The sequence below is a fragment of the Nicotiana sylvestris genome, chromosome 11 (assembly GCF_000393655.2).
Source record: "Nicotiana sylvestris chromosome 11, ASM39365v2, whole genome shotgun sequence".
NCBI classification, from domain to species: domain Eukaryota; kingdom Viridiplantae; phylum Streptophyta; class Magnoliopsida; order Solanales; family Solanaceae; genus Nicotiana; species Nicotiana sylvestris.
Genome location: NC_091067.1, coordinates 153,796,203 through 153,852,788, shown reverse-complemented (window position 1 = coordinate 153,852,788; position 56,586 = coordinate 153,796,203). Strand labels below are relative to the sequence as shown.

Below are 56,586 nucleotides of genomic sequence, written 5' to 3'. Positions count from 1 at the left end.
CACAAAAATCATAATATAAGACCCACGGGCATGCTTGACACCAATGTATAGATACTCGTCACCACACCTATACGTCGTACTAATCGCTTAATATATAACAAATAAGACCACAACTTTTATTCCCTCAAGCTAAGGTTAGACCAAACACTTACCTCAACGCCACGAACACAATCAATCCTGAACTACCGCTTTACCTCTCGATTCCACTTCCAATTCGCTTGTATCTAGTCACAATTTACTTAACGATATCAATAAATGGTACATAAATCAATTCTAATGCATGAAAGTAGGTTTTCTAGTGATTTTCCCAAAAAGTCAAAAATCGACCCCAGGCCCGCTTGGTCAAAATTCGAGGTTCGAACCAAAACCCGATCACCCACTCACCCACGAACGCAAATATGTAATTTGTTTTGAAATCGGACCTCAAATTGAGGTCCAAATCCCCAAAATTTAAAAATCCTAAATTCTACCCAAAATCACCTAATTTCCCATGAAAAACCCTTGATTTTGAAATGAAATCATGTGAAAAGATGGATTAAGAAATGAGTTATAAATGACTTACTAATTATTTGGAAGAGTGTGTGCCCTTGAAAATCTCCCAAAGATGTTTTAGGGTTTGAAAAGTTGTCAAGGATGTTTTAGGGTTTGAAAAGTTTAGAAGAGTTTGTGCCCTTGACCTCTGGGATTTCTGGGAGTTTTCGCATTTGCGAAGAAAAGCTTGCAAATGCGAGCTAAGTTGGCCAGGGCTTGTTTTGCATTTGCGATCACCCCTTCGCAATTCCCATGCCATCAGACATCGCATTTACGATCCCTGATCTCGTAATTGCGAGATCAGAGGCCAGAATACCAGAACTGAACCTGCAACAATTTTCCTAAGTCCAAATACACGCCGTGGCCTATCCAAAACTCACCCAAGCCCACGGGGGCTCCAAACCAAACATGCATGCAAGTCCAAAAATATCATACGGACTTGCTCGTGCGATCAAATCATCAAAATACTATCAACAACTATGAATGAAACCTCAAATTCATGAAATCACTCAAGAACATTGAAATTTCTATTTTCTCAACTATAGGTCCGTTTTATACCAAACGAACTCCGATTCTTACCAAATTCCACAAATTTAACCAAATTATTATTTTAAACTTGTACCGGGTTCCAAAACTAAGATACGGGCCCGATACCATCAAGAAATTGCATCAATTCACTTCTAAAAGCCTTTATATTTTTCAGCAAATAATTTTCTTTAAAAATTCTTTTCTCGGGCTTGGGACCTTGGAATTCGATTCCGGGCATACGCCCAAGGCCCATATTTTACCACGCACCCTACGAGATCGCCGAATCATGGGTCCGAGTCCATTTACCAAGAATATTGACCATAGTCAACTTTAATCCATTTTAAAGGTCAATTTCCTTATTTTACTTAGATATCACATAAAAGCTTTCTGAAAATGAGCCCGGACTGTGCATGCAAATCGAGATGAGACAAAAAACGTTTTTAAGGTCTCGAAACACAGAATTTACTTTCAAAATGAGTGATGACCCAAATATTCTCCACCTCTAAAATAACTGTTTGTCCTCGAACGGACATAAGAAAAGTACCTGAGTCGGGAAAAGATGGGGATATCATCTCCGCATATCGGACTCGGACTCCCAGGTTGCTGCCTCAACAGGTTGACCCCTCCACTGAACATGAACCGAAGGAAAACTCTTCGATCTCAACTAACGAACCTGCCAATCTAGAATAGCTATCGGCTCTTCCTCATAGGACAAGTCCTTGTCCAACTGGACAGTATTGAAGTCTAACACGTGGGATGGATCACCGTGATACTTTCGAAGCATGGACACATGAAACACTGGATGCACGACTGATAAACTCGGCGGCAATGCCAGTTTGTAAGCCACCTCTCCCATTCGATCAAGAATCTCAAAAGGACCAATGAATCTAGGGCTTAGTTTGCTCTTCTTTCCAAATCTCATCACACCCTTCATAGGCGACACCCGAAGCAACACCCGCTCGCCGACCATGAATGCCACATCACGAACCTTACGGTCAGCATAACTCTTTTGCCTGGACTGAGCTGTACGAAGCCTATCCTAAATGATCTTAACCTTGTCCAAGGCGTCCTGTACTAGATCCATACCTAACAACCGAGCGTCTCCCAGCTCAAACTATCCAACCGGCGACCGATACTGCCTACCATATAATGACTCATAGTGAGCCATCTGGATGCTCGACTGATAGCTATTATTGTAGGCAAACTTCGTCGATGGCAAGAACTGATCCCACGAGCCTCTAAAGTCAATAACACAAGCTCAGAGCATATCTTCCAAAATCTGAATAATACGCTCGGACTGCCCGTCCATCTGAGGATGAAATGATGTGCTTAACTTGACCCGTGTGCCCAACTCACGCTGAACTGCCCTATAGAAATTTGAGGTAAACTGCATACCTCGGTCAGAAATGATAGACACAGGCACACCATGAAGACGAACAATCTCCCAGATATAGATCTTTGCCAACCGCTTAGAAGAACAGGAAACTACCATAGGAATGAAATGCGCTGACTTGGTCAGCCTATCTACAATAACCCACACTACATCGAACTTCCTCTGAGTCTGTGGGAGTCCAACAACGAAGTCCATAGTGATATGCTCCCACTTCTACTCAGGAATCTCAATCCTCTGAAACAGACCACCAGGTCTCTGATGCTCGTACTTTACCTACTGATAATTCAAACACCGAGCCACATGTGCAACAATATCCTTCTTCATCCTCCTCCACCAGTAATGCTGCCACAAATCCTGATACATCTTAGCGGCACCCGGATGAATAGAGTACCGGGAACTATGGGCCTCCTCTAGAATCAACTCTCAAAGTCCATCCACATTAGGCATACAAACTCGACTCTGCATCCTCAAAACTCCATCATCTCCTACTGTAACCTGCTTGGAACCACCGTGCCGCACTATGTCCCTAAGGACACACAAATGAGGATCAGCATACTGCCAATCTCTGATACGCTCAAATAATGAAGAACGAGCGACTGTACAAGCTAACACACAGCTGGGCTCAGAAACATCCAACCTTACGAACTGATTGGCTAAAGCCTGAACATCCAAAGCAAGTCGTCTCTCACTGACTGGAATATACGCAAGACTGCCCATCTTAACTGACTTTTTATTTAAAGCATCGGCCACTACATTGGCCTTCCCCGGATGATATAAGATGGTAATATCATAGTCTTTCAATAGCTCCAACCACATTCTCTGCCTCAAATTTAGCTCCTCCTGCTTGAACAAGTACTGTAGACTCTTGTGATCCGTGAACACCTCACTTGACACGCCATATAAATAGTGCCTTCATATCTTTAGCGCGTGAACAATGGATGCTAACTCCAAATCATGAACTAGATAATTCTTCTCATGAATCTTTAACTGTCGCATACGCAATGACCTTGACATCATGCATCAACATCGCACCAAGTCCAATACGAGATACGTTACAATACACTGTATATGGCACTGAACCTGTGGGCAAAACCAACACTGACGTTGTAGTCAAAGCTGTCTTGAGCTTTTGAAAGCTCGCCTCACACTCGTCCGACCACCTGAACTAGGCACCCTTCTGGGTCAACCTTGTCATCGGGGCAACAATAGATGAACCCCTCCACAAACCGACGGTAATAGCCTGCCAAACCCAAGAAACTCCAGATCTCTGTAGCTGATGCGGGTCTAGGACAATCCTTAACTAACTTTATCTTCTTCAGATCCACCTAAATACCCTCTACTGATACAACGTGACCCAAGATAGCAACTGATCCCAACCAAAACTCACACTTCGAAAACTTAGCATACAACTGACTATCTCTTAAAGTCTGAAGAACAACTCTCAGATGCTGCTCATACTCCTCCCTGCTGTGGGAATAGATCAAAATATCATCAATGAAGACTATCACAAAAGAATCCAAGTAAGGCTTGAACACTCGGTTCATCAAATCCATGAAAGCTACTGGGGCATTTGTCAACCCGAATGACATCACCAAGAACTCATAATGCCCGTACCGAGTGCGGAAAGCTGTCTTAGGGACATCAGATGCCCTAATCCTCAACTGATAGTAGCCAGATCTCAAATCAACCTTCGAAAATACCTTGGCACCCTGAAGCTGATCAAAATCATTAATCCTCAGCAATGGATACTTGTTCTTGATTGTGACCTTGTTCAACTACCGATAATCTATACACATCCTCATCGATCTGTCCTTCTTCTTAACAAACAACACCGGTGCACCCCAAGGTGAGACATTAGGTCTAATAAAGCCTTTATCAAGCAGGTCTTATAACTGCTCCTTCTTTCAACACTGGCGGAGCCATGCGATATGACGGGATAGAAATAGGCTGAGTGCCCCGAGCTAGATCAATGCAAAAGTAAATATCCCTGTCGGGTGGCATACCCGGTAGGTCTGAAGGAAATATCTCAGGAAACTCACGAACAATAGGCACAAAATCCATAGGAGGAACCTCAGCACTAGAATCATGAACATACGCCAAATAGGCCAAACATCCCTTATCAACCATATGCCGAGCCTTCATATATGAGATAACCCTACTAGTATGATGACCAGGAGTCCCTCTCCACTCCAAATGAGGTAAACCCGGCAAGGCTGAGGTCACAGTCTTGGCATGACAGTCCAAGATAGCGTGGTAAGGTGATAACTAGTCCATCCCCAATATGACATCAAAATCAACTATATCCAAAAGTAACAGATCTACTCGGGTCTCAAGACCCCCAATCACGACTATACATGAATGATGGACATGATCTACCACAGTAGAATTACCCACCGGCGTAGACACATATATAGGAGCACTTAAGGAATCACTAGGCATGACCAAATACGATGCAAAATAATATGACACATAGGAGTTTGTAGATCCTGGATCAAATAGAACTGAAGCATCTCTACTATACACCAGAACAGTACCTGTGATAACTGCATCGGAGGCCTCAGCCTCAGGCCTGGCTGGAAGAGCATAACATCGGGGCTGGGCCCCACTACTCTAAACTATATATCTGGGACGGCCTCCTGCTGGCTGGCCTCCACCTCTAGCGGCCTGACCTCCACCTCTAACACCTTTACTTCCACCTCGAACACCTCTACCTCTACCTCTAGCTAGCTGAGCAGGCGGTGGAACACTCGGTGCCTGAACCATGGCACGGGAACCCTGATGCTAAGAGTTGCTTAGTGCTCGAGGGCAAAATCTAGCAGTATGCCTCGTGTCGCCACAAGTATAACAAGCCCTCGGCTGTTGGGACTGACAACCCTGAAAACTCTGGAGCGGAGGTGCACTAATAGGAGTTAGCGATGCACTATAGGTTAGCTGATCAGAATACTGCATATGAGAACCACGACCACCTGGAGCATCGTGAGAAGCATGTAGTGATGAATGGAACGGCCTGGAAGGATAGCCCCTACCAAAAGAATTCCTGCCTCCAGACGGGGCACCAATGAACCTGTCCGAATGACGAGGCCTCTTATCAGACCTTGAACACTCCCCTGTGATAAAACCATCTCAACTCTCCTGGCCACATTGGCCGCATCCTGAAAAAAAATCTCGTTCTCCGTCTCTAGGAGACCATCTGCAATCGAATAGGATGAACGAGTCCCTCAATAAACCTCTTCACTTTCTCTCTCTCTCTCTCAGTGGGAAGTATAAGAAGAGCATGGCGGGCCAAGTTAATAAATCTAGTATCGTATTGAGTGACAATTATAGAACCCTGCTGGAGATGCTCAAACTGCCTCCGATAGTTCTCCCTTTGAGTGATAGGAAGAAACTTCTCCAGAAATAGCTGAGAGAACTGATCCTAAGTCAAAGCTAGTGACCCAACTGGTCTAGCTAAACAATAATTTCTCCACCAAGTCTTGGCGGATCTAGACAGACGAAAAACAGCAAAGTCAACCCCATTGGTCTCTACTATCCCCATGTTCCGTAGATACTCATGACAGCTGTCCAAATAATCCTGGGGATCCTTAGAAGAAGTACCACCAAAAGTGGTAGTAAAAAGCTTGGTGAACCTGTCAAATCTCCACAAGGCATCAACAGACATAACTGGCCCCTCACCGGTCTATGCCACAACACCCGGCTGAACTACCCCAACTAGCTGAGCTACTAGAGTCTTAAATTTTGGAGCCATCTGCTCCGAAGTGCGAGTAGCGGGAGTCTGTACTCTAGCCTAAGAGATGGTTGGTGCTAGAGGAAGTAAGTCTGCCTGGGCGACACTCCCATAAGTCCCACTAGACGGACCAGAGCATCTTGAAGTACCGGGGTGGCAATGAACCCCTCTAAGACCTGAGTTGGTCCTGCTGGAACTGTCTGAGCTGGAACCTCATCATCAAACTCAACCTGAGGCTTCGCCCCTGATGCTACTGCTCGAGCTCTAGGCTGAGCTTTGCCTCTTCATCGGGCCCTAGCACAGCCTCGGCTTCTGCCCCTCGCAGGAGCTACTACTGGGGGCTCGGGCTGCTGGTCAGCTGATAAAGCGATACGTGTTCTCGCCATTTGCTAAAGAACAGAGTGAAAGTTTAGTTAGCATTGAGAAATCAAGTCGCACGATAGGAAAGAATAGATGTGAAGTTTTTGCTAAACTTCGTAGCCTCTAGGGATAAACACAGACGTCTCCGTGCCGATCCCTCAAACTCTACTAAGCTTGTACGTGAATTGTGAGACCTAAGCAACCTAGAGCTCTGATACCAACTTGTCACGACTCGGTTTTCCACCATCGGGAGTCGTGATGGTGCCTATTCGTGAAAGCTAGCAAGCTGAGTGTTACAGATTTTATTACCCTTTTTCCTTAACATTTTAACAATTCCAAATTAACATATGATCAATAGCGGAATAACTATAATAATAAAAGAAATGTGGAAGACGAAATCTGATAATTTAACTAAATACTAGAACAAAATCCAACATACAACTCTACCTAGAATTGGTGTCACAATGTCACGGATCATCTACGAATACTACAAACAGTGATCTAAATGGAAAATACAAGTCTGTCTCTAAAATATATAAAAATGGAATGGAAAAGATAGAAGGGGACACCAAGGCATATGGACGTCTACAGGACTAGCTCGGGTCTCCGCTAGACTGAAGGCAGCAACTTCATAGTGGTCCAAATGCTCTGGCATAGGGATCTGCACACAGTGCAGAGTGTAGTATTAGCACAACCGACCCCATGTGCTGGTAAGTGTCGAGCCTTGATAACTAGGGATTTTAACGTATTTTATACTCTTTCTTGCTTATGTTTTGATTAGAAATTCATACAAAGTAGTCTCAAAAGGCTCACAAGTTGTGCTTGATTGCAGGTTTGATCAACAAAGTGACAAAATGTCAAAGATCATCTCAAAAAGGAGTGAAACTTGCATAAGTCCCAAGACAAGACAAAGCTCAGGCAAAACAGGCCCAATGCGGCCGCACACCATTCTGTGTGGTCCGTACTAGGGGATTCAGAGAGGTTGACATTTAGGCACAAAGGCAATGAGGCCGCACCAGGTTTTGTGCGGTCCGCACTAAAGTTAATGCGGCCGCACTCGACTTAGTGCGGTCCGATGACCCAAGAATCTGAGAGATGCCAATTTTGAAGTTTCAAGACAATGCGGTCCGCAGTCCATTCTGTGCGGACCACACTAGAAGCCTCCGCGGCCGCAGTCCATTCTGTGCGGTCCGCATTGCTTGAGTTCAGAGATTTGGATTTTGAAGTCAAGAGCCCTAGTGCAGCCGCACTCCATTTTTTGCGGTACGCACTAACCCCGCAGGGGCATTCTTTTCCAGAATTTTCAGCGTAGTATAAATAGCTTCTTTTCCCATTTTTAGGGTATCATATATTGTAATTAAGCAGCTGCGCTCGTGGGTTCGAGATTCTTAGCTATTTTAGGCAATGTTATTTACTTTTCATCATTGAATCTTATTATTTAGCTTATCAATTAATTAATATGAGTTGTTCTTCATCTATTTCTTGCTTTTCTTCTTTAATTATGAGTAGCTAGACCCATAAGCTAGGGTTGTGGCTCAACCCTAGTGTGGGTAATTGATGGGTCTTGTATTTTAGGGCTAGATTGACTATGGGTGTTTGAGATTTGGGCTAATTTCATGGTTAATTGTTGAATTAGTGGTTGCAAACACTAGTTTGTATTTAGTTGACTAAGGCTCTTCTTGAGAAAGAGAGCCTAAGTCTTCGAAATTGGTCCAACAAGGAATTGGGGCGTACTCAAGAGATTGATAGCCCCAATTAAAGGGTTAAATCTCGAGAGAGTAATACCCGACTTGAACCTTAGTTACTTGTGCAAATTTGCATACCCAATTAGTCTTGAGAAAGTCAATTCGGGCAAAATCACTCGAATCACCGAGAGGTGTAGAGTGGGTAATATCGTGCAACGGTTATATCATACTCCCCAATTATGTTAATCGTGTCTTAGATTCAATTACCCGTCAATTGACCACCTAGGCGAAAGTCACTACCCTAGTGCCTTTTAAAATATTTGAACAACCCGTAGCATTAACTCTTAGCTTAATCTAGTTGCATTTACCATTTTTAGTTTATAATAGTAGAAGTAAAATGAAAACCCCAAAAATGATTAGAAGTGTAATTTGGAACACATAGGCAATCCTAAACTAGATAGATACTCGATTCCAAATTCTAGCTCTCTATGGAAATCGATCCCGACCCTAAATCGGGTAAAAGCTGCTCCAACCCTCTCTTGCTACTCAATAGTAGTGTGGAGTTGGCCGCGACCACTTTTTAGCGTCGTTGCCGGGGAGCTAACAGTTTTGGATATCTATTTAGTTAGTTTTGTGTATTGTTCTTCTTTCCTTCTTTGTTACTAACTTGTTTGTGTAACAACTCAGGTACCAAATGACAGTGAACAACACTAATTACCCTCTTGGAAACGTGATTGCGGGGGAGGAGGTAGATGATGTCGGAGATGATGAGGTGCCTCTTGTACCTCAAGGACAACGTAGAGGCTGCAATGCCAATGCTAATCCCAATGACAATATTCCATACCCTCCCCCGCCACCTCCAAGAGTGGCTCCCAGATTAGTTCCAAACTAGGGCTATGCGAGTGCTATTGTCCCACCCCGAATCCGGGTGGGCAATTTTCAGATAACCAATGTGATGTTGACCTTACCTGAGCAGCATGGGTATTTCACGGGTGCTACAAATCAAAATTCCTATAAATATCTCCAGGGGTTCGTGGATACATGCTGGGGGAGCAAGCAGACGAATGTGTCCGGGGATGCTCTTAGGTTGAGACTTTTCCCATTCTCACTTCGGGGGAAGGCATTAGATTGGCTCGAGAGACTTCTTAACCATTCCATCACAACTTGGGATGAGTTAGCGGATAAATTTATTGCTAAATTTTACTCGCCGGGACATATGGCGGCATTGCGTGATGAGATATTGGCTTTCAATCAAGAGCCTACGGAACCTTTGCATGAGATTTGGGAGCGTTATAGAACAATGGTGAAAGAATTTCCCAACAACAATATGACCGAGGCTATGACCCAACAAACCTTCTACCGGGGTATTAACACCACAAACAAATGCATAATGAACCAACTTGCCGGGGAAAATTTTATGAAGCTGTCATATGATGAGGCATGTGATATACTTGACGAGATGGCTGACACTTCTTCTGCATGGCAAAGTAGAGGCAATGTGCCTCAAGGTGACCCCACGGTTATTCATTTGCACAAGGAACTACATGATCATGGGCAGGCTATAGCGGAGTTGACTACTACTATGAACCAATTGGCAAAGGCACAATTGCAACAAGTTCAAAATCCTTGCCAACTAATTGCCATGGAGGGTGTTAATATGCTTGTCAACAAAAGAAGGCAAAGAAAGCAACAAAATCAAGGGAATTCTGAGCAATTTGATGATGACTGTGATGGGTTCAATATGATGGTTATGATGAACAAAGTGAAGAGGTTCAATATATGAACAATTATCAAGGCCAACGGGGCAACTCTTCCAACCAACAACAATGGAGACCTCAAGGCAATTGGGGCAATCAACAACAAGGCAATGGTAATTGGGGCAATCAACAACAAGGAAATGATAATTTGGGGAACAACAACCAAAACAACAACTGGGGCCATCAGAACAACAAACAGGACAATCAAGGGAATTGGAACGGTAATAACAACAATTGGGGTGGTAATAACAATCAAGGTGGATGGAATAATGGAAACCAAGGAAACCGGGGGCAAGACTTTCAAAGGCCCCCAATGTACCAACAACCGAACAATCCACCCTCATTTCCATCTCAAGGTCTTAGTTCTTCTGGCAATGACATGGTTAGAATTGAAATGATGTTCGAACAGATGATGAAGAAGAATGTAGATTCTGATGCACAGTTGGCTTCCCACAATACTTCTATCAGAAACTTGGATGTACAAATAGGTCAAATCTCTCAGTCTTTAAATACTCGCCCTAAGGGTGCTCTACCAAGTGATACGGTAGTGAACCCGAAGGGTGAGAACAATCATGTTATGGCGGTTACAACAAGAAGTGGGAGAGGCGGTGATGTGAATGCCTCCAAGCAAAAGCAAGTTTTGGGTGATGATGTTGAGTTGCAAAAAGATGAAGTCCCTTTGGTAGTTGAAGATGTGGTTGATGAAAATGTAAACACAGAAGTGAGGATTGATATTCAAGATGTCGAGGTGGAAACTCAAAATGACGTGAACCCGTCCAGGGAACACGTAATAACATACCGGAGCCGATTGTGCCTAAAGCCAAGGCACCTTTGCTAAGTCCACCCCCACCTTATCCTCAAAGGCTCGCAAAAAAGAAGAATGATAATTAGTTTAAGAAGTTCATTGACATGATGAAGAGCCTGTCCATTAATGTCCCTCTGGTGGAGGCTCTTGAACAAATGCCGGGATATGCAAAATTCATGAAAGACTTGGTCACAAAGAAGCGTTCTATGGATTGTGAAACTATAAAAATGACTCACCAAGTTAGTGCTTTAGTGCATTCAATAGCCTCGAAGCTTGAAGATCTCGGTGCCTTCACCATATCTTGCACCATTGGGAGTGCGGATTTTGCCAAGGCTCTATGTGATTTGGGAGCTAGTATCAATTTGATGCCCTACTCAGTTTTCAAAACTTTGGGTATTGGGCAACCTAGGCCGACTTCCATGAGGTTACAAATGGCGGATAGATTGATGAAGAGACCCTTGGGTATTATTGATGATGTGCTTATCCGGGTGGACAAATTTATCTTGCCAGCTGATTTTGTGATCTTGGACTGCGAGGTGGACTATAAAGTTCCTATCATACTGGGCAGACCTTTCCTAGCTACGGGAAAAGCATTGGTAGATGTGGAAGTAGGGGAACTCACCTTCCGGGTAGGTGATGAAAAGGTGGTCTTTCATGTGTGCAAATCTATGAAGCAACCCAACAGTACCGAGATGTGCTCTTTTGTTGACCTCGTCACAACAGTGATAATTGATGACACCAGTGCAATGATTAATGTGGAGGACCCATTGGAGGCCGTATTATTGAATCTTGATGCCAATGAGGATGCAAGCCGAGTGGAGTGCGTGAATGCTTTACATAGAATGGGCTCTTATTCTTATGAGCCTAGGAAATTGTCTTTGGATCTCGAGAATAGAAAGACTTCACCAACTAAACCTTCAATTGAGGAGCCTTCGGTGTTGGAGTTGAAACCACTTCCTCCACACCTCAGGTATAAGTTCTTAGGCTCAAATTCTACTTTACCAGTTATTCTTTCTTATTGCCTTACTAACATGCAGGTTGATGCCACATTGGCGGTGCTTTAAAAGCGGAAAAAGGTAATTGGATGGACTTTAACTGATATTTGGGGAATAAGCCCCGCATTGTGTATTCACAAAATTATCTTGGAGGATGATGCAAAGCCTTCCTTGGAGCAGCAAAGAAGATTGAATGAAGCAATGCAAGAAGTTTTGAAAAAGGAGGCGATCAAGTGGTTGGATGTCGGGGTTGTGTACCCCATCTCTGATAGCTCTTGGACTTCGCTGGTACAATGTGTACCGAAGAAGGGTGGCATGACCGTGGTTACAAATTCTCAAAATGAGTTGATTCCTACAGGAACAGTCACTGGTTGGAGGGTATGCATGGAATACCGCAAGTTGAATAAAGTGACCCACAAGGATCACTTCCCTTTGCCTTTCCTAGACCAGATGTTAGACCGACTTGCTGGGCGTGCCTTCTATTGCTTCTTGGATGGGTATTCTGGGTACAACCAAATCTTGATTGCTCCGAAAGATCAGGAAAAGACCACATTCACTTGTCCATATGGCACTTTTGCTTTCTCTAGGATGCCTTTTGGGTTGTGTAATGCACCGGCTACATTTCAGCGGTGTATGATGGCCATTTTTACCGATATGGTGGAAGACATTTTGGAGGTGTTCATGGACAATTTTAGTGTTGTGGGGGATTCATTTGATGAGTGCTTGAAGAATCTTGATAGGGTGTTGGCCCGTTGTGAAGAAACTAATCTTGTCCTCAATTGGGAGAAATGCCACTTTATGGTGGAAGAAGGAATAGTCCTTGGGCATAAAATATTGAAGCATGGTATTGAGGTAGATAAAGCAAAGATCGATGTGATTTCAAGACTCCCTCCCCTACATCTGTCAAGGGAGTTCGAAGTTTTCTTGGGCATGCGGGGTTCTACCGGAGATTTATCAAAGACTTTTCGAAGGTAGTGAACCCCTTGTGCAAGTTGTTGGAAAAAGATGCTAAGTTCGTGTTTGATAAGAAATGTATGCAAGTCTTTGAACTTCTCAAGCATAAGTTAACCACCAGTCTTATCATTGCCGCGCCTAATTGGAACTTGCCCTTTGAGCTCATGTGTGATGCGAGCGATGTTGCGGTTGGGGCGGTTTTGGGTCAAAGAGTGAACAAAATGTTTCATCCGGTGTACTATGCAAGTAAGATAATGAATGATGGTCAGGTGAACTACACGGTGACCGAGAAAGAACTTTTGGCTATTGTGTTTTCTATGAAAAAATTCCAGCCGTATCTTATGGGTGCCAAGGTTATTATTCATACCGACCATGCCGCAAGAAAACTAGGGATTTTAACGCATTTTGTACTCCTTCTTACTTATGCTTTGATTAGAAATTCATACAAAATAGTCCCAAAAGGCTCACAAGTTATGCTTGATTGCAGGTTTGATCAACAAAGTGACAAGATGTCAAAGATCCGCTCAAAAGGAGTGAAACTTGCACAAGTACCAAGACAAGACAAAGCTCAGGCAAAGCAAGGCCAGTGCGGCCGCACTACATTCTGTGCGGTCCGCACTGTGAGGTTCAGAAAGCATGACTTTCAAGGCACAAAGGCAATGCGGCCGCACTAGGATTTGTGCGGTCCGTATTGAAGGCAATGCGTCCGCACTCAATTTAGTGCGGTCTGCAGAACCCAAGATCAGAGAAGTGTCAGTTTCAAGGATTCAAGTCAATGCGGTCCGCATTCCATTTTGTGTTGACTGCACTAGAAGCCTTCGCGGCCGCAGTCCATTCTCCTCGGTCCACAGTGCCTGAGTTCAGAGAGTCAGATCTTCAGATTCAGAGCTCTAGTGTGACCGCACACCATTTTGTGCGGTCCGCACTAACCTTGCAGGGGCATTTTTGTCCAGCATTTTTAGCTTAGTTTAAATAGCTTCTTTTCCCATTTTTTAGGGTATCAGATATTATAATTAAGCAGCTGCGCTCGTGGGTTCAAGATTCTTAGCTATTTGGGCAATTTTATCTACTTTTCATCATTGAATCTTGTAATTTAGCTTAACAATTAATTAATATGAGTTGTTCTTCATCGATTTCTTGTTTTTCTTCTTTAATTATGAGTAGCTAGACCCATAAGCTAGGGTTGTGGCTCAACCCTAGTGTGGGTAATTGATGGGTCTTGTATTTTAGGGCTATATTGACTATGGGTGTTTGATATTTGGGCCAATTTCATGATTAATTGTTGAATTTTGCAAACACTAGTTTGTGTTTAGTTGACTTGGGAACTTCTTGAGAAAAAGAGCCTAAGTCTCCGAAATTGGTCCAACAAGGAATTGAGACGTACTCAAGAGATTGATAGCCCCAATTAAAGGGTTAAACCTCGAGAGAGTAATACCTGACTTGAACCCTAGTTGCTTGTGCAATATACCCAATTGTTGAGAAAGTCAATTCGGGCAAAATCACTCAAACTACCGAGAGGTGTAGAGTGGGTAATATTGTGCAACAGTTATATAATACTCCTCAATTATGTCAATCGTGTCTTAGATTCAATTACATGTCAATTAACTACATAGGTGAAAGTTACTACCCTAGTGCCTTTTAAATCATTTGAACATCCCGTAGCATTAACTCTTAGCTTAATCTAGTTGTATTTACCATTTGTAGTTTGATAATAGTAGAAGTAAAAAAAACCCCAAAACTGATTAGAAGTGCAATTTGGAACACATACGCAATCCTAAACTAGATAGATACTCGATTCTAAATTCTAGCTCTCTGTGGAAATCGATCCCGACCCAAAATCGGGTAAAAGCTACTCCGACCCTGTCTTGCTACATAATTAGTAGTGCGGAGTAGGCCGCGATCACCTTTTTGGCGCCAGTGCCCCGGTGCGGTCCACTGTACCATTTTGTGCGGACCGCATTGATGAAACTTTTGAAAGCTGAACCTTGGGAAGTGAGGCTACACTACATTTTGTGCGGTCCGTACTACCTAGATACAAAGGGTGGGTAGTTTGAATCCCACCCCTGTGCGGATCGCATGGCCATTTTGTGTGGTCCGTACTGCGTACCTTTTGCAACATGTCTGCAACTTTTTCTTCTATCTGCAATTCTGTTTCTTGCCTGCTGCTATTGATAATAACAAAGTAATTTGAATTGTGTTTGCAGATAATGGTAAAACAGTGAGGCAAAGGATCTAAACAACTGGGTAGAGGAGGATCCTCCCGGGGAGGGAAATAGAAAATGGTTAGACTCGCTCCCCAAGGTAGGCAAAACCTCAAAAACATGCGAAAATCGATAAAAGCTGCTGACAAAGCCATTGACATGTCGGGGAGTGAGTACGAGCCCTCCCGGGAGATCTCTTCGGACTCTGTGCCAGAATTCATCCCTGACTGGCTGGAGAGGCATAGACTGAGAGATACACCTCCATCATCCCCCACTACCCAAGCATCAGTGAACATCTTTCTGGGTCGTCTGAGGGCTTAGATGATGGTAGTGGGGAGTACTCCACCTCTCCTACAGCTTCACTATCTGGAGAGGGTGCCGTAGGTGATGAGGAGGAACTAGGGGGAGACAAAGAAGTAGGAGAAGGAGGTGAACCTCAAGTGGGGTGTATTTCCCGAACTATGAAGCCGAAGGTGTGGCAGGACCGGTTTGTTAGTGAGGTAGCATACCACAAGTTCCGGGAATGGTGGCCGGTAAGAAAGTTAATCCCCGAGCAGAGTTTTATTAATAGAGACTTGCTACCTCACAACCCCAACATGAGGAGGCAGTTTAGGACAAGAGTGGGCTGGGAACATTTTTTTAGATGAGTGTGGAGATGCCAACGAACACTTTGTCAAGGAGTTTTATAGCAACGTAGCCCACATCAAAAAGGGCTCCAAAGTGACCAAGGTTCGAAATCTGAAGATGTTGTTTGACGGGAAGACAATCAATGACTATCTTAGGTTTAATGAAGAAGATGAGACCCTGTACATGGCAAAGATGGAAATGGGCAAGGAGGTCCGCCCATGGTTGGCACAGTACCTGGCAATCCCAGGTACCACTCCTGACTGGTTGACTGCGGGCGTCAAGATTCTGAGACATAGTCTGAATTTCGAGGCACGAGGGTAGGAGACATTTGTATATAGCAGGTTGGACCCCATGACACATGACAACTCCCTCCCTCTCCATCGGGTTGTGTTAGTGGCTTCGATCATGGTGGGGTACCCAATCAATATGGGGAATGTAATGTCGCGGATTATTACTATTATGGGTGTAGAGCATGACAGAAACTACCCGTTCCCCAATTTTCTCACTATGTACTTCCGGGACCTGAAAGTGGAGAAGAGGCCCTTCGACATCAAAGTCAAAGCGAAGGCCCCTTTTTCCTAATACAACATGCAGGGGGATGACAACCTAAGAGCAAGAACTTCAAGAGTACAGTTACTGCTCCAACTGACCAGTCTGAAGAGCCAGTTGTGGTAGTGACTCCAGCTGAGCCTGCCTCTACTACCACTGCGGCCCCTCCTGGTCCATCCACCTCAGCGGACCCGGAGATTCCATCTTCCCGGGCCCATCCTATTATTGCCCACCGACTAAGCCAAGCACTTCTTAGTATCAACAACTGGATGCAGACGGCCTTATTAAAGTTGTCCATCCTAACTACCACGGTAGAGGCTCAGTCGGCACCCTCACCCCCACAGGTTCTCCAGTCGATAGAGGATGCTCTCAAAGAGATTTTAGACAACCAAAAGAAAATCCTCGACACTCAGAAGGTACTGACTGAGGTAGTTGATTCACATAGCAAAGCTCTCAAAGAGCTTGCTCGGGAGCACAAGAAGCTGAGAAAGACACGGGCATCTAAGGAGTCCGTGAAGGCGTTGAGAGCTGATGTTGACAGACTGAAGGCAGATCAACTTCCTTTAGACTTACTGCTCTAAGACCCAGTACCCGCAGCTCATTCCAAGCCAGAGTAGTCACAGAGGCCTTCCAAGAGGAAGAAGATGATTTCTAGAGCGGATAATGCAGTCATCCAGTTGGCGGACCCACCGGAGGCTTCCTCCAGTCAGCCTCAGGATGCACTTCAAGTTCCTGTCCAGGTCCAGGCACAGGTCCTAGCAGCACAACAGCTGGCCACTGGGAACCAGTCTGAGGTTCCCGAGCACAGTGAGAACCTTGGGACCACTCAGGAGCCTATGCAGACAGATAGGCCATAGGGAGTCCCTATATCCTTTTTCCTTTCTCTTTTGATGTTTTATTTGGTTTAGTTGGCATTGGGGATAATGCCAGCTTTCATTTGAGGGGGTAGGCCCTACATTCGGATGAATGTATATATTTGACATTTACATTTTTTATGCTTTATTTATCTTTTCATTTTTGGGTTGTATATAATTTTAACATTTCATTACATTTATCGCACTTTTACTTTACTTTGGGTCTGTATACAAAGTTATGCTACATTTTACATATTCATTCCATCTATTGTATATTCAAATCCCCTCTTGTATATATTCATTCTACTCTCCGCAAATTTTTTCATTCTTAGATTTTTATTTGTGATTCGTAGCTTCTTGTTTTGAAAGTTTGTAATAAGCCTTTGGTTTTCTTAATGTCACGGTTCTTTCCAAAGTTGGAGTTTTGTGTAAACCGGGTGGCTCTTCCCAATGATGGATGGAGTGACAACCTTCTTAAGGTTTTGAGTCCGTTTTTCTTTTTGTTTTTAGTAGTTAGTAGTCAAGGGTGCCTCAAGCAAAGCTTCACTTGGGCCTAGCACATTTGCCTTTGATCTTATGGTCAAAAACAAATTGTTGTGTTTAGGATGGTGAAAGTAGTGACCTTGAGACTCTTGTGTTGACCGATAATCATCAAGTGGTTTTTTGGGACCATTGTGGGCTCAAATTTTATCTAAGGTCGTTGTGGGCCCCCGACTCTGTGTCTTTAGCAATCCCATAGCTTGTATGGCGAGTAATCGCCTTGCAAGTCCATGTCCTGAGCCATTGGTCTAGAACTTGACCTGAATGTTTGTTGAGGCGAAATCTTAAGTAAATTTTGACTTGAGACATGATTATAGGCTCTCCTTGGTCCAACTGATAGTTTGAACACTTCCATAACCTACCAATGATAAGATCCCTAGTCAACCTTTTTGAGCCTTAGACCTTCTTCCTTCAAGAACCATGATACAAGCCTATACCCGTTCTAAAATATACCCTCTCTTGGCACCCGCTCCGATCTTACCTTTAGCACTTGGCAAAAGTATAAGTTTGAAGGCAGAGAAGAGGATTGCAACAAAGTGGTAAAAAGGCACAAAAATAAAGAAAAAGGAAAGGTAATGAAAAATAAAGAAAAGCAAAAAGACAAAAAGAATATTCAATGTGAAAAAGAATAAAAACGGATTCAAGAAAAGCAAATAATGAAAGGCGTGGGAAGTTGAAACAGTAAAAAAGGTTTGAAATGCATAAGAAAGTATGACAGTGTGTCTCTCTAACCCCTTAGAAATAAGTGAAAAGACTCAAAGAGTCAAGTGAATGTGTGCCAAATGAATCAAAAGAAGTACTTAAGGGAATATGGAACTTACGTAGACCAAAACATTTTCTACCCCGAACCAAAAGCCTTCATAATGTCTCCACAAAAGCCCTATATGATATTGAGTTGAATGAAACTTACATTAGTGGATACTCACATAAGGGGCAAGCATATGGTACCTAGAGCCGGATTTGTGGCTTTTTCTTGAGAGAGATGAGTGAACTTCCATTAACCTCATTTTAAGTGCCACTATTCTAAAGGTGGGGTTTGCTTAGGGAGAGTTGAGGATGTGTGAGTTTGGGTTCCACAATGACCAAAGTAATAGAAAAGAGTCCTTTGATGTGTTGAGCCAACTCTTGATGCTCTTGTGTCACACTTAATCCATGGTGTTTCAAAGAGTAAAAGTTGTTAATGATTCATTTGTATTGAGGGCAATTGTTAGTCCCAATTGATGCTAGATGAGGTTACTTTAGGTCGGCTTAAAACTTCTTGGATTTTTCCTTAAGGGGTGGGTATTATTTTGTTTGCTTGAGGACAAGCAAAAGCTTAAGTTTGGGGGAGTTGATAACTAGGGATTTTAACGCATTTTGTACTCCTTCTTGCTTATGCTTTGATTAGAAATTCATACAAAACAGTCCCAAAAGGCTCACAAGTTGTGCTTGATTGCAGGCTTGATCAACAAAGTGACAAGATGTCAAAGATCAGCTCAAAAGGAGTGAAACTTGCACAAGTACCAAGACAAGACAAAGCTCAGGCAAAGCAAGGCCAGTGCGGTCGCACTACATTCTGTGCGGTCCACACTATGAGGTTCAGAAAGCATGACTTTCAAGGCACAAAGGCAATGCGGCCGCAGTAGGATTTGTGTGGTCCGCACTGAAGGTAATGCGGCCGCACTCAATTTAGTGCGTTCCGCAGAACCCAAGATCACAGAAGTGCCAGTTTCAAGGATTCAAGTCAATGCGGTCCGCATTCCATTTTGTGCGGACCGCAATAGAAGCCTCCGTGGCCACAGTCCATTCTCTGCGGTCCGCAGTGCCTGAGTTCAGAGTCAGATCTTCAGATTCAGAGCCCTAGTGCGGTCGCACACCATTTTGTGCGGTCCGCACTAACCCCGCAGGAGCATTTTTGTCTAGAATTTTCAGCTTAGTATAAATAGCTTCTTTTCCCATTTTTAGGGTATCAGATATTGTAATTAAGCAGCTACGCTCGTAGGTTTGCGATTCTTAGATATTTTGGGCAATTTTATCTACTTTTCATCATTGAATCTTGTTATTTAGCTTAGCAATTAATTAATATGAGTTGTTCTTCATCTATTTCTTGTTTTTCTTCTTTAATTATAAGTAGCTAGACCTATAAGCTACGGTTGTGGCTCAACCCTAGTGTGGGTAATTGATGGGTCTTGTATTTTAGGGCTAGATTGACTATGGGTATTTGATATTTGGGCCAATTTCATGATTTATTATTGAATTAGTGGTTACAAACACTAGTTTGTGTTTAGTTGACTTGGGCTCTTCTTGAGAAAGAGAGCCTAAGTCTCAGAAATTGGTCCAACAAGGAATTGGGGCGTACTCAAGAGGTTGATATCCCCAATTAAAGGATTAAACCTCGAGACAACTTGAACCCTAGTTGCTTGTGCAAATTTTCATATCCAATTGGGTTTGAGAAAGTCAATTCGGGCAAAATCACTCGAACCACCGAGAGGTGTAGAGTGGGTAATATCGTGCAACAGTTATATCATACTCTCCAATTATGTCAATCGTGTCTTAGATTCAATTACCCGTCAATTAACCACCTAGGTAAAAGTCATTACCCTAGTGCCTTTTAAATTATTTGAACAACTCGTAACATTAACTCTTAGCTTAATCTAGATGCATTTACCATTTGTAGTTTTATAATAGTAGAAGTAAAAAGAAAACCCCAAAAATGATTAGAAATGTAATTTGGAACACATACACAATCCTAAACTAGATAGATACTCGATTCCAAATTCTAGCTCATTGTGGAAATCGATCCCAACCCAAAATCGGGTAAAAGCTGCTCCGACCCTCTCTCGCTATATAATTAGTAGTGCGGAGTAGGCCGCGATCACCACACTCTGGTACTTGATAACGAAGAAGGACTCCAAAGCTAGACTGATGCGATGAGTCTTGTTACTTCAAGAGTTTGATTTGTAGATTGTGGACCGGAAGGGTAGTGAGAACCAAGTGGCGGACCACTTGTCCCGTTTGGAGGAGGAAGGGAGGCCTCGTGATGGCCTAGAGATTAATAATTCATTTCCTGACGAACAACTCCTTTCGGTGTTGATGAATGATATGCCATGGTTTGCCGATGTTGCTAATTTCCTTGTGACCGGTATAATCCCGTGTGAGCTCTCTTCTAACCAAAGGAAGAAGCTCAAGCTGGATAGTTTGGACTTCTATTGGGATGAGCCGTACTTGTTCAAGATTTGCACGGATGGTTTGATCCGAACGTCTTTCCCGGAGGAGGAGCAATTGAGTATCTTGGAGGCTTGTCATTCCTCTCCCTATGTTGGCCATCATGGCGGGGTGAGGATGGCTTCTAAAGTTTTTAGTTGTGGATTTTATTGGCCAACTTTGTTCAAAGATGTGGGTGATTTGGTGAAGAGATGCGATGAATGCCAAAGAGCGGGTATAATTTCGAAGAAAGATGAGATGCCTCTCAATACCATCCTTGAGGTTGATATTTTTGATGTATGGGGCATTGATTTCATGTGCCCATTTGTTAGCTCTTGTGGGAACACTTACATTCTTGTGGCGGTGGACTATATTTCAAAGTGGGTTGAAGCCGTGGCTTTACCCAACAATGAGGTCCGGACTGTTGTTGCATTTCTCAAAAAGAGCATTTTTACAAGGTTTGGTACTCCTCGTGCAATCATAAGTGATGAGGGTCTCATTTTTGCAATAGAGCTTTCGACACTTTGCTTTCAAAGTATGGTGTCAATCACAAAGTTTCTACTCCCTATCATCCTCAAGCAAGTGGTCAAGTTGAAGTCTCTAACAGGGAAATCAAAAGCATGTTGTCAAAGACGGTCAATGCAAATAGGACCGATTGGTCAAAGAAGTTAGATGGCGCTCTATGGGCTTATAGGACTGCTTACAAGACTCCAATTGGTATGTCTCAGTATCAGTTGGTGTTTGGGAAAGCTTGCCATCTACCGGTTGAGTTAGAGCACAAGGCTATGTGGGCTTTGAGGAAGCTAAATCTTGAGTGAGATGTTGCAGCCAATCTCCGTGTGGAGCATGCCTACTCCAGTTCGTCCTTGTATAAGGACAAGATGAAGTACCTTCATGATAAATATGCTCGTGGAAAGAAGTTCAAAGTAGGTGATTTGGTTCTCTTGTTCAACTCCAGGTTACGTCTGTTTCCGGGAAAGCTCAAGTCAAAATGGAGTGGGCCTTTTGAAGTTGTGTGTATGACCCCGTTTGGTGCTCTTGATTTAAAGAACAAAAATGGTGAAGTTTCCAGAGTTAATGGGCACCGGGTCAAGCATTATCTTGGAAAAATTGATGACAACCATGTGGTGGCACTTCTTTATTTCAAATGATGTGATGGTAACCTGCGTCGTGCCGCGACGTTAAATCAGGCGCTTCTTGGGAGGCAACCCATGTGTTTTACTTCTTGTTTTTATTTGATTTTCATTGTAGAGTAGGATTGATTTTTGGGCTAACTAGTTGTGAGATGTTACAGGGTTGTGTTGATGCAGTGCTGAACATAGTGGAAAAAAGTGCTAGGTCTCTGAAGTTGTTAATGCGGCCGCACTACATTTAGTGCAGACCGCACTAGTAAGGGTGAAATGTAGACCTCTCTGAAGTTTGCCACTGCGGCCGCACTATATTTTGTGCGGTCCACAGTGGACCACTGCGGTCGCAGTCCATTTTGTGCGGATCACAGTGTGTTGCCTCCTCAAGCTTGAAAATAGATGTGTTGTACGGACTGCGGTCCATTTTGTGCGGTCCGCACTGGTTGGTGAGACTGGGCCCCAGGTCCTTTTCTATAAATAGGGCCTGAGGCCCTCCTTTTACCCTTTTCAAACCCTGATTCTTAGAACTAATAGAAGCATTGTTCATTATCTTTTCTCCTCATAACTAACTGCTTGGAATCGTTATTCTTTATTTCATCTCATAGCTGGTACCATTACATCCCTTTTACTTGTTCAATTTTGTTAATTTCTTTTAATTTTTGTTTTTCCTACTTCCTTTTCTATGTTTCCCGTATTTTCCTCAATTGATTAGATTAGGATTGTTAATTTCTTGATTAGAGTAGGTTCATGTAGTTAAAAATAATGGGAAATCACGTAGGGACAGGACTCAGGTGTTAATTAAGCTTAAAAGCAAAAATTTATGAACCCTAATTTAGTGCCACAACTGGGCATTCAGTGCAGACCACTGTCATTTTTGTGCGGTCCGCGGTGCCCCTATGCGGTTCACAGTACCATTTTGTGCGGACTGCACTGCTTAATGTTCTGAAAGCTGAGTCTTAGGGAATGCAGCCGCACTATATTTTGTGCGGACCGTATTGCCCCTTGTGCGGCCGCACTACATTTTGTGCGGTCTGCAGTGGCCCCTATGCGGCTGCACACCATTTTGTGTGGTCTGCACTGGGTACCTTTTGCAACATGTCTGCAACTCTTTCTTCTTTCTGCAATTCTGTTTCTTGCCTGCTGCTATTGATACTAACAAATTCATTTGAACTGTGTTTGCAGACAATGGTAAAACAACGAGGCCAATGATCTAAACAATCGGGCAGAAGAGGATCCTCCCGGGGAGGGAAGCAGAAAATGATAAGACCCACTCCCCAAGCTAGGCAAAACATCAAAAAAATGGGGAAGATGATAAAAGCTGCTGACAGAGCCATTGACATGTCGGGGAGTGAGTACGAGCCCTCCCGGGAGATTTCTTCAGACTCCATGCCAGAATACATCCCTGACTGGCCGAAGAGGAACAGACTAAGAGACACACCTCTAGCACCCCCCACTGCCCAAACGTCAGTGAATATATCTTCTGGGTCGTCTAAGGGCTCAACAGCAGGTAGTGGGGATAAATACTCCACCTCTCCCACAGCTTCATTATTCGGAGAGGGTGCAGTAGGAGATGAGGAGGAAGTAGGAGGAGAAGAAGTAGTTGGAGAAGGTGGTGAACCTCAGGTTGGTGGTATTGCTAGGACTAGGAACCCGGAGGTTTGGCAAGACCGATTCGTTAGTGAAGTAGCATACCGTAAATTCCGGGAATAGTGGCCGGTGAGGAAGTTAATCCCGGAGCGGAGTTTTATTGATAGAGACTTGCTACCTCACAACCCCAACTTGAGGAGGCAGTTTAGGACAAGAGTGGGCTGGGAACATTTTCTAGATGAGTGTGTGGATGCCAACGAACACTTGGTCAAGGAATTTTACAACAACATAGCCCATATCAAAAAGGGCTCCAAAGTGACCAAGGTTCGAAATCTGAAGGTGTTGTTTGACGGGAAGACAACCAATGACTATCTTGGGTTTAATGAGGAAGATGAGACACTGTACATGGCAACGATGGAAATGTGCGAGGAGGTCCGCCCATGGTTGGCACAGTACCTGGCAATCCCAGGTACCACTCCCGATTGGTTGACTGCTGAAGTTAAAATTCTGAGGCGTAGTTTGAATTTCGAGGCACGGGGGTGGGAGACCTTTGATGTAGCAGGTTGGACCCCACAACGCATGACAATTCCCTCCCTCTCCACCAAGCTGTGTTAGTGGCTTCGATCATGGTAGGTTACCCAATCAATGTGGGGAATGTGATGTCGCGGATTATTACTATTGTGGGTGCCGAGCATGATAGAAACTACCCGTTCCCTAGTTTCCTCACTATGTACTTCCAGGATTTGAAGGTGGAAAAGAGGTCCTTCGACATCATAGTCAAAGCGAAGGCCCCTTTTTCCTGGTACAGCATGCAGGGGGATGACAACCCCAAGAGCAAGAACTTCAAAAGTACAATTACTGCTCCAATTGGCAAGTCTGAAGAGCCAGTTGTAGTAGTAACTCCTGCCGAGTCTGCCTCTACTTCCACTACTATCCCTCCTGGTCTATCCACCTCAGCAGACCCGGAGATTCCATCTTCCCGGGCCCATCCTATTACTGCCCACTGACTGAGCCAGGCACTTCTTAGTATCAACAACTGGATGCAGACTGCCTTATCCAAGTTATCCATCCTCACTACCATGGTAGAGGCTCAGTCGGCACCTCCACCCCCACAGGTTCCCCAGTTGATAGAAGATGCTCTCAAAGAGATTTTAGACAACCAGAAGAAAATCCACGACACTTAGAAGGTATTGACTGAGGCAGTTGATTCACATAGCAAAGCTCTCAAGGAGCTTGCTCGGGAGCACAAGAAGCTGAGAAAGACACGAGCATCCAAGGAGTCCATGAAGGCATTGAGAGCTGATGTTGACAGACTGAAGGCAGATCAGCTGCCTTCAGACTTACTGCTCCAGGACCTAGTACCCGCAGCTCATTCCCAGCCATAGCAGTCATAGAGGCCTCCCAAGAGGAAGAGGATGATTCCTAGAGCGGATGATGCAGTCATCTATTTGGCCGACCTATCGGAGGCTTCCTCCAGTCAGCCTCATGATGCACTTCAGAAGCCTATCTAGGTCTAGGCCCAGGTCCCAGCAGCGTAGAAGCAGGCCACCGGGAACCAGTCTGAGGTTCTTGAGCACAGTAAGGACCCTGGGACCACTCAGGAGACTATGCAGACAGACAGACCATCAGGAGTCCCTATATCCTTTTTTCTTTCTCTTTTGATGCTTTATTTGGTTTAGTTGGCATTTGGGACAATACCAACTTTCATTTGAGGGGGTAGGCCCTACATTCAGATGATTGTATATATTTGACATTTACATTTTTTATGCTTTCTTTATCTTTTCATCTTTGGGTTGTATATAATTTTAACATTTCATTACATTTATCGCACTTTTACTTTACTTTGGGTATATATAAAAAGTTATGATACATTGTACATATTCATCTCATCTATTGTATATTCAAATCCCCTCTTGTATATATTCATTCTACTTTCCACAAATTTTTCGTTCTTAGTTTCTTATTTGTGATTCGTAGCTTCTTGTTTTGAAAGTTGCAATAAGCCTTTGGTTTTCTTAATGCTACGATTCTTTCCAAAGGTGGAGTTTTGTGTGAACTGGGTGGCTCTTCCCAATGATGGATGGCGTGACAACGTTCTTAAGGGTTTGAGTCTATTTTTCTTTTTGTTTTTAGTAGTTAGTAGTTAAGGGTGCCTCAAGCAAAGCTTCACTTGGGCCTAGCACATTTGCCTTTGATCTTATGGTCAAAAATAAATTGTTGCGTTTAGGATGGTGAAAGTAATGACCCTGAGACTCTTGTGTTGACCGATAATCATCAAGTGGTTCTTCGGGACCATTGTGTGCTCAAATCTTATCTAAGGTTGTTGTGGGCCTCTAACTCTGTGTTTTTAGCAATCCCATAGCTTGTGTGGTGAGTAATCACATTGCAAGTCCAAGTCCCGATCTATTGGTCTAGAACTTGCCCTGAATGTTTGTTGAGGCGAAATCCTAAGTGAATTCTGACTTGAGACATGATTGTAGGCTCTCCTTGGTTCAAATGATAGTTTAACACACCCATAACCTACCAATGATAAGATTCCTAGTTAACATTTTTGAGCCTTAGACCTCTTTCCATCAAGAACCATGATACAAGCCTATACTCATTCTGAAAGATACCCTCTCTTGGCACCCGATCTTTTCTTTAGCACATGGCAAAAGTATAAGTTTGGGGGGGGGGAGACGAGGATTGAAACAAAGTGGTAAAAAAGCAAAAAAATAGAGAAAAGGAAAGGCAATAAAAAAGAAAGAAAAACAAAAAGACAAAAAGAATGTTCAATGTAAAAAAGAATAAAAAGGGATTCAAGAAAAGCAAAGAATGAAAGGTGTGGAAAGTTGAAAAAAGAGAAAAGGTTTGAAATGCATAAGAAAGAATGACAGTGTGTCTATCTAACCTCTTAGAAAGAAGTGAAATGACTCAAAGAATCAAGTGAACGGATGTCAAATGAATCAAAAGAAGTGCTTAAGGGAAGATGGAACCTACTTAGACCAAAACATTTCCTACCCTGAACCAAAAGCCTTCACAATGTCTCCACAAAATCCCTATATGATCTTGAGTTGAATGAAGCTTACATTAGTGGATACTCACATAAGGGGCAAGCATATGGTACCTAGAGCCGGACTTGTGACTTTTTCTTGAGAGAGATGAGTGAACTTCCATTAACCTCGTTTTTAGTGCCACTATTCTAAAGGTGAGGTTTGCTTAGGGAGAGTTGAGGATGTGTAAGTTTGGATTCCACAAAGACCGAAGTAATAGAAAAGAGTTCTTTGATGTGTTGAGTCGATTCTTGATGCTCTTGTGTCGCACTTAATCCATGGTGTTTCAAGGAATAAAAGTTTTTAATGATTCATTTGTATTAAGGGCAATTGTTAGTCCCAACTGATGCTAGATGAGGTTACTTTAGGTCAGCTGAAAATTTCTTGGATTTTTCCCTTAAGGGGTGAGTCTTATTTTGTTTGCTTGAGGATAAGCAAAAGCTTAAGTTTGGGGGAGTTGATAACTAGGGATTTTAACGCATTTTATACCCTTTCTTGCTTATGCTTTGATTAGAAATTCATACAAAATAGTCCCAAAAGGCTCACAAGTTGTGCTTGATTGCAGGTTTGATCAACAAAGTGACAAAATGTCAAAGATCAGCTCAAAAAGGAGTGAAACTTGCACAAGTCCCAAGACAAGACAAATCTCAGGCAAAACAAGCCCAGTGCGGAGATTTAGAGAGGTTGACATTCAGGCACAAAGGCAATGCGGCCGCACTAGGTTTTGTGTGGTCCGCACTAAAATTAATGCGTCCGCACTTGACTTAGTGCGGTCCGCAGACCCAAGAATCAGAGAGATGTAATTTTGAAGTTTCAAGCCAATTCGGTCCGCAGTCCATTCTGTGCAGACTGCACTAGAAGCCTCCGCGGCCGCAATCCGTTCTGTGCGGTCTGCATTGTTTGAGTTCAGAGAGTTGGATTTTGAAGTCAAGAGCCCTAGTGCGGCTGCACTCCATTTTGTGCGGTTCGCACTAACCCCACAGGGGCATTTTTGTCCAGAATTTTCAGCTTAGTATAAATAGGTTTTTTCCCATTTTTAGGGTATCAGATATTGGAATTAAGCATCTGCGCTTGTGGGTTCGAGATTCTTAGCTATTTTGGGCAATTTTATCTACTTTTCATCATTGAATCTTGTTATTTAGCATAGCAATTAATTAATATGAGTTGTTCTTCATCTATTTCTTGCTTTTCTTCTTTAATTATGAGTAGCTAGACCCAAAAGCTAGGGTTGTGGCTCAACCCTAGTGTGGGTAATTGATGAGTCTTGTATCTTAGGGCTAGATTGACAATGGTTGTTTGAGATTTGGGCTAATTTCATGGTTAATTGCTGAATTAGTGGTTGCAAACACTAGTTTGTGTATAGTTGACTAGGGCTCTTCTTGAGAAAGAGAGCCTAAGTCTTCGAAATTGGTCCAACAAGGAATTGGGGCGTACTCAAGAGATTGATAGCCCCAATTAAAGGGTTAAATCTCGAGAGAGTAATACCCGACTTGAACCCTAGTTACTTGTGCAAATTTGCATACCCAATTAGTCTTGAGAAAGTCAATTCGGGCAAAATCACTCGAACCACCGAGAGGTGTAGAGTGGGTAATATCGTGCAACAGTTATATCATACTCCCCAATTATGTTAATCATATCTTATATTCAATTACCCGTCAATTGACCACCTAGGCGAAAGTCACTACCCTAGTGCCTTTTAAAATATTTGAACAACCCGTAGCATTAACTCTTAGCTTAATCTAGTTGCATTTACCATTTGTAGTTTGATAATAGTAGAAGTAAAACGAAAACCCCAAAAATGATTAGAAGTGTAATTTGGAACACATACGCAATCCTAAACTAGATAGATACTCGATTCCAAATTCTAGCTCTCTGTGGAAATCGATCCCGACCCTAAATCGAGTAAAAGCTGCTCCGACCCTCTCTCGCTACTCAATAGTAGTGCGGAGTAGGCCGCGACCAAGCCTAACCTCGGCGAAGTAGTGACGAGGCTAGGACAAGACTATCAAGTAAGACCTGTGCAGTTAAATCATGTACAATAAATAATAGTAACAGAAACTAACATTTAAAGATGGGAAGGGGAAACATACTACGGGGAATAACAGGTACTAATAGAATCTTAGTAGAGAAACATAAGGAACACCAAAATTTCATATTAGCAAGAATAAGAAATCAATAACAAATATACGACATCATCCTTTGTGCTTTTACTCTCGTTCTCACCATAAAAATCAATAGATTCGGCACGGCATCACCCTTCGTGCTTTTACCTCATACAATCATGGCACGACATTATCCTTCGTGCATTATCACTCATATCATGGAACGACATCACCCTTCGTACTTTTATTTTCACAATATCGGAACGGCATCACCCTCCGTGCATTAACACTCGCTCACAAATATCACGCATGACATCAACCTTCGTGCTTTCCACTCTTCCTTACCCAAGCAACAATCACAAAGCAATTCGGGAAAGGGAATCATAAAATCACAATGGAATCCCAGCAAGGGAACAATAGTATATCAATAATATCCAGGCAAGAGAAACAATATTATAAGCAATAACATCCCGGCAAGGGAAACAATATCATAAGCAATAACATCCCAGCAAGGGAATCAACAATATATCTCATCTCGATTCCACAATCGCTTCTCAACATAAATCTCAACTTGAGCCAATGCTCAACCATGGCCAATTACCAAGAATACTTTCATAAGCCTTGTTCAATATTGATAATCATCATATTAAGCATGGACAATACATAAGGAAGTCACAACAATCATAATATAAGACCCACAGGCATGCTTGACACCAACGTATAGATACTCGTCACCACACCTATACGCCGTACTCAATCACTTAACATATAACAAATAAGACCACAACTCCTATTTCCTCAAGCTAAGGTTAGACCAAACACTTACCTCAATGCCACGAACACAATCAAGCCTAAAATACCGCTTTAGCTCTCGATTTCACTTCCAATTCGCTTGTATCTAGTCACAATTTATTTAACGATATCAATAAATGGTAAATAAACCAATTCTAATGCATGAAAGTAGGTTTTCTAATGATTTTCCCAAAAAGTCAAAAATCGACCCTGGGCCTGCTTGGTCAAAACCCGAGGTTCGAATCAAAACCCGATCACCCTCTCACCTACGAACACAAATATATAATTTTTTTTTAAATCTGACCTCAAATTGAGGTCCATATCCCTAAATTTGAAAATCCTAAGTTCTACCCAAAATCACCAAATTTCCCATGAAAAACCCTTGATTTTGAAATGAAATTAAGTGAAAAGATGGATTAGATTGAAAGAAATGAGTTAGAAATGACTTACTAATGATTTGGAAGAGTTTGCGCCCTTGAAAAATCACCCAAAGATGTTTTAGGGTTTAAAAAGTTGTAAAAATGAAGAAGAATCCCGTATGAAATCCTACTTATCAGGTGCAGATCCCTGAGATTTCCTGCTAGCTTCGCAAATGCGAAAAAACTGTCGCATTTGCGACCCTAACAAATTCCTGTCATCTTCGCAATTGCGACGGAGAGGGTCGCATTTGCGACCTCTGGGATTTCTGAGGTTTTTCGCATTTGCGAAGAAAGGCTCGCAAATGCGAGCTAAGTTAGCCAGGGCTTGTTTCACATTTGCAATCATCCCTTCGCAATTCCCATGCCATCGGACATCACATTTGCGATCCCTGATCTCGTAATTGCGAGATCAGAGGCCATAATACCATAACTGAACCTGCAACAATTTTCCTAAGTCCAAATACACTCTGTGGCCTATCCAAAACTCACCCGAGCTCTCGAGGCTCCAAATCAAACATGCACGCAAGTCCAAAAATATCATACGGACTTGCTCGTGCGATCAAATCATCAAAATAACATCAATAACTGTGAATTAAACCTCAAATTCATGAAATCACTCAAGAACATTGAAATTTCTATTTTCTCAACTATAGGTCCGTTTTATACCAAACGAACTCAGATTCTTACCAAATTCCACAGATTCAATCAAATTATTATTTTAAACTTGTACCGAGCTCCAGAACCAAAATACGGGCCCGATACCATCAAAAAATTGTATCAATTCACTTCTAAAAGCCTTATATTTTCCAGCAAATAATTTTCTTTAAAAATTCTTTTCTCGGGCTTGGGACCTCGGAATTCGATTCCGGGCAAATGCTCAAGTCCCATATTTTACCACGGACCCTAAGAGACCATTGGATCACGGGTCCGAGTCCATTTACCTAGAATGTTGACCATAGTCAACTTTAATCCATTTTAAAGGTCGATTTCCTTATTTTACTTAGATTTTACATAAAAGCTTTTCGGAAATGCGTCCGGACTGCACACGTAAATCGAGGTAAAACAAAAAGAGATTTTTAAGGTCTCGGAACATAGAATTTACTTTCAAAACGAGTGATGACCTTTTGGGTCTATCACATATACGTTATCCTATTCACTCGTTTAAGGGAGTAAAAGTCATTACTATGCCATATGGTGTCATGAGTGATAGAAAATACACTTTTACAAGCATATGAGGTATAATAGGAACCCCCACAAAATTTGTGTTTGTAGTTAAAATTATGGGACACGTTGAGATAGGTCTTTATATAGTAACCCTTCTTTTTAGATTATAAAGAAATTAAAATTAAACTCATTAATGAAATGAAATTAAAACAAAGATAGTTAAATACATGCCAAATGTACAAAACAAAACATGATTTAAAATTTGCTATTCATTTAAGTTTTAGAAAACTTAGAGAAAAATATAACATTTGCCAACGATAAAATAGATTAAATCTTGAAATCTTATGATTTTAGATTTGAAAAAAAAAATCTTTTTGTCATTTGTATATTAGAAAAGGATTATTTAAATGTTTAATTATCGCGCGAAGCGTGAGCAAATCACTAGTAATTATATTAATTAGTGGAATTCCTAGGAACTGGTTTTCATTGTTGCCCCTGTTACCAGCCTTAATGAGCAATTCTAAGGTAACAAAATCAAGACTTGAATTACTTAAGAGTAAATGAGGATACAAACTAGACCATTGAACACAACTGTTCAAGAATGTAAAATACAGAGACAATGGAGCAATATTCTTTTCTTGTTATTCAAAGAATGAGAGCTATTTGTGGGTGTACAAGTGAATCTATTTAAGGAAACAAAATCAAAAAATCCCTAAATATCTTACCTATGATTGTGCTATGTATACTATATGAAATTACATCTATGTACATTCTGAACAAAAAACATGTTTGGCTTCAATCAGGTCAGCTTTTATAGGCAGGCAGCAATTCAACCGAAGTTGGTATAAACTACCAAAGGACTCGGAATAAGGGAAATTACATTAGAGGAATATTGAACATCAAAATGTTTACAATAGTAGTGGTTTCATTGGATTGGTTAAAAGTTAAACATCTTCTTCAAGTGATAGAATGGATTTCAATTCCATCTCTTGCCGAGGCAAAAGATATGAAAATGCTGATTCCATGGCGGCTGGTGATAGTGTCTGTTGAATATGCCTCAATGCATTAATCATGCGATTTGTAGTTTCTTGTGTAGCAAAATCAATTTCAGAACATAGAACCTACACAGAAGCAACAGACAATTATTGAATGTGTATACATAAAATTTAGTTTGATAAAAGGCCACTATTCCACAATATTATGAGACAGTCATATTGGCAGTGTCATATCGATCAATCAACTTTCTAACATCTAATATTTTTGATTTCAGATTAACCTCTGCAAAAATTGAAATAATTTTTGGAATGTACTGATAGTTGGGACCAATAAGTTCTTCGTCTAACCTGCACGTGAGAAAATTTAGTAAGACAATAAAGATTATATAAAAACGATTTACTATATGAGTTTGTGTATTAGTTCAAAAACTATAATAGAAGTCTATCTAGATCATAATATTATTTATGATTCTAAAATAATATAATTACCTCAAGCAGTTCGTTAAACTAATGATTGCTTAGTTTTCCAAAGATGTGATATTAAGAAATTTATTTCGAACGAAATGCATGCTAGAACAAAGAACACATAATTTATCTGTGGAAAACATTTCTAATCAAGTACTGATATTGTAAAGTGAAGACCAGAAAAGGATGAAAAGTATAGCAAACTAATACAGTACCTTTCAACCATTGAACATAGTAGATCATGAACATATTTGGCTGCAGCCATGTCACACTTTATAGGAAGGCAGTTTAACCAAACCGGAATAATCTACCAATTAATTTTGGAATTAGAATTATGAAGAAATTATAACAAGATTAAATAGTACATATGAGTCAACTATAGGATAAACAGAAAGTAAAAATAGTAATTCCAACATAAGCATATATGAATGTAGGCTTAAAAATGCATAAACAAATAAACATTAGCGATTTCGAGAAGGACAAACCTGGGTTGATGAGTCAATATTTTCCCAATGAAACTGAAAAATCTTACCAAGTGCATAAACAGCATTATCAAATGCACTTTCATTCTCAGATTCACGAGCCCAAAAATGCATTATCACTACATTGATCCTTGAAATAGCCTCTGAATCATTTCACGAGAATAAGTAAGTAAAAGTATACTATTGTAAGTATCATCATCTTTTGTCATGATATATATTATACCTTTAACAACAGGTTTGAAATCAGAACCACCATATTCGGCATAAAGCACAAGTCCATAAAAAGCACACTGAACACGACATCAATGGTGTTTGGTTAAACCAGTGAAGCAACCACTTGAATAAAGAACTTGTCAGCAACCATATTTAAGATAACCAAACCTGTCTAACTGCTGGACTTTCGTCATTGCTTGCATCCAAAAGCAAAGGAAGAAATTCATCAGAGTACCTAATTGGACATAGTGAGTAAATTTATCAATACGGTGGAAAATTTAAGAGAAGGGGAGTTTTGGCGTAACTGGTAAAGTTATTGCAAGGTGACCAGGAGGTCAATGGTTCAAGCCGTGGAAACAGCCTCTTGCAGAAATGCAGGGTAAGGCTGCATAGACTCTTATGGTCCGATCATTCCCCGGACCCGGGGCATATCAAGTAATTAGTGCACCGGGCTGCCCCTGGTGGAACATTTAAGAAAAAACTGATTATACACACTTTAGAGCCGCTTCAGGGCACTCCTCCAGAAGATGATCAAAGATAAGAAATGGTGTGCATCTTTCTTGAGCTGTCATATCTTTGCGCTTCATATAAGCAAAGAAAAATTGAAAGAAAGAAATGTAAATTAAGATATGTAAATGAATAACAAACTAGAGTGTTAGGATGACAGTGATAATCATGTCGTGAACTTACCCACATAGGAATTAGATATGATGACATGAGCTCGTCAAAGAAAGGCAAGAAACCAGACTTGAATGTTTCGATCAACGTATTTAATACTAGACCAACCTGATAAGAAATGCTTTATGTTATTTGAGAATAGGGGTGTCAAATTGGCGGGTTGGGTTGATTTTGGGCGGTTCAAAATTGAGTCAATAAAGGGCAGGTCAAAAAGTTACTTGGGCTGAGATGGATTGAGTCAAGATGGGCTAAAATTTGGGTCATAGTCCAACCCGCCCAACTCTTACCAAACTTTAATTAATGTGTTATTTTCTTATGAATTGTGTTGTTACTAAATAATTTTTTTTTCTTTTGTTATAGTCATATATAACATATCAAACAAAAAAATATTTCTAAGATATTCTGACAAAGTTACTCATGTGTCAATTTGGGCTAAAAATTAGACCAACTTTAAATGGGTTGAGATGATTTGGGTCAAGATGAGCTAAGTTCAATAAATGGGTGTATCAATAACCAGCGCAACTCGTATTAGAGAATAATAATAGATAATAGGGGCAAGCGCACAGATAATCATTTTTAGAGGTGCTATTTAGAGATTAACCAGTATTTATTTTGTCCTGAAGTTTTAAACTAAAAATCTTAACGTTAGGACAATTCAGAACATTTTTGTCCTGAAAAATTGAACTGGAAAACTAAAATTCAGGACGTAATGACTAATTCCTGAATAGCAGCCTTTCGAGTGGCTACCTGGTGTCATTTCTAATAGATAATAACTTATTCTTGAAATGGAACATACATGGAACAAACTATTATCTTCTTGCTCTTTTTCCCCCCTTAGCAATTCATCTTCCTCAGCATCAAAGTCTTTTGATTTTGCTCTCTCTTTGAGTTTTTGTTTTCTATTTGAACTTTCCGTAATGACATGCTTTACCTCATTCACTATTCGACTGAGCTGATCTTCAATGAGAAGTGGTGGACTGATCTGAAAAAAGAAAGAAATAATCTGAAAAACCTATTTTGCCATTTCTCTTTTTAACCTTGATAGTACTAATGGAACACTTCAAGCAATATCAAGAATACAGTGTTTTATTTAGATCTCTATAAGCTATCACTACGCGAGGTTCGGGGAAGGGCCAGACCACAAGGGTCTATTGTACGCACGCAACCTCACCCTGCATTTCACAAGAGGTTGTTTTCACGGCTCGAGCCCGTGACCTCCTGGTCATATGACAGCAACTTTACCAGTTACGCCAAGGCTCCCCTTCGATTTAGATCTCTATTGAAGGAGAAGAAATTGGAGTTATTTACCATACTCCCAAATTAGGAAAACACTGTAAACTTGGATCAAGAATATTAAAGAGAGACTGTCTCAGACATAACCAAACCTGCAGGCAATGATTCAATTCATCCAACATGAATGCACATATTTCTGCCATAGACTCCTGTGTTAGGTAACAAATGAAGTGTCACTTTCTCTTTTTATCCAAATAGAAACTTAAACATTTCCCGCAACAACAAAAAAAAGAACATAAGTACTGATATTAAGGACAACCTCATGCAAAGCTTCTAACAGAGACAGTATTATATAGTCTGCCAACTCCTTGAAATATGACTCGGTTCCACCTTGCGCAATCTCTTTCTCAACAGCCAGTTTGGCAGAACGCAAGAGGTTATACATGGCTTAAACAGGCAAAAATTAGAAAATTTGCATCAGCAAAGTGAAGAATTAGAAAATTAGAAAGCAGTATGAAATCATTGAGAATCCTCACATTTAACAGAGCATTTCCTGGCTTCGTCATGGGTATAGAATTTCAGAAGCGGAACCAAGACTGAAGCAACCTGTTTCATGAATTAAGCAATTGATATTACTTGTTTAATTTTATTTGACTTTCACTCAGCATCACATGAGAAAATGAATATGTGCAGGTGATCATTCAGGACGACCTGGGGAATCCACGGGTAGAAGTCTTCTTCCAATTTCCGGGCAAATAAACCAAGGATATCACAGGCTAAAGATTTCTGATATAGGAGGTCATTTCCTCCAAGGCGTATTATTTCATTCCGAAACTTGACTTTATGTACACTGCAAAATGTGAAACTTATCCAATGAATCTGGATAACATTCAATCTCTAGTTGATATAAGTGCCAAATTAACTTAGAAGAAAAAATTACTACTAATCATGGATAACATAAAATCAAAGATAGAAAAAGAACGCAAACATCCAAATTAAGAAGAAAAAGTATCTAAATGTAAAGGCTTACCTATCATATAAGTTATCAGAGGACACGGTCTTATCGGGCTCAAGTTGAGCACATTCAACCAAAGGGGGCATTAATGTACTCATGTAAGGAAGAAAATCCTTCCCCATGCAGTAGCAAATCCTGAAGCATGACTGCGATCCAATCAAGAAATCAAAAATATTGAGAGGCAAATCTAAAAAGAAGTTTTGAGCCCGTAAAATCAAATGATTAAGACATACCTGTAGATTGCAAGCAATATCAAACTCTTTCACTTGTGGTTCTTGTAATGAGTAATTAAGCACTTCCATAACCTTTAATGAAAAGAAGAAAAAAAAAGTCCATGTTCAGAAATGAAAAAATGCGATAAGATCACACCACGCCACCTAGTGAAGAAATAGAGTGTCAAAAGAGAGGAAGAATGTAAGACCAAAAAGCAACTAGTAGGAGAATACTATGGTTTGTCCACTAGAAAGCCATCTGACTAGCATAGCAAAAGCAAACAAGAACAAAGACATTCCATCCTATGTTGTGCAGACTCTCCAAAATGCTGCAGCACCCGTATCGGATCCTTCAAAAATGTACTACTTTTGGAAGATCCGACACGCACCCGGCAACATTTTTGGAGAGTCCAAGCAACATAGATTCCATCTGCAATGGTATCGTGGAAAAAACTCACTCAATGAAGTACCGGGCGTGGAGAGTAGACCTGCTTTAAGTCATCTTTGAATTTCTCTTTGCCTACAGATGTCCCAATAAAGCTTATGCACTCCAACGCTATGCTTCGAAGGTAGCGATAAGATTCACCATTTTCATTTACCAGGATAATTTTCAAATATGGCTTTACAAAATCATAGTACTTTTGGAAGTGCACCTGTACGTCGAAGTATGTTATATTAGCCATCATTATAAGTAGATATAGAACTGAGTCAAAAATAAATGCAAGTAGGTAATACCTTAGACAAATTAGCTATACCAGACAACGCCTTTAATGCTGCTTCTTGAACCATTTGGACTTTGTCATTCTGCATTTCAAACAACAGCAGTGAATATCTTAGACTAGTAGTTATTAATCTACCTTTATAACATGGTGGCCTCTATATTTGCATACCTGTATAAGTACAACAAGTTTGCTAAGTAATCCATCTAAGTGTGGTACCAAAGTTTCTGGAGGTACCAATGTTTCTTGCTTTAAAGATCCGCTGAAAGCTGCGACAGCTCTAGCTGCATTTGCCTATGAAAATTAATGCCAAAGAGAGCAAATCGAGTAACTTAGCTGATGTCATGAACTGAGTGAAGCAGTATAATGACCCAAATATATTTAAAGCAAGAGCTTAATGTAAACCAAAAATACATTTGTAACCTTAGATTTCAAGCAATGCACTGTTAAGACTCCATAAATCAGGCTATTAAGATACTAATTGCACAATATTCTAGTAGGGAAGTTTCACAAATATCCTTAACTTTTTAATGTTAAACAGATTAATCCTATTCAAGTTATAGATTATCAGCTTTATGGAATATGTAACCCCATTGCAAAGTTGCAGAACGATAATTTTGATGGCTGTTTTTCGTATAACTAATAATAACCTATTCTTTTATAGGTGCAATTGTAATTTGAGAAGTCTGCATTGACCATTAATTAAGGGTTCATATCACCATAGATCAGACCTGCACTCGTGGATTTCCAAAATCATCCATAGTTGTAGCTAATGCAGGCAATACTTGGTCATGATGTTGTACTTGCAAATCTGTACAGAAGACAGTTGACAATTTGGAAATTGAATAAATAGCAGCCCATCTGACTCGAGGAATAGGATCTTGGAAAGAACGCATAATCATATTCACTACTTGCTCCAAATACTTGATCATAACCTATAAAAGAGAATTCATGGGTTCAAGCTAATCAACAACAACAACAACACAACAACATACGTAGTGTAATCCCACATGGTAGAGTATGGGGAGGGTTATGTGTACATAGACCTTACCCCTACCTTGTGGAGTTAGAGAGACTGTTTCCAATAGACTCTCAGCTCAGGAAAGCATAAGCGGATTCAAGCTAATAGCCTACGAAAATTAAAGTAGAAGAGAGAGTCTAAACTAATAGGAGGAAGTGGGAAAACTATCTTGTCTATATCCTATCAATTTGCTAGCAAAAAAGCAGCTCCAAAACACAATATAATCATCGCAACATATTCATGATAAATACACTAATGAGATATAAGATTTGTACCTTTGAGCTACCTTCAGCTATCTGAGCAAGTGCAACGAGAGCTGCGTGGCGTTTCTCCCACTCGGGGGAAACCACGTAAGCAGACAGCTGCTCTATGGCAATAGGAACAACAGTCTTGCCACCTAATGCAACAGAAAACCGGTTTAAACATGTCATACCAAACGTGTAGTTGTTTGTTTCCCCTGTATGCTCATGCTCGGTCTCCGCACTATGCCAAGCAGGATCATCCTTAATATCTAGTAATAACTTCAATAATATTGCAAAGCATTTTCTACTAAAGGAGGGCAACTTCCTCATCATACCGGGGGCCCTCTCTCTTGCCTCAACCAAAGTTATCAAAAATTCAACTGCCAAGTGCCTCGTCACCTCTTCCAATTTCTCATCCTCTGCTATCTCCAATATTGAACCCACAACAACAGTTAGTTGCGTCCTAAAGAAGTTAGGCTCATTCTGCGCCAGCTCTATGAAAAGATTCAACACGTCTCGCGCTGCAGCGACCTTCTCCTTACCGTGGGTCAATGCGTCTGTCATTGTCTTCATCATACCTGGCAAAAGATCTTGAAACCGTTCCTTTTCATTTGAACTAGATACGCTTTGAATGAAGCAGATCACAGTTGTCATAGCCGCTATCCTCACATCTAAATCGAGGCTGGTATTATAGTTCAGTGCATTAAGAAGTTGCGATTGCATATTTTTTGAGCAAACGACCGTTATTCTGTCAGCTATTAGCCCATAAATCAAGAAAGCTGAGACTTTTAACTTGTTTGAACCGGAAGTGATGCAGCACATAAGGAATGGCATTAACTCAGACCAGTTGTTATCTGGAACAAGTGAAACAGCTAGATACAAAATGGTGTGACGGAGCTCTTGGATGATAAATTCTGATTCTGATTCTTCTTGCTCAATATGATCAATGAGAAAACGCTTTATGGCGGACTGAGTGGAGACACTTAGATTGTGCCACGTGCACAAGTCGTCGTCATCAAGCAACTTGTGAAGGAGTTCAGCACAAACTTCACGAAAATCAACTTCATGAGAAGAGCCAAGAGAGTCAGTTAGCTTAAGAGCAAGGGAGTTTGGATCCTTTTGCTTTAACAAACTGAACATTGACTTAGCCTTTGAATATTTTTTTTTGGCCCTCGACATATGATCCAAAATAAAGGTTTCAAATGGCTCTAACTCAGGTCCTAGAATCGCCTCCATCTGGAACTGAGCCAACTCTCTATCCATAATCAAACTCTTAACAGTATTGAGAAACAAAGAGCAAGAGAGTGACTTTTTGGTGTTACTAAGAATGGGTTTTCTCTTACAATATGATCAACCCAAGCACGCTGGTTTAAATGGCTGATCTGAGGGGGCAGGCAATATAATATTTGGACCTCATTAATAAATCTTGAGTCTTAGGAAAAGTCATTCTATTTTTATTTTTTTATTTTTTTTGGGGTAATTAATATAATGGAAGTGAAGTCTAATAGAATTATTAAAAGAAAAAAAGAACAGGCTTCACATGGACGACCAAACATAAATGATTGAAATAAACAACTCAGGCTAAGGTTTCAATTCGATCGTAACAAGTTAGGATGGAGATTATAGCATCACTACGGGAGAGAGATGTTCGCCCTATATATAGTGCAGATCACTGCATGTGGAGAGAAGGTACCGTAAAAGATAAAAATATACCGTCACATACAGTATATTTAAAGTAACAGCCAGTTTGGAGACGACTCAAATTATAGATCTCAGACCCATATCATGCCTTGAAATTTCAGAAGAGCCATTCTTTAGAGTTCCCATAAAATATAACAACTGGTACAAAGTCAACACCTCGTAGAACTGAGCTGGAGAGAACATGGAGATCAATATTGGAATTATATATTAATTTTGTACTACTCTCAAAATTAAGGTCAAATTATTATCACATTATAGATCAATATCGGAATAAATTTTATCCCCAATTCCAACCATATAATAAGGTGAAATTTACAGACACCTCCCAAAAGATTTTATATATATATATTAAGGTCAACTCCCCTTTTTCTTTTGATAAGCATGTAGAAGGAATGGGTGTCAAAATTGTAGACGCATGGTTATTAGTCTAAGTGGGAGATTGTTAGAATATACTATAAGCCATGCGTATTGTTATAGTATTCTTTATGAACAATTATTTATTTACTTGTTTAAATTCAATAAAGTTTCATTTTAAATAGATCATGTGTTGGTTTGTGCGTCCATTGCTTACATAGTAGATGATTTAGTGTATAGAGTTTAGCTTATACACGGAAGATTAAATCATCGGTTCTTGTAAGACATAAAAGTTAATGTTCACAATCTAATGATGGAATTGGACAAATCATCGGAATGATTGTAGCACAAGATTAAATATAATTTATCTTGATTATGGGAATGGTTTAATTCCAACTTCTTGTGCTAGTACATTTTGTATGTATTGAACGGATCAAGTAGAGATGAGTATTTTATACTGACTTTATAAAATAATTTCTCTAGTCCATTTAATGTACTTATACTCTTAATCCTGATATAATTATTATTAGTTGTGTATGTCACTTGTTGTTTTGATTTATTAAAAGGCGAGATTCTTTCGCGAGTCAATAAGCCTGGTAAATTGGATAACAATGATATACATTGGCGAAGTAATAATTAGTTGATGGAATCCATGTCTCGATTTTGAGATTGATGATACTCCTTTATGAAAGCTTATAAGTTTTCATGTGTAAACCCGGCCGGTGGATTTTGTATCCGACACATGAAATAAGTTAAGTGTAAGTCTAAAGGAAGTAATCAATAAATTAAATAGTCAGTAATTTAATTTGATTGATTAGTATCTGAATCTTAACATGGGGAGTTAAATAAGGTTTTATGGAAGAATTTCGAAATTGAACTAAGGAGTGCAATTATGAATTTTTAGTGGAATAATTCGTAATTTATTATGATGGAAATTAGTTTCAGAATTTCGAAATTAATATCATAATAGGAAGCCTTGTTAATTAAATTATGTGGTCTCTACTGTGCCTAAATAATAGAAAATAGTGAAAACTGTTACTTAGTGGGAAAGAAAACGTGGAAACCGTCCCTTAGTGGGAGAAGGAAACCTAACAGGTTTTGAAAACGATTTTGACCTAAAAAACGCAACTATATATATATGGATATAAGGGTTGGACATTTTTTTTACATGATTCTGACTGCGGTTTCTACTAGAATTTTGGCCCACCCAAAATTCTCTATTTTCGGTTATTGTTTGGGTAACACAGTAGAAGACTGTAGAAATCTGCTAGTGTGTTTTCAACTGAGGAGCTGAAGAACGACATAGATTTGTTGTGTTTACGCTTCAAGAGGTAATCCTAAAATCTCCATACGTGCTAGTTGTTTAGATTACACGTGAATAAGATTCTGTTATTGCTTTCGCTGTGGTATATATTCCTACAATTGGTATCAGAGCTTACTCACGTCTAATTAAATAATTAGGATAAACCATAAGGATTAATATCATGTTCTATATGCAAGTTTTGAATTACATGCAAAGTTTGTTTTTCTGAAAACCTGCACTGTTTTTTGGTGTGATTATCTGTTATGGGTTGTGTTGATTATTCTGAAAACTTGATGTATCCTTTTAATATTGGTGATGTTGAGTTAGAATAATCTGAAAGTTGAATTTTATCGTGTAAAATGGAAAGACACGTTTTGCTGAATTAGGGCAGAAAATCGGAGGTCAAAAAGTTGACTGACTCCGATTGACCTGAAACTTGGCAGGTCCATGCGAAACGGCCCAGTGAGCAATACTCATGGATTTCTATGACTGAAGTCGTTTTTTGGGCGTTCGGGGTCGTTTAGATGGTGTTTTTGCTGTTTTTCTAAAATTCTGAATTTGTTTTTGGTTGTTTTTAATTCCAGCAATTGTGGGGATCAATTCCCTTGGTCCCCGGGGGTTTTAAAAATCAGTGATATAATGTTTTTACACATTGACGTAGGTCTTCTTCCATATCGGATAAAAATATTATGAATAATCACTATGTTATACTAGTCATTGATTATTTGTATTTACTCTCCATCTGAGTATGCATGTTGGTTCAATGGGACTAATATATGTTGAATGTTGATATTCACTTGGCTTAAATTAACAGTTTACTCTCCATCTGAGTATGACATGTTTAAGTTTATGGAGTGAAAATCTGTCATTATATATGTATATTGCAAGAATAGCTTCTTTCCCATCGAAATTTGTTGTTCAAGGTGCATAGATTGTATATATATAATGTGTTTTGAATTTTAATGTTCATAATACAAACTGATTTGATCTATTTAAATATTTAATGTCTCCCAGATTAACAATGACTGCTTTTAATCCCCTTACTGCCATTCTTACCCAAAACAAACTTGAGGGTCCAAATTATGTTGATTGGAAACGAAATTTGGATATTGTTCTAATTGCTGAAGAGTACAAATTTGTGCTCGATGAGGTGTGTCCAGAAAAACCTGGAGATGATGCCACAGATGATGAACAGAAGGCTTACCAGAAATGGATTAAGGCTGATGAGATGGAGCGGTGTTACATTTTGGCATCCATGTCGAATGTTCTGCAACATCAGTATCAGTCGATGGAGTCTGCTTATGACATTCTGGAAAATCTCAAAGAAATGTTTGGAGATCAGAATCGTGCGGCTAAGCAGACTGCCATGAAAGCCCTTCTGAATACCAAAATGGTGGAAGGTTCATCGGTCAGGGACCATGTTCTAAAGATGATGAGTCTTCTGAATGAACTGGAGGTCCTTGGAGCTAACATTGATAAGGACACGTAGGTTGAAATGATCCTGCAGACTTTGCCTGACAGTTTTCAGCAATTTCGCCTGAATTATAACATGAACAAAATGGATTTGTCCCTTGCGAAATTGTTGAATGAGCTGCAGTCGGCAGAGACTATTATCAAGTCCCAAGCTCCTCCCGTGGCATTGAATTTTGAGGCAGGTTCTTCTTCTAAGCCGAGAGGCGGGCAGAAAAAGAAAAAGGGTCAAAAACCCTCTGTTGGTGGCGCGACTGCTGATGTGAAAAAGGCTAAGGGCAAGTGTTATCACTGCAAGCAGCCCGGGCATCATAAGAAGCAGTGTCCAACTTATCTGGCCAAGCTGAAAAATAAACCAGGTGATTTACATCTACTTGTCATTGAAACATTTTTAGCGGCTGTTTCTACTATGTCATGGTGTGTAGATTCGGGAGCCACTAATCATATCTGCACTTATTTGCAGGGGTTTCAGGTAACACGGCGGCTAAGTAAAGGAGAAATCAATGTTTATCAAGCAGACGGTTCAGCAGCCCCAGCTTTAGCATTAGGAAATATTAGTATTTCGTTTGGTAGTGGTAGAATTTTAGCTTTAAAAGACACATTATATGTACCTTCCGTTAGAAGGAATTTAATTTCGGTTTCCAACGCTATGAGAGATGGTTATGATTTTAATTGTCATGACGTTGATAAATGTGTGTAAGCACGTGATTTTTGCCCAATATGAGAATTACTCCCAAAAATTCAAAAATAAAATAATTTTCCTTGGTGTGCAATTTTGTGATATTTTGTGATATTTTGAATAATTATTTGTATTTGTCTGTGCATGTTTATTTGCTAAATTAATAAAAAATACAAAAATATGTCGCATTTTGTATGTAGGATTTAATTCTATAATTTGTTAGTAATTAAGTTTGTTTACAAAAAAATAAAAATTTACAAAAATAGGCATCGTTTGCATTTTTAGCATTTAATGTCCAAATATACAATTTTATGCTTAATTATTACTTAATTGTGCGTTAATTGTTATTGGAAGTTAATTTGCACTTTTATAACTTAATTTAGTTCTTAATAATAATTTAAAGTATTTTTATAATTTAGTTTTAGAGAAATAAAAAGAAGAAAAGAGAGCGAAAATATAAAGAAAGTCGGAATTGGGCCTCTTCTTCGATTTCAAGCCACAGGCCCAAAAAATGGCCCAATCTTCCCAAACGACCCAGTCCATTTCAAACCGGGTCAACCCGGTCCATAACCCAACACCCCCTATCTTGCATTTCAAAAAAAAAACAAAGCAAAACAAAACAAAGCAAAACAAAACAAAACAAAAAAAGAAAAGGAAGAAAACCCTAAAAAATCCCTCTCTCTCATCCCCCCCCCCTTTCTCTTTCTCTCTTTTCTTCTTCTTCTTCAAGCATCCAAACACCCCATCCATGGCTGCCCTTCCCCCACCTCTTCTCCTTCACATACACACACACAACCACGGCAACACAACACACACACACCCGTCGCCCGTGTTTCTTCTTCTTCTTCAAGATCGCGAGTGTTTCTTCTTCTTCAAGTTCACGTTGATCGTTGCTTCTTCTTCTTCCTCACTTCATGATGCTGCGTGACTGCTTCGTCCAGCATCTACTGCTGCTCACGTTTTGCGTTGCTGCTGCCCCGTCCGGCATCGCTTTCACGGTTGTCTGCTACCTCTCCTTCAAGCTCTTCGTTTGTCCGTTCGTGATCGTCTTCGGCGTCAAATGATTTTGGTGCGATATTTGTTTCCGGGCAGATTTGTTTCCGTTCAAGTTCGTCATTGTTTCGATCCGGTTAGTGGGTTTTTGAGTTTCATTTTTTGCCCGTAATTTGTTTGATATTTTTCGGATCCAAAATCGATAAATGATTCAATTCTTGTTTTGTTTGTTCATCATTGAAATAATTTTTTTTAGTTTGTTTATATGTTTGGTTGGTTTAATTTTCAGATTCAAATGAAAATTTAATTAATTGATTTTCAGTTTATTTCATGTTAATTTAATTTTTGCAAAAAAGGAATTGTTAGTTTAGGTTTAATATTGTTAGATTTAGTTTAAATCGCTTGAATCCGTTGTTTGTTTAATATAGATTTCATTCATGATCATGTATCTTTGTTATATTTTTTTTGTTGGATTTAATTAAGAAAGATTAATTGATTATTTGAAGATTAGTGATTTGAATATGTTTATTTGTTTTGTTTAAGTTCAATTCGAAATTTGAATAAAGTTTGTTATTGTGGTTGAATCTTTTCATTCATGTTCATACTTTGTTTGATTGATCTTGAATCCGAAATTTGTATAGTTTGATTTTCTTATTTCTTGTTTATCATTTGTGATTATTTCTTGAATTGGTCTCATAATCTTGTTTAAAGTTTAATATAAGAATTGTTTGTTGTAATGTTGTTAGAGTTGATTTTAAGTTCAATATTATTGAATTTAAGAATCTAAATATACTTGTTTGATTGTTGTTGTTTAAATCCGAAAAATAGGTTTGTTGTTGCTAAAAATATTGTTCAATCAAATTTTAGTTGTTCTTGGTTGTTCAATTTGTGTTCATGTGATTTGTTGTTGAAATGTTGTTAAAATCATGTTCATGTGATATTGTTGTTATGATGTTCATCCGTGTTCATATTGTTGTTTGAACATTGTTAGAAATTGATCATATTGTCTATATTTTGGTTAAGTTTGATTAATTGATGTGTTATAGCTGATGGGTAGTTTGGTAAATTTGTAATACGTTCAGGGGTAGTTTGGTAATTTCAGTAAGGTCGGAAGGGGTAGTTTAGGAATTGTACATTTTGTAATTGTTTATTTGAAGCATGGGGGACAAAATGAAATGGGGTGGGTTGTGATATGATTATTTAATATAAAGGGGGGACAAGATTTAATTTAAAGGGGAATCTTGCATTATTTTAAATGAAGCATGGGGGACAAAATAAAATGGGGTGGTGTGATATGTTTATTTAATGTAATGGGGATGAGTGGAAAGATAATGGGTTGGGTAGAGAAAAAGTATTGATTTTAATTAATTGAAAGGTTTATGGGATGTGTTATATATGTGAGGTCTTGAAATCAAAAAATATAGACAGAGAGATAGAGAAAAAATACACAGATACGAGAGAGAGAAACAAATCTGAAAATAAGAGAGAGAAAAGGGCTGAACATTTAAGAGATAGAAAATTCCGAAAAATATTTAAGCTTTCAAAAAATAAAAATAAAAACTAAAAAAAAATATTCTGCTTTCTTTTGTTGTTTGAAATCAGAATTAATTGTTGTTTCATCAAAGCTGGAAGATTTTGTTTTTTTTTGGATTACTACTCCACTGGTTTGTTACTGTTGCTGGGCTATTGTTGCTGTGTTGTACTGATTTTACTGCTGCTGCTGATACTCATATTCATTTTCTTTTGCTTCCAATATCAGGTACACAACTGAAAAGCTGGTTATTGTAATCCGAAATATGAAGCATGAATACATATGAAGAATGAAAATTTGAAGTTTTAATTTCGTTTTTTTTCTTTGTTTCTTTTGTTGATTGTATTTAAGCTATTTCATGAATTACTAAATAATAGCTGGAATAAGAAAATAATATCATAAGCTAGTCTGTAATAAATCAGTTCGGCAAAACAGGTTAATTCACTAGCTATGAAGGCTTCAAGATTGTAGGTTGATCATGAACAAGTAGATAAATTTAGTTAAAACATGAATTTAAATTAAACATCGTAAATTAGGCATTAAGGCATGACTTGAACTTAAGCAAGATTAGAAGAACGTTTAAGTCTAATAAACTTTCTAATAAGCTTTAGTAATTATGGTTAAGTCTAGTTTCAAATGATTGTGAATAATTAATCTCAATAATATTTTTTTTTAAAAAAAATAATAATAACAATGCTGAGTTTTAATCTAGCTATATTTGTTTATTTTGAATATTAGTTGTTGAATTTTTATTTTATTTAAAATTTCGAAATTAAGAGTAAATTTTTTTTATCAATATTTGTATTAACCAAGCAATTAGCATGTCATGTTTTCTTAAAATTATAAAAGCTAGTAATTAATTAGGATTTTTCTTTCTTTATTTTAGAGACTAATTTTTATAGAAAAAATGTAGTCGCTTTAAGATTTGTCCATTTAAAATAAATGAGATGAGCCTCGCTTAATGAAATGTATAGATTTCGGGGCCCTCAATAAATGTACAGTTAATTGCTTAGAATTAGGGAGGAGCCGTTTTAGCAAATTTCACGGCCCTACCCAAAATAATGACACGCTAGTCGCTCTAGACGCGTATTTAATAATGTTATTTCCTTAAATACGGGTGTGCATTTATGTAACCCAAATCTAAATCTCAACGGAGTCGAAATGTGTCGATAACCACGGGTGCAATTGATTGCGACGTGATTTGAAATACGTTTTCACAATGTTGCAATTTTTCGTAAAATAATAACAATAAATAAAAAGAATAATAAAAGCGGCTAAGGGATAAAATTTGCACATAAGTTTATAATACGTATTATATTAGATAATCAAGCCGAATATAACAGTTAAGCGACCGTGCTAGAACCACGGAACTCGGGAATGCCTAACACCTTCTCCCGGGTTAACAGAATTCCTTATCCGGATTTCTGGTGCGCAGACTGTAATACAGAGTCATTCTTTTCCTCGATTCGGGATTAAAATAGGTGACTTGGGACACCCTAAATCTCCCAAGTGGCGACTCTAAAATAAAGAAATAAATCCCGTTTCGACTGTCCTTTAATTGGAAAAAACTCCTGTACCCTCGCGAGGGCGGAAAAAGGAGGTGTGACAGCTCTGGCGACTCTGTTGGGGATAACGACCCAGAACCACTAGTTCAGGGTTCAAGAATTCGAGCTTAGAATAATTGTTATATTTGGCTTTATTATCTGATATATATTGCATGTTCTGACATAACATACTAAATGTTGTCTTTTACCGCTTTGATATTATCTGAACTGTATATAAACTGTGCCGAAACCCTTCTCTTCTTACCTCCGGGGAGAAGCTCGCTGGTCGAGGCTCCCTATTCTGTTAGTGTCAATACCTGAAATAAGAAAGAGGACGGATAAGTTACGAAGCCGGATGGCCTTTTGGTTCCCGGTAAGTTGCCCCCTCCTCGACTCGAGTTGTCCGCTCGGGTACACAGTCTAGAACATATACCCAGGTTATAAACCTAGTATAACGAAACCTCATGTCGGATCCCTAATAGGAACGATTATTTGCATCACGTTACATTTGACTTAGGGGACTCAACACAGGGGTTGGGTCCGTCTAGGACTAGCAACCTGAAATTGAAAAGACCATTCTGATGCATCCTACTTGCTCTGTACATATATTTGTTCCGAACTTGCATGTTGACCGGTTTCTGAATCTCGGGAATGTTGGAAAATTGAAAAAAAAAGAAAAAAAAAGGAAAAAGAATATATCAGTTAGGGAGTTAATTGATTATTTTAGAAAAAATCAATGACCAATTACTGGCGAAACTCTGCCGAAATTTTGAAAAAAAAAAGGAAAATATTTTATTTTGTTTTACTAAAAAATATATAAAAAAAAAAGTCTTTTATTATTTTTTTTCCGGAAAAATAGATTGTTTTATTGTTTGTTGAAAATGAAAAAAAAATCGTTATTTTGTCTTTTTCAAAAATAGAAAAGGAAAATAGATTGTCTTGCCAGGAAAAAATAAAAATGTAAAAGAGTCATGTTTTAAAATAGTTCGGTTAATTTGCCCGAACTACGCGGGTTTGATTCTCACCGGATGTGAGATACGTAGGCAACCCTCATCGGGTCCAACCCCCCTTTTCCTAAAAAAGCCAAAAACAAATAAAAAAAAACATGTCAAGATTTTTAATTTTGTCATAAATAAGTCGGGTGATGTCCAACTTCCTCTTTTACAAAAACAAAAATAGCAAAAATATATATGTCAAATTTCTAAGAAGTCGGGTGACGCTGTTTTATCAAGACATAGCCGAATGTTCCCGAAGGGGACGCCGGAAGGCTAACTTTGCATAAACAGCCACTTTTGGGTCATATTTAAGATTTGGTCCAGTTGACCCACACAGCCTTAAAAATCTTCGTCCCCGAGACGTTGAAAGGCCGTGTTTGCAATATTGAGTTTTCTAATTTGAAAAACGATAAAAAGAGTCATAAATAAGTCAGGTGATGTTGTTATGTCATAAATAGCCGAATGTTCCCGAAAGGAACGCCGGAAGGCTGACTTTGCATAAACAGCCACTTTTGGGTCATGTTTAGGATTTTTGGTCTAGTTGACCCACACAGCCCTATAAATCTTCGTCCCCGAGGCGCTGAAGGGCCGTGTTTGCAACACCAGGTTTTTATTATAATTTTAAAAGAGAAAAAAAAAACAAAGAGTCGGCGGTCAGGTGAATACCGTTTGAATTTTGTCATAATAAGCCGAGCCAGCTTCGGCCGCGTCTTAAACCGTTCTTGCCGAAATAGCCTTAGAGTATCTTTCAGTTGTCGAAAGGTTATTTTCGTAAAAGAATGGACAAGTTGGTGAAGTGTCATAAAATAATCCTCCCCAGCCTCAAAATTCATGTGAGAATTGGAAGGGGCCACATTTGCAAAAATAGTCATTTGGTTGCATTTGATAAACGGGGAAAGGAAGCTGGCCGTTTGTTTTTGAGTTTGTAAATCTTTTGATTAGAATATGCGGGTTGTTTGATTTTCAAGTTTGTAGGTCATCTTTAAACCTTTGAAACCCAGTTTGTTTTAATATGAAAATTAAAAAAAAATTGTTGAGTATTGTTTATCTTTATTGGTCCGAACTACGCAAGGTCTGATTCATGCGGGGTCATGATACGTAGGCAATCTCCATAAGATTCGACCACCACTGAAAAAGAAAAAAAAGGGAAGAAAGAAAAATAAAGGAAAGCGCAAGTGCATCGCATCTCTGATAGAATGGTTTAACTGCTTAGGTGCAATGCATCTCTAATATATGATTATCTGTCAAATGCCCTGACACTAACGTGATGGCTTCCCTTTGTTGTGTTCATATATAGAAAAGTGGTTGGTTGTGGTAACTCCTCCCTGCAAAGCAAATGACACAGAACCTCAGAACAGGGTGGGTCGGTACTGATGACCGACAACAATTGGTCGAACAGAACAACGGGTTGGTAGAAGAAGTGAAAATGCTGAGACAACATGTGGCAGACATGTATCAGGCATGGATAACTGGGAAAGCACCACCCCCACCACCGCCAAGCTTTTCAAACTCTGGCATTACCCATCCCCCATACTCTCCATCCCAACCCACTTATGACAGCTTTCCTAGCTACCCGAGTAGCTCCATCACTCGTCCACGCTACTCCCCTCCCCAATGCTACTTCTCTCCACGAGATTCCCAAAGACGGGCTTCACTTTCCAAATACCCAGCTCCACAGAAGGCCTATCCACCCTCACAAGCCTACCGGAAGCCCCCTGGATCAGGTTTCCGGCCCAATCAAGCATTTAGGAACGAAAGGTTGCTGAAACGAGGAAAGGCTCTCACCCCTATCGGAGTATCTTATGCAAGTCTGTTTGAAAGGCTAAAGCATGCTGGCTCGATTGAGCCACTCCCCGCATGTACTCCAAATCCACTTGCAAGGAGCTTTGATCCGGCAGCGCGATGCGCCTACCACTCCAATGTCATAGGGCACAACATTGAGAGCTGTCATAGTTGGAGAAGGGAAGTAGAGAAAATGATCCAAGAAGGGCGGGTTGTGATTAATAACAGTGACATGGTGCACTCGAGCCCCCTCGAGAACTTGCCAACGAATGTTGATGATATTGAAGCTGGTAATGGTCTTGGCAGTATCGATGCAAAGCTCAGTGGCTAAGATGCCAGTCTTGATAAAGTGGAAGGACGCTCTGTTCCTTGGTTAACAAGAGAGAAGCTTGTGGTGGCTTATTTTGTTGACATTTATGTTGTTCGGATTATTAGGGTTATAAGTCGGATATTGTCTTGTCCAGTTTGTTTTAGGATTTTGTTCTGGATTGTTTTGTTTGTTTTGTTATTTAAACCATTTCACCGGTAGTCTAATACAAAATTCGGTCTTTCTTTATTTCCAGTCATCTCTTTGTTTAGGCCTTTTATCATTTTTGTTCAGTGCCGATTCTAGTGACATGACATGCGCACACAGTTTGGGCCAAACCTTAAAAGTTAATCGTAAAACCCTGGAAAGGCGATCAGACCATTTAAAGGAAATAAGAACGGTTTGGGATTATTTGAAGCCCGAGTCATGTGGAACTGGGGCAAGTTAAACACAAAGAAAACCGTTAAAATCAAGAGGGTCATTCATGATAATGAAAGTGTCGCCCAACGATGTTTTAGAAATAACAAAGGGAAAAGCAAATGTTTAACATAATTGTCAAGCCCAGCACCGTCGGAAGAGACTATAAATCTATTGTTTGTTGTGTTGTTTGCATTTGGCATGTTTTTGAAGACTGGAATGACAAAGGCATTTTGTTCTGCTACCTAAACACTTTATCCTTCGTTATCCCTTTTGAGCCTTACTTATTTTTCTTTCATACCCCTCGTTCGGAATCAGTAAAAACGACTAGAAAACGCGAGCATGGCATGAAAACATGAAAAAAAAAAGAAAAGAAAACAACAAAACGAAAAAGAAAAGAAAAGAAAAATGATAACAAAAAAAAAAAAGTCAAATGAAAAAAGAGGAATTGGGAACTACGTTTGACCTGATTCCTCAAAGAGGATACGTAGGCGCTTCACGGCTCGGTCATAGTTTTGAAAAATGAAAAAAAAATCAATTAAAATATCCCCAAGCAAGAAACTGGGGCAAAGGTTGCGTTTGTTGTAAATAAATCTAATTCCGAAGGTTGTAACTAATAACCCAAAATTAATGCATTTTTTGAGCATTTAATACCCTTTTTTTCTAGCCCTATCCAAAAACCCACATTACGGTCCAAAGAAAGACCTTTTGATCAGTCTTCAAAAGATGCCAAGACAGACAAATGAAGAGTCTTACCGGTGAACATAACATTCCGTTCCACAGCAGAAAGGACTCTAATCTCCAACAGAGAGAGTCATACTGGCAACACTCCAAATACCCAGCTGGAAAGTGATACAAATGAGAGAGTCTTATCGGTGAAAATCTTCACGGACACCATAAGGCGATGAAAGCTGAGAGAAAAAAACAAAATGAGAGAGACTTGATAGTGAAAATCCTTCGGGCACTACAAGTCAAATAAGATTGAGAATCAGATGGGGAATTGCCAATTGAAGGTCTTGAAAGACGATTGACGACGGAGGATAGGCCACATATGCATGTCATGACCATTAGAGTCGGTGTCTGCGTTTGATAGGTTTTTATTTATAGTTTCTTTTGTTACAGAGTCATCTTTTTCATTTGTCTTTTATTCTGTTCCCTTTTATCTTTTCCTTTCATAGAAAATTCCCCAGTAGAGTCTGTTTGGTCAGAACCAGTGGGAAATGATTTCAAAATAGGCCATCAGCTTTCCAAATATGCAAGATGAGATCTGACTAGTACATCCAAGTGGTATAGTCAGCAAGGAACAAGCGCGAGACTAGTGTCAAAAAAGATATCCCCAGCAAAAGGGAACTGACAAAAGGACTAAGAGGGATATCCTTGCCAAAACCAAGGTTATAAACCTCAAGGCCAAGGCCCATGAACAAAGCAAGGAAAGCAGTGAGCATGATTTGGAGAAATTCATGCGAGACTAAAAGGTCGGAAAAATGCAAGTTTCCGAGCTATGCCACAAAAGAAGAGGGATATCCCCAGCAGAAAGGGATTATCCCCAGCAAATAATATCATCCCCAACAAGTTGTGGAGCGCAGAGCAAGGAAGGAGAAAAGGAAAAGCCATCCCAGTAGGAGTATCACAACCAACCACCACGTTTTAAACTAACAAATTTTGTTTGATTTGAAACAGGTAAAGGAAATGGCATTGATGACAGAAATGCATGCCATAAGGGAGACTGTCAAACTGGGGCAGAAAATTTTCCTTTCATTTGGAAAATTTTCTGGAAGTCAGGTACCCATTCGAGGAAGAATAAAAATAGCACCAGTCTCAAGGGAAGTGGTGTTTGAACCAGTGTTGCCCCAACATAATAAGTTTCAATGGAGGAAGTATTCCCCAGCAGACAGAATAAAGGGATGACACTTGTGCTCAGAAAAGCAAAAAGCCATTATCATCCCCAGCAGCTTCCAGAAGAATGAAGCATCGATTTGAAGAGATAAAATTCCCCAGCAGCGTTATCCTCAACAACGTTATCCCGAGAAGATAACACTTTTATCCCCAGCAGTGTTGGAAAAAAAAAGAGAAAAAAATTGAATTTGAAGGAGGGGAAGAAAGGAGACTTCCCCAGTAGTATTATCCCCAACAATCAGGCGTCCACCTGGAGAATAAGGAAGAGCAGTTGGAGTATTAGCAATCAGGCGTCTACCTGGAGAACAAGGAAGAGCAGTTGAAGTATCAGCAATCAGGAGCCCACCAGGAGAATAAGGGAATACAATGGAAGTATCAGCAATCAGGAGCCCACCTGGAGAATAAGGGAATACAATTCAAATTTTAAATAATCAGGAGCCCCCCCTGAAAAACAGAATGGCATTTTATTTTTGACATTATTGGTTGAAGTCAGGAGCCCCCTGAAGACAGAATGGTGATTTGTTGGTTGAAGTTGGGAGCCCGCCCATATAACAGAGGAATACATTTAGTCTTTTCATTTCAAAAAAAAAAAAAAAAAAATTTGAAAGAAAAAAAAAAGAAAAAAAAGAAAAAGGGGGAAGTAGTTTGCAGAGGAATGAAACATCCTACTCAAAAGGAAGTAATTTTGGAATGAGTAAGATAACATATTTACTCAGCAGAGTTATCCACAGCAGTGTTATCCCCAGTGGATCATCGAGATGTAGAAGCATCCTCGACAGAGTTTCGGGCAACCCAGAGTGGGTAAGGAAGAAAAGGAAAAGTCATCCCCAACAAAATAATCCCCAGCAGTTTCGAGGGAAGACAACACAGGTAAGTAAATAATTCAGGAAGAAGGAAATGGTTCACCCATAGGAGAGGCATTTCCTCCTAAGTTTAGTTTCACCCATAGGAGATGCATTTCCTCCTAAGTTTACTTTTACCGATAGGAGACGCATTTCCTCCTAAGTTTAGTTTTGCCCATAGGAGATGCATTTCCTCCTAAGTTTGTTTTAGTTTCACCCATAGGAGATGCATTTCCTCCTAAGTTTAGTTTCACCCATAGGAGATGCATTTCCTCCTAAGTTTACTTTTACCCCATAGGAGAGGCATTTCCTCCTAAGTTTAGTCTTACCCAAAGGAGAGGCATTTCCTCCTAAGTTTATTTTACCCATAGGAGAGGCATTTCCTCCTAAGTTGTTGTTGAAATCAGGAGTCCGCCTGGAGAACAGAGACATACTTTTCAAGTCTGATGTCAGGAGTCCGCCTGAAGAACGGAGACACACAGTTCAAGTATTGGTTGAAGTCAGGAGCCCCCCTGAATAACAGAATGGTGATTTATTGGTTGAAGTCAGGAGCCCGCCTGAAGAGAGGAAAGGCGTTTTTAAAAGTTGTTGAAATCTTGCCAACCTAAAGAAAGGAATGACGATGTATTGGTTGAAGTCAGGAGCCCGCCTGAAGAGAGGAATGTCGATTTATTTTCAAAGTTGTTGTTGAAGTCAGGAGCCCGCCTGAAGAGAGGAAAGGCATTTATTTTAAAAGTTGTGTATTTGAAGTCAGGAGCCCGCCTGAAGAGAGTAATGACGCTTATTTTTAAAAGTTGTTGTTGATGTGGGGAGCCCGCCCAGATAACAGAGGCATACATTTCAGTCTTTACATTTCAGTTGTTGAAGTTGGGAGCCCGCCCAAAGAACAGAGGCATACATTCAGTCTTTACATTTCAAGCATTGAAGTTGGGAGCCCGCCCAGATAACAGAGGCATACATTTCAGTCTTTATATTTCAAGCGTCGAAGTTGGGAGCCCGCCCAGACAACAGAGGCATACATTTCAGTCTTTTCATTTCAAGCATTGAAGTTGGGAGCCCGCCCAGATAACAGAGGCATATATTTCAGTCTTTACATTCCAAGCGTTGAAGTTGGGAGCCCGCCCAGATAGCAGAGGCATACATTCAGTCTTTTTATTTCAAGTGTTGAAGTTGGGAGCCCGCCCATAGAACAGAGGAATACATTTCAGTCTTTATATTTCAAGCGTTGAAGTTGGGAGCCCACCCAGATAACAGAGGCATACATTTCAGTCTTTTCATTTCAAGTGTTGAAGTTGGGAGCCCGCCCATATAACAGAGGAACACATTCAGCATTAATTTTCAAGTATTAAAGTTGGGAGCCCGCCCATCGAACAGAGGCATACATTTCAAGATCAAGTCACAGGACAATAAAACAGAGGGTTACAACAGGAATCCCCAGCAGAAAACAATAAAAATCCCCAGCATCAGGAAGCAGAAGGTTGCAATAAGAGGTCCCAGCAAAAACTCAAGTGCATGTGTCGAAAGGAAGAAAAGCATCGGAAGAAAAGCACCGGAAAAAAATGCAAGCAGACAAGAAAGCAAGGCAACAAGAAAAATTGCAGTATAGCCTAGCTTCTTGTTTTCTTTTAAGCAAGGTGTAACAAGGAGATCGGTAAGCAGTAGTAATAGCATGCAACAACAGTAACAATGCAGTCCCACGGTAGTCCCAGCTACCAAAAACTTCCCGAACTACATTGACCTGATTCCTGTTTAGCCCAGGATATGTAGGAAACCTTTGAAGCAAAGGTTCGGTCAAATCTTTTTCAAAAATGCTTCACACGGAGTACTCGGATGGGCAAAAATCGCTCGCTTTATCTTTGCACGAAAACCCTACGTGTCTTCGGGCAAAGAGGGGCAGCTGTAAGCACGTGTTTTGCCCAATATGAGAATTACTCCCAAAAATTCAAAAATAAAATAATTTTCCTTGGTGTGCAATTTTGTGATATTTTGTGATATTTTGAATAATTATTTGTATTTGTCTGTGCATGTTTATTTGCTAAATTAATAAAAAATACAAAAATATGTCGCATTTTGTATGTAGGATTTAATTCTATAATTTGTTAGTAATTAAGTTTGTTTACAAAAAAATAAAAATTTACAAAAATAGGCATCGTTTGCATTTTTAGCATTTAATGTCCAAATATACAATTTTATGCTTAATTATTACTTAATTGTGCGTTAATTGTTATTGGAAGTTAATTTGCACTTTTATAACTTAATTTAGTTCTTAATAATAATTTAAGTATTTTTATAATTTAGTTTTAGAGAAATAAAAAGAAGAAAAGAGAGCGAAAATATAAAGAAAGTCGGAATTGGGCCTCTTCTTCGATTTCAAGCCACAGGCCCAAAAAATGGCCCAATCTTCCCAAATGACCCAGTCCATTTCAAACCGGGTCAACCCGGTCCATAACCCAACACCCCCTATCTTGCATTTCAAAAAAAAAAAACAAAGCAAAACAAAACAAAACAAAAAAAGAAAAGGAAGAAAACCCTAAAAAATCCCTCTCTCTCATCCGCCCCCCCCCCCCTTTCTCTTTCTCTCTTTTCTT

At 39.9% G+C, this 56,586-nt stretch overlaps 1 protein-coding gene across 4 annotated transcripts; it reads right to left on the bottom strand.

The window, feature by feature from the left end:
• Positions 1–31,529: 31,529 nt before the first annotated feature.
• On the bottom strand, positions 31,530–39,617 carry LOC104224465 (uncharacterized). Of its 4 annotated transcripts, none has more exons than XM_070163040.1 (20): positions 38,218–39,617; positions 37,653–37,856; positions 37,093–37,215; positions 36,938–37,006; positions 36,673–36,855; positions 36,224–36,295; positions 36,006–36,136; positions 35,687–35,825; positions 35,512–35,581; positions 35,295–35,422; positions 35,128–35,184; positions 34,674–34,724; positions 33,755–33,850; positions 33,560–33,645; positions 33,233–33,299; positions 33,075–33,141; positions 32,855–32,994; positions 32,585–32,676; positions 32,186–32,252; positions 31,530–32,030 (listed from the first exon to the last, which is right to left on the bottom strand). In XM_070163040.1, the coding sequence occupies exons 1-20, from the start codon at positions 39,445–39,447 to the stop codon at positions 31,854–31,856; spliced, it is 3,249 nt and encodes a 1,082-aa protein (XP_070019141.1). In that variant the 5' UTR covers positions 39,448–39,617; the 3' UTR covers positions 31,530–31,853. The 4 variants fall into 4 exon arrangements, with proteins under 4 accessions (XP_070019141.1, XP_070019140.1, XP_009774428.1 ...); XM_070163039.1 differs by having other exon boundaries at positions 34,539–34,724; positions 38,218–39,615; XM_009776126.2 differs by having other exon boundaries at positions 34,539–34,724; positions 36,691–36,855; positions 38,218–39,613.
• Between the last annotated feature and the right edge of the window lie 16,969 nt (positions 39,618–56,586).

What these genes read in the sequence shown, in the direction of transcription:
- LOC104224465 (XM_070163039.1), bottom strand. Translation starts at nt 39,447, where the DNA reads ATGGATAGAGAGTTGGCTCAGTTCCAGATGGAGGCGATTCTAGGACCT. An exon ending in TCTGATAACTTATATGATAG is followed by an intron (nt 35,826 to 36,005) that starts GTAAGCCTTTAC and finishes CACATTTTGCAG; the next exon opens with TGTACATAAAGTCAAGTTTC. An exon ending in CAGGAAATGCTCTGTTAAAT is followed by an intron (nt 35,423 to 35,511) that starts GTGAGGATTCTC and finishes TGCCTGTTTAAG; the next exon opens with CCATGTATAACCTCTTGCGT.